Below are 72,089 nucleotides of genomic sequence, written 5' to 3'. Positions count from 1 at the left end.
GAAACACACACACACACACACACACACACACACACACACACGGAGAGAAATAGAGAGAGTTAGTGGATTTACATTGAGGGGAAAGACTAGAAGAAAACTAACTCCAACTTTCTAAATCCGTACATTGAAGGAAGAACAACATTTGAAAGAAATGCATCAATAAATTCTTAATGAATTTTCATGTGCAGAACTTTATTTTCAACTTAATATATTATATGAGAGCTCCAAAATTCTTAAAAGAAAATTGCATCCAGATAATTCACTTTTTGCATAAAAGAAAGCTAAGGAAAAAATGAGTCTTAAAGAAACATACGTAATTACTCTATCAAATCCCTCTTTCCCATAACCACCATGAAATGCAAAATTAAATATGAGTAACTTGGCATAAAGGTACACTTAAAACACACTCAAAAGAAAGACACCACAAACACAGGCATGCCTAGAACTTGAAGGCAGTTATGAACTGCCTTAGGCAATACCTTGTTTTGTAGCTATGTTGGTTCTGCCCATTCAGCTATTGCAGGTGCGTGTAGCTGAAAGCATTTATCCAGTGAAATTTCCCAGATAGTGAGAACATTCTGACATGAAATAATGAGATACCTTGTGATGAAGTTGCCAAAAAGCAATGCTGTTCAAGCCAGGCTTAAGGCTCTCACGCAGATCCTCTATAAAGGAAATGAAACTCAAAGAAATGAGAGACTAATCTTAGGTTTAATTTCTTGTTTATTAGAGACAAAAGAACTTTTGGATCTTGAAGACCAATAAGACAAATCAGTTATTGTTTTTCTGAAGTGAAGATAATGTTTCTAAATATAATACCACTAAAGAGAGGCATGAATGCATTGAACTGATTTCATGAACATTTTCTTACATTGTCCTGATATACAAGGCCACGCAAAACCATTATAGAGCCCAAAACATTTTTGTAAAACTTCTAAAATGAAAAATAAAGTTTCATCTCTCTTCTTTCCATTTCAAATTTCCTTTCTCCCACAAAGAGTAATATCATTTGATCCCTTCTCTCTCACTAAATATATGTTTAAAATTAAGCCCAATAATTTTATCACATTTTTAGGTAATTTTTAATTTAGAATCAATTCATAAAAATCTTACAAGCAGTAGGTTGGAAAATAAATTTCCTCCCTTAAAAATGCTCCTTCCATTTTCAAAGTTGCATTTTTAATGAGCTAACTTGTGACATTTTATCTAACATACAGTTTCTTGAGCTAAAAAGACTGCTAGGAACTTCTGTTTCATTAACTTAATCAAGCAGAGGCTTTAAAAACTGGAAACTGATTTCTAATTCTGCCTATGTAGCTATGCAGTTATCGACAAGTCCATTTTTCTCATCTAGTTTCTTCTTCCTTACAATGGACATATTGATGTACTGTCTGAGTATGATTCACCACAAACAACCTATCACCAGTCTTATCAAGAGGAATATTAAAATTTACCAAAAATAATACTGTGATGCTTTTATAAGTAAGGATTCCTGCTGGAAATAAGTCAGTTGCCTCCAGAAGGAGGTACTGCAGATGCTTTGCAGATAGTTGGCCTGGAAATATCAGAGAACATGAAAGTTTACCATGCTTAAGTCTCATGAATAATTAGGTATTGAAAAAAATCTAGATTATTTAAGTAGGCAAAAGTAAGCAGAAATTTGGGAATTTGTGCTTTACTTAAGATTCTTTTCCTCCAGGAACATTTATTGTTAGTGACCAGTAGCAAATTGTAATCAAGTTAAAAATAGAAAATAGAGATAAAAAGAAGCTAAGGAAAGATATAACAAGGTGCATTCAGAGGTACAAAGATCTAAACCAGATACTGTTGGATAGGAGATCTAACGTCTTCTAAAACCATCTAAGAATTAGAGTTACCCAAGTCATTTCTGTGCAGAATAATACATTTTTACTATAAATACGAAAGGAAGTTTTTGTTGTGAAGATTTTCTACTGCCAGTTATTTTCAAGCAGCTTGGGTTAGTAGGATCTGCTTCTTCTCCCAAACCATTTTTTATTTTTTAAAAGATTTATTTATTTATGCATACAAGAACTTCAGTGTAAGCCAGAGGTGTGGGGAGTGAGAGGATTCACCAGAGACAGAGTGGGAAACAGAACAGGCAGATGTACTGAAATACACTGCTGAGGGGAGTAGCAGGCGGGGCAGGAGAGGTCTGCTGTGCAATGTGGGTGGTTCCCTGGCAGGGCAGGGGATCGAACTTGTGCTGCAGTGGCTGGCGATAGCTTGATAGCACTGTCTTTAACCCCTGAAATATTTATTTCATTCAATTAGTAAAAAAAGATTCTCTAGATTCTAATTATGATTTTTTCCTACAGTTTTAATGTTAAAAAAACAAACAAACAAAACAAACAAACAAAACAAAAAACAGCAATATCTCCAGGGAAAGATACTGCTTTTCCCCTCTATTTTTCTATTGCTTGAAAATCACTTAAAACTATGCTGTGTTTCAGAAGATAGCTATTTGGAGATAAGTTATCAGACAACCGAGTTTTGCTAAAGATAAAGGAAGATAAAGTTCTGATTAAAAGCCTTAGGTGTCTGATGTAAAATAGGAGCAACCAATAAGAAAAATTAACTACCTAGCAGATGCCACAAAGCAGAAACTGTCCTGCACTGCTCAGCCTCACCGTCCTCATCCAACCAGATGAGCTTTCATGGTTGCTATAGTTTTTTTCCTTTCATCTTTTCATGTGTTTAGTCTTCCAGAATCTTTCTTCCATTTGAAGAAATACATTCCTGGGTGTTATGGATCTGATCAGATCTGTAAGTTTTAGAAGGCAGAACTCTGACATTTCTCTTTCTGTATTTTCCTCTATTTTAAGCTGAGGAGGAAGAGTTCCAAGGACACTATTCTTCTTTCTAGACTGTTTTTGGAGTCCCAAATCCTACAGTCATTTGCCCATATTATCCTACTGTATTCCCAGACTTATAAAATTTTCTTCCCAGGTTTTTGCTTCCCAGGACAGACCCCTAATGCAGGCATGTTTGTCTAGTTGAGAGGCTGGTCAAGTGTTGGTGCCCTTTTGCTTGACAGGAGAGGTGTGGATAGAGCTTGAACTGGTGGCTTACTTTGTCCAAATATCTCTATTAGACCCTGCAAGGTGGTAAGTGGAGCTAGGTGGGGTTATGGGGTAAGCTTACATTTGTTTTCCTGTTCTGCCATCACAAAAGGTAGGGATGCAACTGTTCCAGCCTATATGTATTTGGTAAAAGTAAAAAAAGACAATTATAAAATGGTTCTGCCTCCCCACTCTCTCTTCATCCTGACATTAATTTATTTTCCTGACATGTGAATCAGTGGAGATGGAAATGTTAAAGTATTTCAGAGTGTTTGTGTTATTATTTGTCTGATAAAAAGGACAGAAAGTACAGTTTCCAATAGGGACACACACCACTCTTGCCACACCAAGTTGGGACTCTGAGCACACATTCTGGAAAGTTATTCTTGCAAGGTGATTAAGAAACACGTAGTATGGTTAATTATGTACAATAATTTGGAAATTTAATTGTTTCTAGGGAAAAAAAAATCTTTGTTTGAGCTGGTTGAGAACTATAGGACAGGTAAAACTGGAAAATGTGTTCCAAAATACATGATTTGCAAATGGATTTCTTACTACAATAGATTTATTGTCAATTACAGTGAAATCAATAGCAAAGCAAAGTGTACCACTTAAAATTCTCCTGATTGAAACAACACTGTTTAACTTAAATTCACTCATAGATAGAAACTTTTCAGAAGATTAGAATACAAAAATGAAGAAAGTGATATTCTGTGATATCCTCTTTACACCAGCCAGATTAGGTCTCCTATCAGATGCCTCTCTGTGTGCAGGAGGTCCTCTTTAAGATTAAGATCCTAAGAACTGAATATCTAAGACTTTCCAAACTTTTGCTCTTACTGCTTACATTTTTTAAAGATTTATTTTATTTATTTATGCATTCAAGAGCTGGGGTGTAGGCCAGACGTACAGGGGCTGGGAGCCAGAGGATTCACCAGAGACAGAATGGAGAGCAGAACAGGCAGATGTACTGAAATACACTGTTGAGGGGAACTGGTGAGACAGGAGAGGTCTGCTATGCCATATGGGCCACCTCCCTGCCCGGGGATTGAATTGGTGTGCATTGACTGCTGACAAAGCTATCATAGTGCTAAGATTTAACTCCTTGCGCCACCAGGGAGGACCTTACTACTTACTTTTGTTTCATAAAATTATTGAAACACTTACCTTTGTGTCATCCTAAACACATACTTCCTGAAAAATGCTAAAAATGCTAAATTTTCTGCTCCCCAATGTGTCTCTGGTGAATCCTCTTATCCCCACATCTCTGGCCTACACCCCCATTGTTGTATGCATAAAAAAAAATTTAAAAAAAAGAAAAATCAGGATTGGGAACCTAATAAATCAAAATAGAGTGGAACAAAGGAAAAGAGCAAACAAAGAATGTGATGAAACAAATCAAGAGAAAAAATGGCATGCTACTATGGTAACTGGTTTCATTTTAAATTCATGACCATGATCCTGATCCCAGGTGTCCATCTGTATGTCCCTTTCACACTCCTACTTTTTTAGAAAACCAATTTTTCTCTTGATTTGTTTGGACACAAAGTAGGTAGAATGTTCTTTTAATCATTTTGGGGTTTTTGCAAAACAAGTAAAACTTAAGACAAGGGTGATAGCTAAAACAAAGTGAACAAGAGTATGATCAACATGAGCTATCAGGAAGTGGTTACTGAATAATGTTTCTAGGATAAGTCATAAACCTAACAGTAATAACTAATACTGAGTATTATTTATGTGCTAAACACTGGGTTGACCTTGTATAATTTCATTAAATCTTTAAAAATTCCTTTTTAATTGATGCCATTATTAGCTCTATAAGTGGAAAAAACTGACCAATTAAATACTCTATATTAGATCTCTCATTCATCTAGTTATTAAGAATACATAGTCAGGGCCTCTCTGATGGCACAAGGGGTAAGCACAGTACTATGAAGCTATCCACAGCCTCTGCAGCACAAGTTCGATCCCTGGTCAGCCATCCAACAAGCTACCCACATGGTACAGCAGACCTCTCCTGTCTCGCACACTGCTCCCCTCAGCAGTGTATATCAGTAGTTCTGCCTGTTCTGTTCCCCACTCTGTCTCTGGTGAATCCTCTTATCCCTGCCTCCCTCCCCACCTCTGGCCTGTGCCTGTTCTTGTATGCATAAATAAATAAATCTTTAAAAAAAAAGAAAGAATATGTGGTCATAAAAACATATAGGCACTAAAAAGTAGGATGAGAGTAAGATTGTAAATTTTTTGAATAGATAAATACTTAGGTAGACTAGTTTGGGATTTGATGGCAGGTCTTGCTAATAATGTAGAAAATAGGGACTACAGCAGTCCTTTGAGTACAAAACTAAAATTGAGAAACAAAATTTTAACCAATGACTCTTGAGAGGGCTAGAAGAAAATGGGCAGCCTGACTAATATGAGTAAATTCTTATGAAAGAACCATTTTGGAGATTTCATCTTTTCAAGCAAGAAAGTCATATAAAATACACCAAAAGAACTTATTTCATTTCAGTAACCCTGAAAGAACCCACACAGGAAAATCCTATCTAAAAAAGACTTAATGAAAGAGGCAGAAATCTTTAAAATGTCATAAAAAATTTGTAGAAATGTGACAAAGAACAATTTAAAATATCCTCCTTTCTAAATTAGAAAATTTAGGGCCTCCCTGGTAGTGCAGCTGTTGAGCACTGGGTTGCGAAGTTGCCCACAGCTTCTGCAGCGCCAGTTTGAATCCCGGCCGCTGGGCGAGGGTCCCACATGGCGCACAGACCTCTCCTGCCGCCCGCTGCTCCCCTCAGCAGTGTACTTTGGTCCTTCTGACTGCTCTGCTCCCTGTCTGGCTCTGGTGAATTCTCTCACCCTCCCGCGCTTCTGACTGTACCCAGTGCTTGTATAAATATATAAAAAAAATTTAATAAAAAAAAAAAAAGAAAAGCAAAACCCAGATTAAAAAAAAAAAATTAGAAAATTTAGTTGTTGAAAGGATATACCTTAAAAGTTATATGAAAGTGAGGTAGAACAGGAATTTAGCACAAAGTTTTCTAACCCCTTACTTCCTCCTCCTCAGGTAACTGAAAAAACAGATGTTCCTACTCTAAAACAAAGAATCCAAAGTCTATCAGGTTAAACCCTTATCTCACACTAGTTGTGGAATTATCCCTATCTTATTCACCCAACAGGATGATAGGGCCCAGTGATTTTGTTCAACAAAACTGGTCAAAAGCAGTTCAGAACCCCATCTATAATCCCCTGCTACTTCCAACTAAACAGTATTTGCATCAGCAGCCTTAAGATTCGAGGAGAGATTCTCCTTTGAACCTTCTCACATTCATTTTTTAATGTTTACTTTCATCTAGAGGGAAGCCTTTGTAACTCACCTATGCCTAAGCTCACATGAACTCTTTCCTTCGTAGAAGTCAAGAACCTCTGGGGGCAGGGGGAGTGTCCCTCAGCATTCCTGGGCCCCATCAAAAGACCCATCTATAAACTAAAATACCAAAAAAAAAAAAAAAAATTCAATATAAGGGACAAGAAGAGGTATCAGGGAAACAGAAGAGAGGTGAATAGCTGTCTATAATAAGGGATTCCAAAAAATAGAAAAAAATGAAAAAATAACTATCAGACAAGGGAAAGAAAGTTTTACCATGCTGAAGAACAAAGTAAAATATGAGATAAAATGCAGCCTATAAGTTCAAGGTACATTATAAGAATGAAGAAACAAAGGCTCACATGAAACTTAGAATTTGAAGAATGAAGAAAAAGGTTGTTATTTTAGATGCAATAAATTTATTGATTCTATTTCAGAGGGAAGAAAATAAGACCACTGTTGGCTTCCTCATCTGTAACACTGGAAGTGATATATTCACGACTTTTTGGAAAGACAAATGTTTGTGACTAAGAATCTTATCTCTGCTAAAATATTCACATGGTAAAACTGAATCTGCATTGAACTGTTTTGGGAACACTTAGCTGTTCAATTTACACTTTTTAAGTATTTTTTTTTTACTGAGGTAATGCTGTTTTACTACATTGTTTATTAGGGATACAGGCTTACACATCCTCAGATGTATGTTACCACACCACAACCATCATTTGAGAAAACTATTAGAAGTACTCATACAAAAGTCAATAAGTATTAAGATCTCAAAATAGAATAAAATAAACCTGAAACAGTGCAGCCCAGATCACAGTGAAATGCGCAGCAAAATATGCACAATGCTAATGTGTTTGGAAACCACTTGAAAGGATTCCTAAAATAAGAAAGATAAATATAATGCATTAATAAAAATATTTCTAACACATATGAGAGATAAGATATTAATATTAAAAATACAAAAATTGACAAAACAGTCTTCTTTTATATATGTGATGATTATGATCAGAAAAATTTTCAATAGCTCTCCAAATGGTCTTTAAATTAATTGCTTCTAGTACTACAATTTTACCAACACTCCACAAACTGGGATAAATAATCCATTGATTTTGCCACTTGTCATTTTCTCTCATTTCTTCTCTCATCCTCATTTATCTCTTTACCCATCAAAGTTGTTATGGTACATTATAACGATAACTGCATTGTATCTATTACATACTCATGAGCCCCTCTGTCCTACCCTTATATTAGTCTAGCAAAACCCTAATATTGGCAATAAAAGGAATATGGAGAAATCCACACAACTATGGTGAGTGGTATATTCATAATCATATCGATTCTACACCATTCTGGTTTCATTCACTTTTCTACTTTTCTAGAAGATTATTTCATATTTTCTCTGATGCTCTCAAAGCTCCAGAACTATGTCCCATTTCACAGCAAAGCAAATTTCCACAAACTCCTGTCAACCAGCCAATGTTCATCTGATCCCTTATGCTCAATCTCATACCTTTTTGGTCCATTAACTGTCCATGTCGTCATACAATGCCAATGCCTCCAGAACTAGTGTGAGCTGTTCACGTTGTGCTTTTGATTTGCATTTCCCTAATGCCTGTTGGTCATCTGTAAGTCTTCCTTGTAAGAGGGTATATTACCTATTCTACCCATTTTTTGATAGGTCTATTTTTCTTTTTGTAGAGTTATCTACATTTTTCATATATATCGGATATTATTAGCCCCTTGTCAGATGTATGCTATGCAAATATATTCTTCCATTTAGCAGGATATCTTTTGTTTTAGGGATTGTTTCTTTTGTTGTGCAGACGCTTTCTAGCTAGATGTGGTCCCATTTGTTTACTTTTGCTTTTGTCTCCTTGCCATTGGCATTAAGTCCCCATGAAATCATTGTAGCCAATACTGTGGAGTGTTTTGCCTATATTGTCTTCCACATATGAATGAAAATATAATGAAAATGTAATATCAACTTCCAATTCTCAGGAAATTCTCAACCTCTCTGATCTTCATTTCTTCTATTATAAAAATAAAATTAAGCTTAAGAACTAATTCGAGAATTCACAAGAAACCATTTAAAAATGTAGCTTCAAAACTGTAACATACAAATGTCTACCATTTGATAGCTTAGACTTAATAAATAGGATAAAGCCAGATTTACGACTCATTTCCTTTGAGTTATTTATCTGACTTTAGGATGTGCTGCCACCATGTGGGTGATAGCTGATAATGCACTCTAGGTTTGATAGATCCAAATTATTAGGAATTTTATGTTGTTGATGGAGAAAAATAATGTTTTGGCTAGAAGTACTTGTACACAGTAGATATTTGCTGTATTTATACAAATATATAACAGTAGTATATAGATATGTATGTAACAAAAGAAATACTTACTATAAAACAAATTATATGTGTAATCATGTATTATAGATATGAACTTAACTGTTTAAGGAACTAGAAAAAGAAAGATCAAAAAATCCTCAAAACCTAATAGAAAGAATGAAATAAAAATCAGAGCAGAAATAAGCAAAATATATATCAAAACAATCTGAAAGATCAGTGAAACCAAATGCTGGTTTTTGGGGAAAACAGAAACAAATCTCTGTATAAACTAAGGAGAGGGCCTCCCCTGGTGGCGCAGTGGTTGAGCGCTGGGCTGCGAAGCTGTCTGCAGCTTCTGCAGCGCCGCTTCCATTCCTGGCCACCGGCGAGGGTCCCACATGGCGAGAAGACCTCTCCTGCCGCGCTTGCTGCTCCCCTTAGCAGTGTGTTTCATCAGTCTGCTTTTTCTGTTCCCCGTTCTGGCTCTGGTGAATTCTCTTACCCTCCTGCACTTCTGACTGTACCCAGTGCTTGTATAAATAAATAAATCAATCTTAAAAAAAAATAATAAACTAAGGAGAAAATAAGCAAGAAAACTTTAGTAAATTGAATCAGAAATAAATAAGAAGAATTTAATAGCAGACACCTCAGGAAGAATATGGATTTAAGAGACAGCTATGAGCATCTTATGTCAATACATTGGATAACCTAGAAGAAATGGAATAATTTTTGGAGCATTCAACCTGTGAGACTGAATTAGAATGAAATAGAAAACCTGAACACCTGACTACAAGCAAGGAAATTGAAACAGTAATCAAAATTCTGAAAAAACAGAAGTTCCAGACCACATGGTTTTACTAATGAGTTCTACAATATCTTAATACACAAACTAGTAATATCCTACCCAAAATCTCCCAAAATGTTGAGAAAGAGAGAATGCTTCCAACACATTTTATGAGGCCTACATTAATCTGATGCCAAAAGTAGACAAGAATATCACAATGAAGAAGAAATTACAGATCAATGTCCCTGGTAAACATAGATGCAAAACCCCTGAATAATCTACTGTAAACCAAATTCAACTATACATTAAAAGGACTATCTATCATGAACAAGTGGGATTTATTCCAGCGTTGCAAGAATGGTTCAACATCTGCAAAGATAAAAATCAAATGACTATAGCAAGAGAGAAAGCACTTGATAAGATTCAATAACCACTTGTGATAAAAACACAAAGGAAAATGGAAATAGAAGAAACATAGTTCAACATAATAAAAAGCATATATGATATAGCCAAATGCAAACATAATGGTAAAAACTGAAAGCTTCTTCTCTAAAATCAGGAATAAGGTAACACTGTCCACTTTCCCACTACTACTCAACATAGTATTGGAAATCTTCGTTAGAGCAATCAGGTAAGTAAAGATATCACAGATAATGTAGCCAAGGAGAGTACATTAGTCAAGGTTCTCCAGAGATACAAAAAGAATAGATGTGTGTGTGTGAAAGAAGAAAGAGAGAGAGAGAGAGGGAAAGAGAGAAAGGAAGAGGAGGAGAGAGGCTTTTTTTTGAAGGACTTGGTTTGTGTAATTGTAATAACTTGATAAATCTAAAATTTTCAGGGTAAGCCAGCAGGTTAAATGTCCAGGGAAGTATTGCTGTTCATGCCCAAGGCCCCTCTTCTGGCGGAATTCTTTTTTTACTTAGGCAAGATCAGTCTTTATTAAGACATTCAACTGCTTGAATGAGGACCAACATTATGGAGGTAATCTGCTTACCCAAAGTCCACCAGTTTATTTTTAAAAAAGATTTATTTATTTAAAGAATGGGGCTACACACAGAACTGGGGTATAGCCAGAGGTGTGGGGGTGAGAGGATTCACTGGAGACAGAATGGGGAGCAGAACAGGCAGATCTACTGAAATACACTGCTGAGGGGAGCAGCGGGCGAGTCAGGAGAGGTCTGCTGTGCCATGTGGGTAGTTTCCTGGCTGGGGCTCAAACTCGTGCTGCAGTTTGTTCATAGGTTCATAGGTTGTGTCTTAACCCCTTGCACCACCAGGGAGGCCCCAAAGCTCACCAATTTAAATGTTAACATCATCCAAAATATACCTTTACAGGGCCTCCCCGGTGACGCAGCCGTTGAGCGCTGGGTTGCGAAGCTGCCCGCAGCCTCTGCAGTGCCGGTTCGATTCCCGGCTGCCAGGCGAGGGTCCCACATGGTGCACAGACCTCTCCTGTGCCCGCTGCTCCCCTCAGCAGTGTACTTCTGTCCTTCTGCCTGTTCTGCTCCCCGCTCCGGCTCTGGGGAATTCTCTCACCCTCCCGCGCTTCTGACTGTACCCAGTGCTTGTATAAATAAATAAATAAATCTTTAAAAAAAATATATATATATATATACCTTTACAGAAACAGCCAGAACATTTGACAAATATGTGGGTACTGTAGCCCAGTCAGGTTGACACATGCAATTACTGATCACATAAAGTCACTAAATGACCTTACAAAGTTAGAGATATGCACGCAATGAGATGAGCAGAACTGCCCCCACACATGCTGCTGATCCCCAGAATTGGTAGCAAATAAAGTGATAGTTGGTTAAAGTACCAAATTCTGGGATACATTTTTTTCATAGAATACAGAAATGATACATACAGGGGAAATATCTCAGATAAGAAAATGTTTAATATTAATTTTATAATACTAAGACCCACCCAGGACAAGACAATTTTTCTAATAAAAGTGATCAAAAATGTTTTTGATTTGAAAGGATACACATATATTAAATGAGTGCATTACTTAGACATGTTATGACAACAAAATTTAAAAAATAATGTAAATCAAACATACACACATACTAACAACCACATACACTTTTGGGCAGGAAAAAAATGTTGACTTCTTTGCTATCTTATGTGACAAGAATTGGAAAAAAGACAATAGAGTATGATTTATTAGATATTTAGTGAAAAATGTGGATATGAAAGAAATCAATTATCACACATGATATCTTTCAGGTGTGACAGTGTAAAAGAACTCAGAAATATTTTTATCTGTGGGCCTGTCTTGAAATATTTTCTTGAAGAATTACTCTATTTAGCCAATATATAAATTACATGATCAATCCAATGATGGATAAATTATTATACAAAACATGTTCTGATTTTCTTTTGTCTAGATTAAACTTAAGCTCCATGAATGATTAAAAGAAAAAGTACTGGTAGTCACATATATGCATTCAAAGTAGACCTGAATTTGGAGAGCTTGGGCACACCTCCAATGTTCTGTTCCTTTCTATTGCCATCATAAAAGTCATCCAGTGGGATTAATGTCTACTGACAATCTGTATCATATTTATTGCCACTTTTTTGTCTATTAAAACAAGAAATCCTATTCTAGTACTTATTTATTACTAAATATAACATATTTGAACACTGGGAAAAATCTGCTAAATCAATTTTTTTGTCCTTCAAAATGGTAGGAGAAAGAAACATAACTATAATTTTCCTTCTTGAGAATGTTTAATAAATGACTGCAATTTTATTTATCTAAATCATTGCCTTTTAAAAGTATAAATGCAAAGATCAATAAAACCACTAGGATTTTCAGAGCAGTTTGATTCTGACACAGCTCTTACATTTAAATTAATAAAATTAATTCTCATTTATTATAATACTTAACAAAGAAAACACATTACTTTAAATTTATTTTTATAAATAGGAATAATTTTATGTTGAATGGGTTTAAAATACTTTCATGTTACATACTTTTTATTAATAACCCAGGATTATTAATCATTACCAGTCATTACTTCAGAAACATCAAGATAAGATCTACCTGGTTGGTAGTGTACCATGGTGGAAGACCATGTTAGCAAAGGCAATGTTCAGACCATGTTAGCAAAGGCAATGTTCAGTGTGAATAATTTCCAGGGAACCAACAGAAGGATATACCTTTAACAAGTTAAACCAACCTCATAATGACATGGGTAGAAGTTCAAAGAGTAAACAAATCTGTATAATCTTCTTTCTACATAAGACAATTTTCTCATCATATTACACCAACCCAACTAACATTTATTTCAGTTGAACTTCTACCTGATGGTAAATGAGTGCTATTAAAGTTCCAACTGGAAACTTTAGGTAAGACATTTTAAAACTTCATGACAAGCAATATATTAGCAATGTATAAAGTATATTTGAATTTATTTTGTATTTTCTCCTGAAAGAAATATCAATCATTACAAGGCTGTGGGTTAACTTTTGATTTATTTCATTGTTTCCCTTTGAAAAAGATTTCAGTTCTATTTTAAAATAATTTGAGGGTTTTCTCCCCAAGCACTACACTTCAGAATTATTTTATAGATATTGAAGGAAAGGTATTATAGAGTAACAAAATAGAGTTTTATCTAATATTAGCTCATTAGTCTCTTTAAAGTCCCATCTCTTACCACATTCCCTACTGATGTAGAGGTGTTTTTTTTTCCTGCTTTAGGCAAAATTAACACAATAATATAAATATTATATATAGTTATAAATAAATATAAATAACATAAATTAACAAATAAGATTTATACTCATGTATGGTAAAGGCAAAGATTATTATCACAAGCAACCATGATGATCTTTAAAATAGAATGTGTATAAATATCAAAATGTCATCCTTTTCATTTGAAAATGTAATGAAAATGTCATTACATTTTTTTAATATTGTGTAATGGATAGTATACATAGTCAATATCAAATTTATTTATTTTAAAAAAGAAATTTAAACTTTCTCTAAAGAAAATCCTGTTGTGAAAGCAATAACCAGTTTGGTAATATAAATACCATGTTTATGTTTTTTTGTATAGTTAAATAAATCACAACCTTTGTTGACATCATCTATGATAAGATGTATTTATATCCTTATAATATGTTGGCTTATCATTTGAATACACCTTATTTCATAGATAAAATAATCATAATTTTAAGTGTAATCTCAAAAATGTTCTGAAAAGAGTAGACTAGCTTTTCTATAATATTAAGATCATTAAAGTTAAAATGATGAAATTGGACCCTCATTTTTGGAAAAACATTTTTACACTTCTTAAAACTTTACAATCAGTATGTTTTCTTCATTTAGCTTTCTGTTGAATTTAACAAAAGAAACGACCCTTATTGTTTGATAAATTTCTGATTTACTGACTGATTTCTGATTTACTGATTACTTTACTGAAACCCTTCCTAAAAGTCAGTTTATGGCAAAGCACTGGTTTCCTTCATGCATATTGCTTATCGCTCTTGGCAAGGAACTTCAAACTCCAAGATGTGTCAACTACCACATCCTTAATGAAAACATTCATATTTTTACCCTTAGATCTTTCCATTGCCAAAACACACAAATAAACAAAGTAGAAGCAATATCTACTCTGTAACAGCTTTTAACCTGTGTGGTTTCATCTGCAGGCACTGGCCACTTTCTCTACTTAGAAGAGGGAGAAGGAATTAAATGAGAAATGTAATAGTTTTTATACATGTCTTTATTCTAGGATTTATGCTTCTTAAACAACATTATAATATATATTTAAATATATATTATCTTATATATTGTATACACAATTATATAAGTTGTAATATTTTTAGTCATTTATTTCATTTCTGTATATAAATAAATTTTGTCCTACTAACGTAGGCTTACAAAATCCTCCTGGGATTTTCCAGTTGAGAAAATCTAGCTTCATAAGTGTTAAGCAGCACAAACTTAATTTAGGATTATTTGACCTACAAGTCTGAAAATCTAAGTTTTTTCACAAACTATGCAGACTTTAATGTTTTATAGTGATTTTTATTTAATTTTCTAATCTTCCACTGATAGATTATATAATGAACATGGGGAGCATCTCCGTGATTCATTTTTTTTTAAAGATTTATTTATGCATATAAGAGCTGGGGTACAGGCCAGAGATGCAGGGGGATAAGAGGATTCACCAGAGACAGAGTAGGCAACAGAACAGGCAAATCAACTGAAATACACTGCTGAGGGGAGCTGTGGGCGAGACAGAAGAGGTCTGCTTTGCCAGGTGGGTTGCTCCCAGGCTGGCTTGGGATCGAACTCATGCTGCAGAGGCTGCAGAGTGCCTCATAGTGCAGTGGTTAACCCCTTGCGCCACCAGGGAGGCCCCTGTGATTCATTTTTTGCCTAGGAGGGAGTTCTGTGCTCAATAAACACACAGAAACTGAATGAAAGATTATATTTTAATTGTCTAAAATTGGATATAATTTTCTTTGGTAAATAAAATGAATAACATTGTGACCAGTTCTTTATTCTAGCAGATCATGACCACCATTTTAAAGTCTCCTGGCAAGTGACTATGGACCAGGTTAACCCAAGCAGGCAATTTTTATGCATACAGTACTGCACAGAGGCTTGAATTGAAATCTATCCCGTGAACTGTATGACTGATTACTCTGCTAACTTTAAATAGTACTTTGTAAAAGTAACTATTTTGGTTAAGTAGTCAATATTTTGTTTCAAATTATCTTTGGTGATAGGGGAACTCAACACTAAAAATACAAGATTTCTAATTTCAGCAAATTTATTAAAACAAAATAAGTCATCTTTCTTATTCACAGACACATTCACACACATACTCAATTTTCATAGAGATTATTTTACTTGGATGATTTATCTTACATTATCCAGTGTGGGTGGTACACATTAATGTTGTACAATTTATATTATACAGTTATATACAACAAAGATTATGTCAGCATGTTTGGGTAGTCTGTGGTCTACCCAGATAGATGCCTTATTATTAGGGACACGTGACACACTCTGATGGACAATCTCTTCTAGTGTTTAGCACAATAGGATCTGGGAGCCAAATTGCCATAAGGCTTTTACCACCAGTTACTTTTTTCCTCATTACAGCTTTTTTTTTCCTCTATGAAATTGATAAGATACGTAACTTCTCTGTGCAATGGTTCCTTTGATATGGGAATAATTACAGCTCATATCTCACAGAATTTTTATATGAGAAATAAATGTGATGAATACATATAAAATACTTCACACAAAGTGTGAGTATAGTGAGTTCTTCATAAATGCTAGCACTTTTTAAAAACTGAGTCTAGGGGTCTCCTTGGTGGTGCAAGGGGATAAGACACAGTGCTATGAAGTTATCTGCAGCCACTGCAGCTCGAGTTTGATCCCTGGCCAAGGAGGTGACCCACATGGCACAGCAGACTTTTGCCTGCCTTGCCCACTGCGCCCCTCAGCAGTTTATTTCAGTAGATCTACCTGTTCTGCTCCCCACTCTGTCTCTGGTGAATCCTCTCGCCCTATGCATCTCTGGCCTGCACCCCAGCTCTTGTATGCATAAATAAATAAATCTTTAAAATAATAAAATAAAAACTGAGCCTAGATGTAAAGTCGCTCTTATTCACATAGGCTAGCTAGTTTTTGAACAGCTCTTTTTATGAAATCATGCTAGAATTAACAATTTTCCCCAAGCAGCTCTTTTTCAATAGTAATATTAACCATCATCTCTTACATGTATTATTTGTATATAGTTTGTTCATTTACTTATACATTTTTCTCAGTGATAAATGATTTCTCTAACATATTATTAAATTAGTAGTAAGTAGTACACTTACTATATATCTGTTTGCATTAATATTTTTATAAGCATTCTCTAAAGTAATTTTATTATTGGTAACTAGTAAATGTAATATTTGTCATAATGATAATATAAAAATTGCATTAGATAATGGAAAGCCTATAGCATTAGCATTTCTACTTTTCTGAGTAAGTTCTGGCCCAATCTAAGATTTCAGTACCTAGGCCTGAATGTATGATTGAGATAGACAGTGACTTCAAGCAATTTAAGAGTAAAAATTTAACAATCATGAGACACAAAGAAAGTGTTAAAGGAGCAAGTTTAAGAAATGGATCAGAAAGCAAGGATCACAACCAAAGCTAAAGCAACATGTTGAATGGCATGACATGTGTTAATCCTAAACCTGTAATTACAATAAAATATGAACTTATCATGACTAATATCACTTGGTAGAGAGAAGGCTCTTAAGAGTATCGATTTGAATCAAAACTGAGAAATAATGTCTTTCTTTTTGTTTGGAAAACAGAGAAATTCGTTTGTGTCACATCTCATCAAAGCTTCTACATCAAACTACATCATGTTAAACAAGATAATTCTACTGTTGATGCTTCAGATAAGTCTCCTAGGAATCTCTCTTGGTGGGAATGTTCTGATTTGGCCAATGGAAGGTAGTCATTGGCTAAATGTTAAGATAATTATAGATGAGCTGATTAAAAAAGAGCACAATGTGACTGTCCTAGTTGCCTCTGGTGCACTTTTCATCACACCGACCGCTAACTCATCTCTGACATTTGAAATATACAAGGTGCCTTTTGGCAAAGAAAAAATTGAAGGAGTAATTAAAGACTTTGTTTTGACATGGATGGAGTATAGACCATCTCCTTCAACTATTTGGAGATTCTATCACGAAATAGCCAAAGTTATCAATGACTTCCACATGGTATCCAGAGAAATCTGTGATGGCGTTCTCCAAAATTCACAACTGATGGAAAAGCTGAAGAAAAGCAAATTTGAGGTTCTAGTGTCAGATCCAGTGTTTCCTTGTGGAGATATAGTAGCGTTAAAATTAGGAATTCCATTTATATATTCCTTGAGGTTTTCTCCCGCCTCAACAGTGGAAAAGCACTGTGGGAAGGTACCATACCCTCCTTCCTATGTTCCTGCTATTTTATCAGAACTCACCGACCAGATGTCTTTCACTGACAGAATAAGAAATTTCATCTCTTACCATCTACAGGACCACATGTTTAATACTCTTTGGAAATCTTGGGATTCCTATTATAGTAAAGCTTTAGGTATGTAGCTTTTTAAAATTATTATTATTTGAATTTAAACAAAGCTTTTAATAACCTCATTTTTATTCCCCAGGACTATTCTTTTTCTGTCTTATTTATTGATCACTACCTATTTCCATCATTTGGCTTCTTTATATCATTTACAATATAGGACCTCCCTGGTGGTGCAAGGGGTTGAGCACAGACCTGTGAAGCTATCTGTGGCCTCTGCAGCATGAGTTCAATCCCTGGCCAGCCAGGGAGCTGCCCGATAATGCAGCAGACCTGTCCTGTCTCGCCCGCTGCTCCCCTCAGCAGTGTATTTCGGTCATTCTGCCTTCTGTCTCTGGTGAATCCTCTCACCCCCTGCAACTCTAGCTGACACCCTGGCTCTTGTATGCATAAATAACAAAAGAAAGAAAGATAAAAGACAATATGCTTCAGAGCTGCAATAGGAGTTCTTTTTGTTTCCTAATTTTGTGTACTTGAGGATACCAACATAACTATAAGTTATTTCACGGGTAAGATAAATTGACAAAATGAAAATAAAACTGGATTCTCATTCATTTAAATATTGCACTGAATATGGAAATTGCCAAGAAATTTTAGTGGTGTATGGGGAAAACTGAAAGAGATTAAGCTTTCCAGAAGTCCATTATGGACACATAGGTGTGTGTGTGTGTATGCTTAAAAGTATCTATTAAATAGAAAATTTCTGATCATTGCTCATAGATTTCCTACTATTTACTAGGTACTCCTTCAGTGTCCAGAGATTATAACAAACATGAAAATGAAGCCCCAGGCTTCAAGGGCTCCACAGTAAACCAGAGCAGTCAGATATAAGGGGAATTATATACAATATTAACAATGTGGATGTGACAAATATGTGTAAAGTTCCGAGCTAGTACAAAGGAGATAGGCATTATGTGGAAGGAGAGAATGAGTCTGAAAAAATTCAAAGTTGAGGTGATGCTCAAGTTTTCTGAACAATATATATGAACTTTCCTAAAAATTAAATGTGGGGAATGAAACAGTGAATCCAATGTTGTGGAATCTCAAAAACTCACACATATACTTTGATGATCTTTATTTATCAATGTTAAAGTGCGAGCTGAACAGACAGGGGGGAGAAAGCTGGAGATGTTAGGATTACAAGAAAGAATTAATTCAATTAATATTTACTTTTAGTGTATTTTTCTCATGGTAACAGTAATTTACAAAATTATATGATTCAGAAATGTATGTTCACACTTCTTCGGATGTATGTTGCTATACCACATGCACCAGCAAGGCACCTGTGGTCCTCCAACATAGTCTATTGTCACCCTCTTCCATTTGCTCTCCATCCTACTCTCAGCCTCTTGAAGCCCCAGTTTTGTGTCAGTTTTGGGGAGGTTTGTTTTTGGTTTGATTTTGACTCTTTGTTTATATTCCACCTGTGAGTGAAAACATCTGATATTTCATTTAGCATAATCCCCTCCATATTGAGATGATGGAAGAGTTCATTTATTTTTAGAGCTGAGTAATATTTCATGTGTACATAAACCACATTTTCTTAATCCACACCTCTGTCCTTGGGCACTTAGGTTGTTTCCAATTCTATGCCAAAATAAATAAATAAAATCTTTAAAAACAAACAAAGAAACAAAAAACTCCTATATCTTTTTGGCTAGGAAAGTCTTTATTATTTCTCATCCATATCTTTAAGAGAGTCTATATTTGTGTATTTGAATACTTCAATTCCATCACTCCTTTTCCATAGGTTTTCTCAGAAAAGTCTGATGTAAGCCTGAAGGGAGTACTTATATAGGTTATTTGCCTTTTTTTCTAGCCAGTTTCAACATTTATTCTTTGTCTTAAATTCTTGATAGTTTCACACTCTGTGTCTTGGCATACGTCTCATAACATATAAATAACCAGATGTTATTTTAGTTTTATGGATGTGTATATTTAGTTTGGGAAGTTTTCCTCTATTGTTTCTTTATATAAGATTTCTGCTCCCCTCTCTGCTACCTCATTTCCTTCTGGATAACTCATTATTCTTATATTTCCTTTTGTAATAGAGTCAGATAATTCTTGAAGTATTTCTTCATTTTTTTTCCTTCATATTTCCTTTTCTTCTTCCACCTTGGTACTTTGTCCCTATCATACTCACATATCATGTCATATGACCACTGATTCAGTCTTTAATTGGTCTACTCTACTTCTATAGCTTTCAGATTTTTCTCCCTCCTGTGTAGACCTCTTTATATTCTGAATCTCTGTTATTTTCTTAATTAAAGCTTCAGTTTCTCTTTGATGTTCATTAATTATATTTGTAAGGTCATTCATTTATCTTTCTGAGTTTTCTTATATCTCTTTAATAAGTTTTCTGTGTTTTAATTTCTTTGAATTTCCTTATCATAGTGATCTTGAAATCTATAACTTATAGAAGGATAAAATTTTACATGTTTTTGAGGTTGCATTCTGGAAGGTTTTTTTCTCATTGTGATGACACATGTCCTTGAGGATCAAGATGCCTTGTATTATATTTCCTATGAAAGCATGTCCCTATATTTTTTAAGTCTATAATAATAACTTAGAGATTTGCAGTACTACTTTTCCAGTAGATGGCACTGTTTTCTTGTTTGTTTTTTAAATTTTCCCCAGAGTTATATTATTTTAGAGGTTTGGCCTCTTTCCAAGCTATTGTAGATCTGAAGATGTGATCCTGCCGCTGCTGGGTCAATGGTGAGAAAGTGCCTGAATGCTGTGGAGGTGGGGGCAGGGGACTGGTTCATGCCTGTGACACTGTTGATGTCCTTCCTCTCTGTGGTCCCAGAGTCCAATCTCTGTAGATTACACACTGTCAGTGTGCCTTACAAGGTTAATGCCAGCCTGGAAGGATGGGATATATGGAACAATGCTCTTGTTCCATTCACTGTGGACCTAGATTCTGGGAGTACATCAGCTCCTTAGCACATACATACCCTCAGTCAATGTTATGTGTCTCCTTACCAGTTAGGCCCCCTCTCTGGGCTTGCAAACCTTGTGGGAAAGTTTTTAAGGCCACAATCTCCAGGCATTTCTCTCCACCTTCCTCTTGCTAAATGAAGCAAGAATCTCCTCATTGTGCTTTCTGGTACAGTCTGTGCTAATCCCCCATGTACAAGAGATTTTCCAGTTCTGCCCCATGCCAAAGGACCTTCTGGTACAGCACTAGTGTGGGCTAATTTCGGATTATTTTCCTGGGAACAAAACAAGAAACATCCTTAAATGCCATCTTTGACCAAAAGCTTAATAAATATTTTCAAATTTCCTTATATGTAATGCTAAGCATTTTGATTTTATGGGAACCAAACTGTGAAGCATTTCAAAGGATATAGTATGACTAGACTGTATTTTATCTAAATCAGTTGAACAGACATGTACCTTGAGTAGATGGTTGTTAAACTGTGGCGTACTGCAAGGAAGAACGTATTAGAACAGGCTCTTGATAAACAATTTTCACTTACTCATATGGGACCGTGGAAAAGTAATTAAGTCTCTTTGTACTTTGCAGTTATTTATGTTATCTCTAACAGAGCTCCTGAAAGGACTAAATTTGTTAACATATAACAGGGACTTTCAAATAGTGTCTAGGAGAAACTAACCAGCAAGTATTGGTAACTGATCAAGTGAAATTAATAAAAGTTGCCGATAGTAGAAGATTATTAAGAAGGGTGACGACGAGGTTAAAATGATTTCAATATTTCTGATTTCAGTAACTGAAAAAGGGCACAATTAACCGAAATGGTGAACATGTGAGAGAGATGATTTGGGAATGAGAATGATGCATTCCATTTTGGGCAAAGTGTATATGAAGTGCTTTGGGGAATATCTGGTTAAGTCCAGTAAGCACTTTGATATATGGGATGAAAATGAGAATGATAGGGAGTGCCATTTGTGAGAAAGTTAAGTGTCATCTAAATAAGAATGGTATGATTTTACTCTCTGATGATCACCTAATTTCCAAGCTTCCTGCTTTCCTTTTATATGCAGCTTGCTTGACAGAATAATTAATTTCTATGCTATACTTTGTACATGTAGAATAATAAATGCTTTTTTATTTCTTTTTAAAATTTTTTAATATATTTTATTTTATATAATTCTTACATCATTTTTTTCATTTTTGCACAATGTATGCATTTTCATTTTGGTTATATTCCTCATACAATTCTGCCCCCCTTATTTTGACCCTAATCCCTTCTCTTCTCCTCCCCTCCCCCTGTAGTGTGTCTCTGGTTTATAGTTGCTTGTTGATTTTGATTTTTTTCTTTATTATAATTAGCCCTTTTCCTGGTCCCTTATTTAGGTTTTCTAAATTCCTGCTATGAGTGAGACCATCCGGTATTTTTCTTTTTCTTTCTGGCTTATTTCGCTGAGCATGATCCCTTCCAGATCTATCCATGTTGCTGTACATTGCATGAGTTTATCTTTTTTGATTGCTGAATAATATTTCATTGTGAACCCATTGTGATCCAGTCATTTATTTTTGGGCATTATAAATGCTTTCTTATATAGCATATTTCTGAAACTATCAAAAATCAAATGATTTAAAGTTAAGCATTAGGCTTATATGTTATTTATATTCCCAGAAAGCTAAAATCATTTCACAGTGCATATTACACTCATATTTTGAATAGTTTTAGATTTTGAATATCCAATATTTTAACATGATTTCATGATAAGCCTCACAAGCATGCACTTAACACCAATGATATTCATAGAGATAAAATCTTTCCCATTTTTGACAAATTGTGTTTCTATGTTTGTTATTAAGATTTGAGGTTTAAATCAAAAAAGATAAATTCATGCCATTTTCAGCAACATGGATGGATTTAGAAGGGATTATGATCAGTGAAATAAGCCAGAAAGAAAAAGAAAAATATCACATGGTTTCACTTATAGGAGGAATATAGGGGAAACAAATAAGGGATCAGGAAAAAAAAATAACTATAACAAATTAAAAAACAAAATTAACAGGCAACTATAAATCAGAAATATTTTGTAGGGGAGGGGTAGGGAGTGAGATCAAAACAGTAGAGGGAAGAGCACAAGGGACTATGATGATGGTGCATGGATGAATTGGTGGTGGGAATTCTAGAGGGACTACACCTGAGAGGAGAAAGCATACAAAAAGGAAGAATGATGTAAACAATATAAAAGAAATTTAAAAAAAGATTTGATGCTTTAACTTATTATTATTAATACAACAAAGTAATTTTGAACTTTCACTCATTTTAACACAATAATGATTTCAAAAAATTGAAGGAATTAAATATTCTCTATATACTGCAGAGCTTGCAATGTTGTCTGCAAAGCTTTCAATGTTGCAATGTTGTCTATCTAGATTGTGAGATCTAGAGATGTTTATCAGCTGATGAATCAAAACCCTAAAAGGCATTAAAAATTAAAATGAAAAAGTACTATGTGCAAAACAGTAGGTTGCATATATGTGTTGAAAAGAGAATATTTGAGGTTCCTCTGTAATGGTAGCTATTGACAGTCTTCTTTTCCACAAATCTCTGTTCTAAAAGAGTTAGATAATGGATCTCTAGCAATCAAAATAGTTATGCATATTTAGTATAGAATGAGTATGAATTACTAAAAATAAAAATGTAGGATAAAAAATGATGTGAAAATGGTTACTTAAACTGATAATCAACAGAACTTATCATTTCCTCTGGATGTCTTCAATAAACAGTTGATCCAAAACTTAATATATGTTTATCTCCTGGGATATAAATAAAGACCTAGTTATCTGTCTTTCACAGAGAATAAGCAATAGTAATTATAGACAAATATTTAGTTATCCTATGATCACAGAAGTGAATTGTCAACATCATAGAGCTAAAACAGGATCTTAAAAATGAAGAATGAAGATGAACAAATAGCAATGTCATGAGATAATAAAATTGTCAAGCTCTGCAAAAACTCTTCACTGTCCTTATACATATAGTAAGCTAACAATGCCATTTGAATATGTGTGACATCTCAGTTAATATGATAAAGGAATGTACATGGAAAGGTCCTCAATCACAATGTATATTTACATTTTTTATTTCATCACTTATGCCTTTATCAACTATTTTTTTCTCAACCTTTGAATAATTGTCATGATTGCAGTGTTTCGTATTCATGTTGGTAAGGTTATACTTGGATAAATCTTCTCAAACTCTCAGTCTCAGAATATCATTTCATTGTATTTTGCTTGTAAGTTAATGCTGGTAATAAAACCACACTCTTCTACTAGTTTTAAGACACGAGACTAATCTTTCTTAAGGTTGTTCATGGGAATGTAACAGGGATTTCTAAAAATGTTCTTACCCTCTAATTTTGATTGTATCATGTTTCTAATCAAATTATAGTCTTCCCACTGAGAATGACTATTTAAGTTTGTTTTACTAAAACATAATATACTTATTGATGCCCAGGGACATGAGCACTCATATCCAAAAAACCAGGTAAGAAGGAAAAGTATTGATGAGACAAATTAATTTTTTATGCTATACTTTGTACATGTAGAGTAATAAATGAGAATGATAAATGGAACTAAATTGCAAAATCAATTTATTTCCAATTTGTAATTTGAATTTAATTTTTACTTTAGCTTGAATATACTAATCAAACTCATTGAAACAAATTCATATTCACTTATGCCTCAAATTATCACACCTGACTGAATAAATAGGACACCTTTCTGTAAGATTACTTTTGGCAGTGGAATGCAAAAGAACCAGAGTGAGTCCTTAATCTCTCCTAATTGCTAGGAATTGGATATTATAATGTCAAAATCACTACTTATGTCAGGTCACAGGTATGTTAGTTCAAGCTCATGGATATCATTTTAGAAATAGCAGTTACCATTTTTTGATTGCTTCCTATGCACTAGACTGTGATAAATACTTCCTATGTATTATATCTCTTAATTTTTGCAAACAATTTATAAAGAAAAGCACTAGTATTATATATGAGAATATCAAGACTTGGAAATATCAAGCATGCTAAAATTATATAGATCCTACTTTGAGAAATAGTTTCTAAATTTAAGTCTTTTAGACACCAAAGCTTCTAGAAAAATTTTCTCTCTTTTAATTTTTCAAGTACACATCAACTACTCAGGACATTTTAGATTTAAACTTTCTTGGATACTTCTTTCATTCAATGAATTTAGCTTTTAAAATGTAATATTCTATCTTTGACCTATTTCATACTTGCTGAATGGAGTTTAATTGGGCCATGTTATCACTAGGTAATTTGCTATTCCTTTAGGCATAGGTCTCCATGTATCTCTGTTGCTAGGTTGGGTTGCCTAGGAATAGCTTTCTTGTCCTAAACAATCTTTAACTGAAAATAAAAAGTTTTCTGCAGATACCAAATTTATTTCTTAAAATTTGAAGCAGGTAATTTCATTTTTATGTTCATATTAACAACAAAAGACATCAAAAATTGGGAAAATATTTTGGGAAAGAATAGTGTAATATTTTAATGCCATTAAAATATTTATAATCCACAAACATTACCTACTGTTATGAATAATTTTGCCACTATAACAGCAAAAAAGTTTTATTTTTTGGTCATTAATATTTTTATATTAGATTTATATATATATTATATGTAAATAATTAGGTGAATAATCTCTAATAACTAATACTATGCATATTAACAATAGAATATTTTGCAAACATATTCAACTAAATAGAAAAAGTAACATATCTTCAAGAAAACTTATGGCCATAATATTCAGATCTTTTCATGAAATAGGTACTACTGAGTATGAGTAATTAAAGTAAAATAAGTGCTGGGGCCTCCCCGGTGGCGCAGCGGTTGAGCGCTGGGTTGCGAAGCTGCCCGCAGCCTCTGTGGTGCCGGTTCGATCCCCGGCTGCTCCCAGGCCACCGGAGGAGGGTCCCACATGGCGCGTAGACCTCTCCTGCCGCCCGCTGCTCCCCTCAGCAGTGTACTTCAGTCCTTCTGCCTGCTCTGCTCCCTGCTCCCTGCTCTGGCTCTGGTGAATTCTCTCACCCTCCTGTGCTTCTGACTGTACCCATTGCATGTATAAACAAAACAAACAAACAAATAAATAAATAAATAAAAACATGCTTCTATTAAAAAAAAAAAAAGTAAAATAAGTGCTAAAAGTAAAAAAAATTTGGATGTTAAATGAATCATTTTTAAAATAAGATTCTCTAAAATACCATATATAACTAACATTTATAGAGCACAATGCTGGTCTAGATAATTTACATATCTTGTTTCATTCAGTCCTTACAACTCTAGGAAATAGGCCCATCATTTTCTCTCTTTCGTATAGAGGAGGCTTAGTAAACTGTCAGACATTAAAATCAAGGAAGTGGTGAAACATTCGATGTCAAAAAGCTCTAGAAAAATATTCAGTTCATATTAACAAAAAAAGGAACAAAAAGAAAATACATCTAAATTTAAGTTTCCAGAGGGCTAACGAAATGCCAATTAAGGAATTGAAATAAAATGGAAGCACTGATGTGAGGAAAAAACTGATAGCTATGAGGAAATTAATTCCTGCAGTAGGAAGACAGATTTTCAGACTCTAAGGCCATCTCCAAATTTAAGTGACAATGAAAACTGAATTAGCCTAATTAAATCCTAGCCCTAAGGGCAATGCTCAGGGAGCAAGAAGGATGTTCAAACTAGGCATGAATTTTGGGGGGAAATTGTAAGAAAGAATTTCCAAATAAATGTTTTTATAAGTGTTCTCAATTCAAACGGATAGCATCGTAGATATTTTAAGAAATTTAACACTAATTTTGCACAGATTAGCTACCTTTCTCCAGCAAATGTCATACATAAAACCTGTTATATGTTATTTTGAGAACAATTTTATTACTATATAGAATCCTCCCTTTCAAAGTAAACAGATTGGAATAAAAGTGAGGATTCAAGTACAAGCATAACATTCAAATTGGAAAAATTTTTCAAAGACTGACAGTTTTCATTCATGATATTCATGTACTGATGTTTCAGAGTCTTGTGCTTAAGTTATTTTCTAGGATCTTTAGTTTATGATATGTTATCAAACTTTCATGTATTGAAATGCAATGTTTTTCTAAATTTTACTGCTATAAATTGCTTCTGAAATATTGGATTTACGTAGTAGAACACAGAGGAAAGGACACTGAGCTAAGAACCAGAACACTTATGTATCCAATTGATCTACTACTTGCTGGCATTGTAACTTTGAGACTATTTTAACCTCTCAATCTATTTTCTTATATATAAAATGAAGTTGGACAAGCGGGGTATGCTCTCTCCAGAACGACATTTCTGCTATGCCATGGTTTAAACCTTACTCAAAGTAAGATAAACTCAGAAAGCAAACAAATATGTGACAATTGTAAATCACAGAGCTTCATTTTTTTCATGAAATCAGATGTATTAGCAGAAGTTGTTTTTTCCATTGATGAAATTAAATTTAAAGTTATACCTACTTATGCCCCTAAATATTTTGTCATCTTTTCACAAATTTTGAATTTTCAATTATGAAACATTTGATGTATACTGGAAAACAGAGAATACAGATTGACACCAATGAGATTAAGTACTTTACTTGCAAGTATACTTTGAAAACAACAACACATAATATATAGAATTAATTTCTGTTGTTTCCTATTATTCTTTATTACATTGGATAATTATTTTATCATTCTGAAAACTAGTTAACATTAAAATATTAACTTCGAAAACTCTTTAATTTTTGTTTGTTCAGGATCATTTAGCATGTCTACATGTCTATTTGATTCTGAGATATATTTTGATAAACTTAAGTTCTATCCTATTGTTAGTGAGTAATCTCTGTTATATTCTACTAATATTAACCTCAGTAATTGGACAAATATTTTACAGGTAAACTTTGTTGTGCTTTGTTGGTGGTGTTTTGTCTCCTTTTTATTGGAAAGTTATGAAAACAACATTTTTCTTTATGAAAATATTTTATATAGCCTATTTTAATGACCATAAAGATTAGAGCATTATTTTCTATTGTTGTTTTGTTTAAATCTAATTTTAATGATACTGCCATATATACAAATTGAGGCTGACTCTTCAAATGATGCAAATCAATAATTTTGAAAGTTTCTCTCTCCTATCTTTCTCTTTCTTTAACTTCCTATTTCTTTTGTACCCAAGGGCTTGAAATCACACAGTGCAAGGGCTATTAAATGTGGACAGGAAGTCTACCAGTTAATTTCCATTCTCAGTTTCTGATTTCTATCTTTTGATCATTTATTTGTTGTTTTTTTTTCTTTTAAATGTGAGCCTCTAATAATTTTAACTTTTAAAATAATATCATAATATGGCTATTCTTAACCATTTGCTACTCTCTGAGAATCTCAGCTGACAGATATCATTATATTCATGTTGACACCCTAATTTCAGGTTTTCAAGTCTAGTCTCCCAGTCAGGAACTGATCCCAGACTCCAGCAGCAGATCTGACTCCCAACCACTAGACCGCCACTGGTTGGTGTCTCACGAAGACGCAGCAAGACTCTCACTGATGTATAAGCAAAAGCAAAAAGAGAAATAGATATAAGAAAAAAATTATTAAGGAGAAAAGGAACAGAAATAAAGAGGGACTCCCAGGCTGGTGGAAACAGGCTAGGGAGGGGCAAGGTAGCTGAAGTAGAGTCCTGCCTCAGGGAACATACACCTTCTTTCCCTAATTATTCTAAAGCCCGGTCAGTCTCTTTGTGATTGGTTAGTTCTTGGTGGTCTCACTTATTCTGCCTTAATGTCTTTGTACCCAGAATTAAGTCTTGAGTCCCAGAGTCTTTTTTCTTTATTGTCCTTGTTCGGGAATGTTCTGTTGCCCCTAGTTCTGGGGTGTTTATTAGTTCCCTTTGCAATTTGTTACCCTTATCTCTGGAACCCTCCCTATTCCTCCAAGGCTTTTCCTATTCTATTCTGACCCTAGAGCCTATCCACTTGTGCTATGACTCAATGTTAGCTAGTCATTCTGAAATTAGCAGAATGAACTAAATTCTTGTTCTGAAGCAAGCAGTTTGCAAGGCAGCTTTGCAGATCTCTTTGTGAATCCACACAGTACTAAACACATTGGCATCATCACCTCTCATTTTTACACATGAGAAACCAGGACTGATAGGGTCTAGGTAGTTCCCATAGGGTCAGAAAGCTGATAAAAGGACATTTTTTAAATCTGGGGCTATTAAAACCTGGAGTTTACCTACATTAAGCTACTCTATCCCTCTTACTGAAGAAAAAAACAGTGTTTCCTTGGGTTCTATCTCCTGGATTTCTATATGAAGATGCCAGAGGGAAAGGAGTGAAAAATTTCCTGTAACCAGGAGATAATTTGCTTTATCAACAAAGAAAACTATTTTCTATTAAATGTATAGCACTACTAAATAACACAATTAGTGTAAACCATCTTGAAATATTTGAGCAAACTCCTTCTAAATGAAGTTTGCTTTTCATTTTTCCCCCCTAAATATAAACATGGGATATGATAATAATGCTGGTTTTGGACATTACCAAAGCTCCCAAAACAAAGACAAGACATAATGTCATAGAAGTCCAGCAATGAGTAAAATTATGTAATAATTGTGGCCCCAATTATATTATTTTGTTTTATGTTTTGGGCATGCAACTCAATATTAGTTTCATTATGCATAAGTGGAACAAATAACTTCTGCCATGCAATTTATAAAAAGGATGGAATTAAACAATGCATGTAAAACATACCTTATAGTAAAATATCCAACCTGATGGCATTATAGGTTTTGGCAAATTTGTTTTAGTAGTAAGAACTGTCATTTTTTTTCAACCTAATTTTGGGAATGATATAATAAATTGAAGAAACATTTTTAAAATCATACCATTACCATTACAGACTACACAGATACTAGAAGTCTTGCCTATCTGTTTCTTTTTCTTTAAAATAAGACCATGTTTCATTTGTTTTGGAATAATATTAATGCATATAATAATTTGAATTATATTATTTCCCTTTAATCTATAGATCAATTGACCTATGAATGAATGTAGCTATCACATTAAGAATTATTTTCTTTGAAAAAAATACCTAAAATAATTTGAAAGTTTCTTTTTATCTTAAAAGATTTACAAGGATGGTTTTCATAACGGATATCACCATGCCTAAGAAGTTTGTCCAGCTCCTGGTTTTTTATTTGACTCTGACTGAAATTGTTTTAAGTGGGAATGTGCTAATTTGGCCTACAGATGGTAGCCATTGGTTAAATATTAAAATCATTCTGGAAGAGTTAATTCAAAGAAATCACAACGTGACTGTACTGGCTTCATCAACAACTCTATTCATCAAATCAAATCTGAATTTTCCTGTGAATTTTGAGGTGATACCCGTTTCCTTCAATAAAAAAAATATAGATGACTTGATTGAACATATGATAGCACTGTGGATAAACCATAGACCAACTCCTCTTACACTCTGGACATTCTACAAAGAACTAGGAAAACTCCTAGATACTTTTTTCCGAATTAATATACAAATATGTGATGGAGTATTAAACAACCCCAAGTTAATGGCAAAACTTCAGAGAGGTGATTTTGATGTGTTAGTAGCAGACCCAGTAACAATCTGTGGGGACCTGGTGGCTCTGAAATTAGGAATTCCATTTATATATACATTGAGGTTCTCTCCAGCCTCAACAGTGGAAAGACACTGTGGGAAAATCCCAGCACCTGTCTCCTATGTACCTGCAGCCTTATCAGAACTCACTGACCAGATGACCTTTGGTGAAAGGGTTAAAAATACCCTATCTTATCATCTGCAAGACTATATTTTTCAGTCCTACTGGGGAGAATGGAATTCGTACTACAGCAAAGTTCTAGGTAAGTCTCTGAAACATTTCCTTATTAGTGATTCCAAATACCTTATTTATATTGTTAATACAACAAAAGTCTTCCATCCCACTGTATATATCAAGCAGAAATAAATAGATGTACTATATCTTCTTTCAAGTCTTTGATCATTATCTTTGGATAAGTTCCTAAAAAACAGAGTGGCATTGTTAATATGTATCTTACTGCTTAAATGAAAATACTCTTGGTTTTATTTAAGAATACATTTTTAATATGTAAATCGATTTTTAAATATATACTAAAGTACATTTAAAAGGATAAATTGTGACTGCCAAAAAATAGCCTGGCAAACATCTAAAAGTGGTAACAGGATTTATAGTCTCTTTCCATATTCTTTGTGTGTAAAAAACTTTAAAAAGCCTACGATCAGGTTTTGGAAACCTGACTTTATACCCTTCTCTGTCTCTCATCTCTCCACTCTTCGGTGCTCCTAGACATTTAAACAATTTTTTTAAAAAGATTTATTTATTTATCAAGCACTGGGTACAGTCAGAAGCGCGGGAGGGTGAGAGAATTCACCAGAGCCAGAGGGGAGAGCAGAGCAGGCAGACTGATGAAGTACACTGCTGAGGGGTGCAGCGGGCGGCAGGAGAGGTCAGCACGCCATGTGGGACCCTTGCCCTGCTGCTGGGGATAGAACCTGCACTGCAGAGGCTGCGGGCAGCTTCGCAGCCCAGCGCTCAACCGCTGCGCCATCAACCGCTGCGCCATCGGGGAGGTTCACTCCTAGACATTTAGACTAGCACTGTTTTCAACTTAATTTCTCAGTACTTTTTTTTAAAGATTTATTTATTTATGCATACAAGAACTGGGGTATAGGCCAGATGTGTGGGGGTGAAAGGATTCACCAGAGACAGAGTGGAGAGCAGAACAGGCAGATCTACTGAGATACAAGTTGAGGGGAGCAGCAGGCCAGACAAGAGAGGTCTGTTACTCCATGCGGGTAGCTCCTTGGCGGGGGATGGAACTCTCGCTGCAGTGGCTGCGGATAGCTTCTTAACCCCTTGCACCACCAGGGAGGCCCCTCAGTATCTTTTTGGTAAGCCTCAAGTTTCCTTGCTTCACAGAGTCCTTATAAGGATCAAACAAAATAATATAAAATATTAAGATAATTTCCAGTTGGTTGTTTATAGTACTTTTTCTGAGCCGTCATGTGTTTTCCTTAATTTTTCTATTTTCTTCTATTTTGAATGCTTTCATGTCTAAATCAATCAGTAGTACTAACTTATTAGCTAACAGTAGGAATTAAAAGTTGATACTACCAGTGATATTTTCTTACTAAGGCAAAATGAAAAAATAATGTCCTTTCATACACCTTCAGTCTTCCTTCCTACTTTGAGCTTTTTTCTTCTTCCTTATATGTTCCTTTTTGCGTAAAAATTGTACTTATTTACCAACAATCCAGTATCTATCACTTTTCTATTAGCTCACAGGTCAAAAATTCTACTCTATGAACTTCTAGTAAGAAGATACAAATAATAAAATATATAAAATGTTAGACTGAAACATGCTGTACAGTAAAATAAGAAGTGGAAATAGTTGTGGAAGTAGGATTACAATTTTAAATAAGGTGGTCTATGAAGATTTCAGATGAAAGATCTGAATTAAGTGAGGGTGAGAGCCAATAGCATCCCTGGAGGAAAAGCATTCAGGCACAGATATGTGAAAATACAAAGAAATGTGGCAGATTGTAAATGCTGGAATACCCTTAATGTAACTTGACTTTTATTTTATCTTTCACATGTAGAATTAGCATATTTTTTCTTTCCTTGATTTTGAAATATTTTTCATCCAATTTCCATGATGTAAACTTTTTTTTAGATTTGTTTTTGTTTGTTTTATTTTTTCATAGAAGAACTGGGATGCAAGCCAGAAAAGTAGGGAGTGGGGGTGTCAGAGGATTCACCAGAGACAAAGTGGGGAGCAGAACAGGTGAATCTTACTGAAATACACTGCTAAGGGCAGCAGCGGGCTAGACAGGAGAGGTCTGCTGTGCATTATGTGGGTTAGCTCCCTGGCCGGGGATCAAACTCAGGATGTATTGGTGATAGCACCGAGACTTAACACCTAGGCCACCAGCGAGGAGACCCACCATTTAATCTCAAATAAGGGAAGGAATTGAACATATCAAACATATAAAGAAACCACATGAAAGATCATTAAAATTTGTATATTCTTGGGTCTCCCCGGTGGCACAGTGGTTGAGCGCTGGGTTGCGATGCTGCCCGCAGCCTCTGCTGCGCCAGTTCGATCCCCGGCTGCTCCCCGGCCACCAGAGGAGGGTCACGCATGGCGCGCAGACCTCTCCTGCCGCCCACTGCTCCCCTCAGCAGTGTACTTCGGTCCTTCTGCCTGCTCTGCTTCCCGCTCTGGCTCTGGTGAATTCTCTCACCCTCCCGCGCTTCTGACTGTACACAGTGCATGCATAAACAAAAACAAACAAACAAATAAAATAAATAAATAAAACATGCCTCTATAAAATAAAAAAAAAAATGTATATTCTTTTGAAGAGATGGTAATTAGAAATTTGAAAGTAAAATTCTGTGCTTATGTACTTAACAATGCAATTTGAGTATATTTTCTTTTTGGCTGTACTCTGTATTTCATATGCCTCCAAAACGATTTGCTTTAAATTTAGATGTTATTCACATGATTTTCCAAATGCATTTGAAATGTGTCCTATAATAACTATCAATGCCCATTTACATATCACATAATGAATATTATAGATATTAAATGAGGTAAGATTAAGTAAGGGAATTATAAAAAGTACCATTGTGAAGGGTCTTGGAAAGCACATAAGGTTTTAGGTTTAAGTGTTATTTTCAAACTTTGTGATCTCAGTGTTTTCTCCTTTTTAAAAATGGGGTAATTATTTCACTGTATTATTTAGGATGATCATATGACATCATGGGTCAATTTGCTCTGACAATTATAAATAATAGGTTTATGTTGAACATTATTTACTACAAAATGCCCATAAACTCTGCAGTGGCGAGGCTCTAATTATTACAGTCGGGGCTGCATACACAGAGCATAGTCAATAAATACCAATAGAAAAATACATGGCCTCTGAAATATATTAATCCTTCCTTCACAAAGGAAGCCATCTGAAATTATATAATGTGTGAAGAAACCTTTGTAAAGCAAAATTTTCCAGACTTCTTATTTTCACAGGATGTTCATTTCGTTTCAGAAATATCACGTTTTTGGAAATTAAATCTTACTTACTTAAATCCTTTCTATTCTTCATGTTACTAAGCATATTTTGGCAGCAAATTTTGCATATTTTATTTCAGATAGAATTATACTGCTAAGAAAAACTGGTAAAATCCAGTTTGTCTTTAGCTTGCAATTACATTCTAAAAGTATTAGTGACACCAGGTATCTGAAAACTAATATAAAGGGCAGGTGCCTTATATATCCTATTATTATATTTGAACACATATCAGATTTCTGTGTAGTTTCCATTACAATGGCTATTTATTTCAAAGGGAAAAGTTGACTAGAAGTAGAGCATGTTTAAATGCAGTAAAGTTCCAAATATCTATATTAAAGAAACTAGAAGAAATAAGGAAATATCTAACAGCGTATTTAAAAATTCCAGCATATCTAAAACTATCAGTGAGGAGATCTTAAAGTTTATGGATGTAGTAAATAAAAATTATTACCAATTAGAATTTAAATATGCTTCAAATACCTAATCAAACAGATGACATTCCCATATCTGGGAATATGACATTATTGCTACACTTATCCAAGAATTAATCTATTATTACATCTTTCCCATCTTTCTTGATTTTTAAATGCGCTTTTCTAATAAAATGAACCAATCTGAGGGGATGTGAACTTACTCCCCTGAATCATATACACTGCTGTAAACCAATGTTTACAATTAAAAAAAATGAACAACATTCCTTAGAGAAATGGTTTATATTAAAGTTGAAGCAGTGAAAATAAGAGATAAGCTTAAACTATCTCATGGTATTAGAAAGTAAAAGTTGTTGAATTTAATTTCTAGGAATTCTTTTTGGTATTTTAGCAGATTTTTCATAATGACTATTTTAAAAAAATGGAGTCATGTTGAAAGGACACAGGAGACAATATGCACAAAATTTCTAAAATCTGGGATAATTTGAGCAATATGAAATAATGGTAATAGTGGAATTCATAATCTAAAATAAAATTTTGAGTCATACTGCTATAAATAACTGAATAAATAAGTAATTCCTTAATTTCCAATTAATATCTCCAGAAGGAATGTGAAAATTTTAAATTGACTGGGTTTTTTAAAAAAGATTTATTTTATTTATGCATGCAAGAACTGGGGTGCAGACCAAAGGTGGGAGTGTGTGTGAGAGGATTCACCAGAGACAATGGGGAGCAGAACAGGCAGAAGTACTGAAATATACTGCTGAGGGGAGCAGCTAGTGAGACAGAAGAGGTCTGCTGTGCCATGTGGGCTGCTCCATGACTGTGTTGGGTGGGCGTCGAACTCGTGCTGCGGTGGCTGGCGACAGCCTGACGGCCCCATGTCTTTAAACCCTGCGTCACCAGGGAGACCCTCGACCAGGTTTTTAAAGTTAAAATTTTACATAATCAAAATAAAATTATTAAAAGTAGGAATTCTTATGAAAGATTTGTTAATTAGCCTGCCAATGTCATATTTTTTTCTCCCAGTATTCTACCCAAGTCTTCTTACCTCCCCCCTTTTCATTTATATTCCTCCAACTGTGATAGTTCCATTTATGGGGCCTAGTGACTAATTATTTTCTAGACTATCCCTCAGTTGGGTTTTCCTATTATTTTCTAATGATTAGAGTGAGGGTATGAATTTTTGGTACTAATTCTACAGAAGTAATCTTGTGTTCTTCACAGTGAGGCATTTAAAGAAGTACATATTATAGATAAATTTTTACTAGTGACAATTTTAATCACAATTTTGCCCTTGGTAATTATCAAGTATATTGTAGGGAGTTTCTTAAAACTGTATGAGTCATACTAATCATCTGATTGCACAGATGCAGTAAAATTACAATTACTAACCACAGAAGGAAACATAAAAATTGAAAATCCCAATTATTCAAACACCCAATAATAAATGCTTCAGGTTATGCAGAATTCTCTATACTTCATTTGTAACATTTGTAACATTACCTATAAAATGATTATTAAAAAATAAAAGTAATTGGAAGATTTGTCTAAAAGAACACAAATATCAGACTTAGTTTTTCAGTCTGGTTTCATGGAAAAGGAGAGGACACACCAAGTACGTAAAATCAACATCTAGATTCAGACATCTTAGTCTATTCTCTGTTTCTATTAACCATTCTATATTATTTCCTATTCCAAGACTTTATTCAAATCTTAATTCTAAATAATATCCCTAGATTTATCTTCTAGCTCACTAGTTATTTGTATAGCTGTATCTAATTAACCATTTATCCATTGAGTTTTTTATTTAATTTGTTGACTTATTAATTTTAAGAAATTCTCTTTGATTCCTTAAAATTTTTTCACAATTACTCTTTTTAATCTCTTATTTCTTACTCATATTTTCAGGTTTCACTTTCATATGGTTAAGCACATCATTAAAAATAATTTTATATTTCATTATAAATAATCCTCGTATTTCAAATCACTACATTAATATTTCTTTCACCTATTGCCTTTGCTGATTTTTAGTCATGAAACCTATTTCATTGTAAAAGGTATCTGGTTTTTTTAACTCGACATTTTATCTTTTTTTTTTTTTTAAGATTTATTGATTGATTGATTGATACATACAAGCACTGGGTACAGTCAGAAGCACGGGAGGGTGAGAGAATTCACCAGAGCCAGAGCAGAGAGCAGAGCAGGCAGAAGGACCGAAGTACACTGCTGAGGGGAGCAGCGGGCGGCAGGAGAGGTCTGCGCGCCATGTGGGACCGTCCTCAGGTGGCCGGGGAGCAGCCGGGGATCGAACCAGCGATGCAGAGGCTGCGGGCAGCTTCGCAACCCAGCGCTCAACCGCTGCGCCACCGGGGAGGCCCCTCAACATTTTATCTTTGAGGTCAGGGCCCAAGTTTCTTCAAAGAAGCATTTCTAGTTTGAATTTGAACTGGATATCCATGTGAAGAGTGACTGTTAAGTATTCTAAGGGTAGATTTTTTTAATATACGTAGTGCCAAGTAAAATTTTACAGCAATTTTCCTTGCTATAAAATTCTATGTAATAGAACTCATATGGTATAGCTAGGATCAATTTGGGAAACTAACACTACGAGAAATTGTATTTGGGGGGCCTCCCCGGTGGCGCAGCAGTTGAGCGCTGGGTTGCAAAGCAGCCCGCAGCCTCTGCAGTGCCGGTTCGATCCCCAGCTGCTCCCCGGCCACCGGAGGAGGGTCCCATATGGCGCGCAGACCTCTCCTGCCACCCGCTGCTCCCGTAAGCAGTGTACCTCAGTCCTTCTGCCTGCTCTGCTCCCTGCTCTGGCTCTGGTGAATTCTCTCACCCTCCACGCTTCTGACTGTACCCAGTGCTTGTATAAATAAATAAAAAAATCTTTAAAAAAAAAAAAACAATATGTATTTGGAATGGGGATAAGGGTAGGTCTTGGGCAAACTTTCAAACTTTCCTACTCCTGGCACAAGAGTATGCTTCAAAGAAAGGACTCAGCTTTGTTTAAGCAATTTTCACATTTTTCATTTTCTTACCAAATCAAAAATGAGTTTTAAAGGGACAATTTTATATTTTAACCAGAATTTTATTTTATTTTATTTTATTTAAATAATAAATTTTATTTTTATATTCCCCATACAATTGCAACCCCCACATTCTGACCCCAATCCCTCCCCTCCTGCCCTCCACCCCCCAAAAAAGTGTCTCTGGTTCATAGTTTTTTGTTGATTTTGATTTTCACTTTCTTATAGTTATTCATTTTCCTGGTCCTTTATTTAAGTTTTCTAGATTCCTGCTATGAGTGAGACCATCCAGTATTTTTCTTTTTCTTTCTGGCTTATTTTGCTGAGCATGTTCCCTTCCAGTGCCATCCATGTTGTTGCAAATTGCATGTGTTTATCTTTTTTGAATGCTGAGTAATATTCCATGGTATATATGTACCACATCTTGATCCTGTCATCTATTTTTGGGCATTTGGGCTATTTCCAAAGCTTAGCTATTGTAAATAGTGCTACTATAAACATAGGGTGCAGGTGTTCTTTGGAATTGATGTTTCTGTGTCCTTTGGGTAAATGCCTAGGAGTGGAATTGCTGGATCATATGGAAGCTCTATGTTTAGTAGGTCCAGAAATCTCCACACAGCTCTCCATAGTGGTTGGACCAGTTTGCACTCCCACCAACAGTGCAGAAGAGTTCCTTTTTCTCCACACCCTTGCCAACATTTGTTGTTGCTAGTTTTTTTAATATGGGCCATTCTCACAGGTGTAAGATGGTATCTCATGGTAGTTTTGATTTGCATTTCCCTGATGACAAGTGATGTTGAACATTTTTTCATATGCCAGTTGGCCATTTGCATTTCCTCTTCAGAGAAGTTCTTATTAGCACTTCTGCCCATTTTTTGACTGGATTATTTTCTTCGTTGTTGTTGAGTCTCATCAGCTCTTTGCAGATTTTTGTGATCAGTCCTTTATCATTAGTGTTGTGTGCAAAAATGTTCTCCCAGTTGGTGGGGTTTCTCTTTGTTTTTGTTATTGTCTCTTTTGCTGTGCAGAAGCTCTTTAATTTGATGTAGTTTTAGTTGTTTATCTTTGCCTTCACTATCACTGCTTTGGGTGATGTGTCTGTAAAGATGTCTTTGATGTGAATATCACGTAGTGTTTTGCCTATATTTCCTTCTATATATTTTATTTTTTCGGGTCTTATGTCTAGTTCTTTAATCCATTTTGAGTTGATTTTTGTGTATGGTGTGAGGTAGTGGTCAAGCTTCATTCTTTTGCATGTAGCGACCCAGTTTTCCCAGCACCATTTATTGAACAAACTTTCTTTGTTCCAATGCATAGTCTTTGCTCCTTTGTCAAAGATTAGTTGATCATAAACCTGTGGGTTTATTTCTGGATTTTCTATTTGATTCCATTGGTCTGTGTGTCTGTTCTTGTTCCAATACCATGCAGTTGTTTTGATGATCATGGCTTTGTAGTATAGTTTGAAGTCTGGTAGTGTGATGCCTCCATTCCCTTCTTTTTTTTTTCAGGAGAGCTTTGGCTATTTGGGGTTTTTTGTGATTCCATATGAATTTCATCAATAATTGTTCTATTTCTTTGAAGAATGACATTGAAATTTTGATTGAAATAGCATTGAATCTGTATATTGCTTTTGGTAGGAAGGCCATTTTAATAATGTTTATTCTTCCAGAGGATGAGCAGGGGATGTCTTTCCATTTCTTTGTGTCTTCCTCTATTTCTTTTAACAGGGTTTTATAGTTTTCTATGTATAGGTCCTTTATCTCTTTTGTTAGATTTATTCCCAAATATTTGATTTTATTTTGTTTCGAAAATAAAAGGGATGGTTTTTTTTTATTTTTTCTTCTTCAGATTTATTGTTTGTGTATAGGAAGGCTACTGACTTTTGCATGTTGATTTTGTATCCTGCCACTTTACTGAACTGATTGATGAGTTGAATTAGTTTTTCTGTGGATTTTTTGGTGTTCTCTACGTATATTATCATATCATCTGCAAATAGTGATAGTTTGAGTTCTTCTTTTCCTATTTGGATTCCTTGTATGTCTTTCTCTTGTCTTATTGCTCTGGCTAGGACTTCCAGTATTATATTGAAAAGCAGTGGTGAGAGTGGACATCCTTGTCTTGTTCCAGATCTTAATGGAATTGCTTTCAGCTTTTCACCACTGAGAATGATACTGGCTGTTGGCTTGTCACATATGGCCTTTATGATGTTGAGGTATGTTCCTTGTATCCCAAGAATTTCAAGGGCTTTTATCATGAATGGGTGTTGCACTTTGTCGAAAGCTTTCTCAGCATCTATTGATATTATCATATGTTTTTTTTTAAAGATTTATTTATTTATTTATACATGCACTGGGTACAGTCAGAAGCGCGGGAGGGTGAGAGAATTCACCAGAGCCAGAGTGGGGAGCAGAGCAGGCAGAAGGACCGAAGTACACTGCTGAGGGGAGCAGCGGGCGGCAGGAGAGGTCTGCGCGCCATGTGGGACCCTCCTCCGGTGGCCGGGGAGCAGCCGGGGATCAAACTGGCGGTGTAGAGGCTGCGGGCTGCTTCGCAACCCAGCGCTCAACCACTGCGCCACCGGGGAGGCCCATCATATGTTTTTTATATTTCTTTTTGTTGATGTGTTGGATAATGTTGATTGATTTTCGGATGTTAAACCATCCTTGTGTCCCTGGAATGAATCCTACTTGGTTGTGTGAATTATCTTATGGATACATTGTTGGATTCTGATAGCTAAAATTTTATTGAGGATTTTTGCATCAGTGTTCATTAGGGAGATTGGCCTGTAGTTTTCCTTCTTTGTGTTGTCCTTGTTTGGTTTTTGTATTAGTATAATGTTGGCTTCATAGAACGTGTTTGGTATTGTCCCTTCCTTCTCAATTTTTTGGAAGAATTTGTGAAGGATAGGCACTAATTTGTCTCTGAATGTTTGGTAGAATTCATTTGTAAATCCATCAGGTCCTGGGCTTTTGTTTTTGGGGAGGTTTTTTTACCATTTCAATTTTGCTGCTTGTAATTGGTCTGTTTAGGTGTTCTATTTCTTCTTTATCTAGCTTGGGGTGATTGTAGAGTTGTAGGAATTTGTCCATCTCCTCTAGATTGTTGAACTTGTTTCCATATAACTGTTCATAGTAGTTACTGATTATTCTTTTGATTTCTGCTGTGTCGGTTGTGATTTCTCCTCTTTCATTTATGATCCTGTTTATTTGTGCTTTCTCCCTTTTTTCCTTTGTGAGCCTTGCTAGGGGTTTGTTTATTTTATTGATTTTTTCGAAGAACCAGCTCTTGGTTTCATTGATCTTTTGGATTGTTTTTTTAGTTTCAATTTCATTTATTTCTGCTTTGGTATTTATTATTTCTTTTCTTCTACTGGTTTTGGGGTTTTTTTGTTGTTCTTTTTCTAGATCTTTGAGCTTCGAGATTAGGTTGTTCTTTGAGTTCTTTCTTGTTTCTTGATGTGAGCTTCTACTGCTATATATTTTCCTCTTATTACTGCTTTTGCTGCATCCCATACATTTAGGATATTGGTGTCCTCCTTGTCATTCAATTCAAAGAATTTTTTAATTTCTTCTTTGATCTCCTCATTAGTCCAGTGGTCTTCCAGTAGTGTGGTTTTTAATCTCCATGAGGTAGGAGAGTCCCTTGCCTTCTTTTTATGGTTTATTTCTAGTTTGATGCCTTCATGGTCAGAAAAGATGGTTGGTATGATTTCAATCTTGGTGTATCTGTTGATGCTGTTGATGTTTGTCTTGTGCCCCAGTATGTGATCGATCCTGGAGAATGATCCGTGTGTGCTTTAGAAAAATGTGTACTCCGTTTTTTTTGGGTTTAGTGTTCTATAGATGTCTGTTAAGCCCAAATGCTCTAGGTCCTTATTTAGAGCTTTAGTTTCTTTACTTATTTTTTGTCTTGTTTATCTATCCATTTTTGATAGTGGTGTGTTGAAGTCTCCCACTAAGTATGTGTTTTCTCTGATGTCTGTTTTCAGAGATGACAACAGTTGTCTGATATATTTTGGTGCTTCTTCATTTGGTGAGTATATGTTAATGAGTGTTATTTCTTCTTGAAGTATTGTCCCCTTGATCATTATGTAGTTGCCGTTGGGGTCTCTTTTTATCTTTTTGAGTTTGAAATCTGTTTTATCTGATATAAGTATAGCTGTTCCTGCTTTCTTTTTTGGTCCATTTGCATGTAGGATTGTTTTCCATCCTTTAACTTTGAATCTGATTTTATCTTTTGTAGCTAAAAGTGTTTCCTGGAGACAGCAAAAGGTTGGGTTTTGTTTCTTAATCCAGGCTGCAACTCTGTGTCTTTTTATTGAAGAGTTTAGTCCATTTATATTTAGAGTTAATATTGATATGTTAGCATCTGTATTTGCCATTGTGTTTGTCTTTCCTTTGATTTTATTTATTTATTCTTTTAATAACTTTTTTCTTTTGCCTTCTTTCACTGTTATTCTTCCCTCTGAGGTTCTGGCTTTAGGACTCCTTGTAGTATTTTTTGGAGTGGGGGTTTAGTCGTAATGAAATTCCAGAGTTTCTGTTTGTCTCGGAAGGTCCTTATTCTTTCTTCATAGAGGAAGGAGAGCTTTGCGGGATAGAGTATTCTTGGTTGGCATCTGTTTTCTTGGAGTCTGTTGACTATGTCCCTCCACTCTTTCCTTGCCCGTAGTGTTTCTTCAGAGAAGTCTGATGTCAGCCTGATTGGTTTTCCTTTGAATGTTATCTGTTTCTTCCCTCTTGTCAGCTTCATTATTTTTTCCTTGTCCTGGATTCTTGGGAGCTTTACTATTATGTGTCTTGCTGTATTTTTCCTTTCGTCGTGGAAGTTTGGTGTTCTTCTTGCTTCTTGTATATCAATTTTCAGCTCCTTCTTCGCATTTGGGAAGTTCTCTTTTATTATGTCTTTGAATATTTTCTCTGTTCCTACATCTCTCTCCTCTCCTTCTGGTATTCCCTATAACTCTTATATTTCCTTTCCTCATGGAGTCAGGTAGTTTCCGAAGTCTTTCTTCGTTCTTTTTCCTTCGTACTTCTCTTTCCTTTTCTGTTTTGGTTCTTTTTATTTCTGTGTCTTCAAGAGTACTTATTCGTTATTTCATTTCATCTATTCTGCTTTCATTGCTTTTCCCAGAGTTCTTTAGTTCCTCCATTAATTCTTTGATCTCCTGCGTTTCTTTTGCTTCCTTCTTTAGGGACTCAATTTCATTCTGACCATTGTTTTCCCTCTTTAGGGACTCAATTTCCTTCTTCTGATCATTGTTTTCCTTTATGAGTTCTGTCATTTTTTTTAATCACAGCAATTTTAAATTCTCTTTCTGGAAGGCTCAGAAGTTCTTCCAAGTTACTGTCATTGCAATCTAGGGGGTGGTTTTCTTTTTGTGGTGTGCTTTTTTCCTGAGGAGTTGTTAGGTTGCATGTGGTTCTTCTACTCCCTACTGTCTATTTTCTAATTTGTAGTATGCATTGGGACACTGTGTTGCTGGGACTGGCCGGCATCTTGGGTGAGCTTCTCCACTCCCCTCTGGCTCCTCCAGGAGCCATCTGTCAGTTTCAAGCAGTCTTTACTGAAGAAAGGTCCCTGTTCTAAAATGCCGATATTGGGACACACTCCCCTGTGCGCTTGGTCTACCCCGGCGGTGGATTCCCACTCTCCCTCTGGGTTTGGAATGCAGGCCAAAAGGGGCCTGGCGTGGTCAAGCTTCCCCGCTCACCTCTGGCTGCTGAGGGAGCCTTCTGCTGGCAGTCTTTACTGAAGAAATGTCCCTGTTCTAAAATGGCGATGCGAGACGCACACCCTGCGCGTCCGGTCTCAGGCACACTCTTCTGCGCACCCAGTCTGCCCCGGCCCTGGGTGCCTGCTCTCCCTGTGGGCTCAGACTGCTGGTCTGAAGGGACCTGGGGTGGGCTATCTTCCAAATGGCCATGGGCTCCTCAAGGAGCCTTCTGCCAGTTTCAAGCAGTCCTTTACCTGAAGAAAGGTCCCTGTTCTATGGGGTGTTAGTGACTTTTTTTTCTGGTCACTAGGTGGCGCCAAAGATCTCTCCTATTGTTCTTGGGGAGCTGTTTTTTTTCACCCCGTGGGACAGGGAACAGAGTGGGAATGATAGGGAAAACTTCAACGGCTTTGGGGTGCTGTGTCTGCCTTGTGCCCCACCGACGTGGAGGACCCATGCCCTGAATTTCATGCCCCAGGTCTCAGTTCCAAAGCCCTCAGGTCCAGGACGCAGGCTGTAGCCCAGTTCGGTGGCCGCAGGAATGGCGCCTTTTGTACCCCTCTCCCATGTTCGGGCGCCTGGTTTCTGATTACTCAGTGAGGGACTTTCACCTCAGTGAGGGCCCCTGCGCATCTCCCCGCTAGCCTAGGTCGCAGGCACGGGTACCTGGGCAGCTGCGATCTGCATTTGCTTTTCACGTGTGCCGCTTTTCCGCGCAAGCTTACCGGCTGGCCCGGGGCTGTGTGCAGGTCTCCAGAGTCTCTGTTGTTCTCTAATGGCGCCCGGAGCCGTTCGCTCACCTCAGCGGCAAATCCTGCAGGGTTCTCCACAGCTCCCGTTCACGGGGTGTGGTGGCTGAAATAGTTCCTTTCCACTCACAGTCCCACTTGATGCGTAGTTTGTTCTTGTTGGTCGTTTTAGTTTGTTTTTTTCCTCCATTCTGTTGGTCGGAGAGTGCCGACTTTGTGGGTGGGGGAGGGGAGCAGGGTTCTGCACTTTCCTCCCTTCTAGTCCTCTTTTATGGCTACTTTCTTTTTCCGGTAGTTTGCTGGAGTCGTCCGTTTATCTTCCGTGTCCCAGTTCTCACTGAGAACTGCCGCTTTTCCTCCCTATTAACTTTTTTTTAATGGAAGATCTTACTCGCAGCGTCTCCTCGCCGCCATGTTGCTCCTCCCCTCCCTTAACCAGAATTTTAAATGTTTCCATTTGACATAAATAAAAATATGCTTATGTTTAGCAATTTATGCAAATTAATACTACACACCTAAACTCTTCCTTGGTTTTCTCATACAATAAAATAACTTAGATATATTTTCTCTAATAACATATTTTTAGGTCAATTTCTGAGTTGCATTTATATATATCATTGCTCTCTCTTGGTTTTAAGCTGTTAATAGCATATCATGAACTTTGTCAGAGTGAATAAATAAATGTATCAGTCTTGTTTTCTTATCACTTCTGGGTTATTTAGCCTCTATAATAGGACATTATCCTTTGAGATTATAATGTTACCCCAGTTTTCTTCTGATAGATAGATGGGCCTGTTCTGGGTTTATTTTTCTGACCTTTTGGCTTCAATTTTAAACAAGCTACAGCCAGAAATTAAAGTTTAATTATATAATTAATTACATAAGTGCAACTCTAATTCCTTATCATAAATTTATCTTTCTAGCGTGTAAACAAATCTATTCTGGGTCTTCTTTTCAGCAAAACAGGAAAACTTAAAAATGATTTAATTTTCAATAAAATGTCTTCTTAAATTATTGAATTGAATATAGTTTTTAATTATTTATTTATATTCTTTTATCGATCGTTGTTCATTTTTTTGTACAGTATTTGATTCCCCCCCCTCAGGTATAGTCCCCATAGTTTTCCCACCACTATAGCACCTAAGACCAATCACCACAGTCCCCTGTTTTGACCCCTCTTGTCGACCTCCTGCTGTATGCCTCTTATCTATAATTAGCTTGCTAGTTTTGACTTCTACCTGACCCTTTGTTCAGTTTCTCTATATTCCACATATAAGTGAAACCATCCAATATTTATCTTTTTCTTTCTGACTTATTTCACTTAGCATAATCCTTTCCAGCTCCATCCATGTTGCCACAAATGACATTTGATTTTTTTGCCCCCAAACAGAGAGTGGCTGTGAATATAATTTTTCACTGAATATAACCCTTGATATAACTGTCATACTTTTTAAAATACAGATACAATAATATTCTCACTGTAACTTAAATATCACTTCTTAGGGCCTCCCTGGTGGTGCAGGCGGTTGAGCCCAGTGCTGTGCAGCTGCCCGCAGCCTCTGCAGTGTGGGTTTGAGCCCGGCTGGCCAGGGAGCAACCCACATGGCACGGCACACCTCTCTTGGCTAGCCCACTCCTCCCTTCAGCAGTGTATTTCGGTCAGTCTGCCTGTTCTGTTCCCCATTCTATCTCTTGTGAATCTTCTCACCTCCCACACATCTGGCCTGTACCCCAGTTCTTAAGGAAAAAAAAATACTGCTCCTTAAAAGTCTGCTAAATGCCACTCTTAAGGACTTACTTAAAACAGTATTTTATCATATGCTTTTAAGCAATTCTTTCCTGGAGTTTGCCCCTCCTCAATTCATCCTTACCAATGAAGATCCATCTCCTCTACATTGCCTTTACATTGCCTTAAATTACTTAAATGACCTATTTTCCCCAATAATTGGTGAACTCATTTGAATTACAACTGTATCTTGTCTCTATGTGAATTATTATGTCCTGTGCATAATATAGAATCTGGCATATATTAGGTGCTAAAAACTGCTTGCTGATTGTATGAAATATGAAATTATTGGAGAGAAATTGGAATTGTACTGAAATATGGATGGATGATAGGACACTAATTTATAATTCTATATTTTACCCCTCCCTTGAGGTGAAAGTATTTATGGGTTTAATTAGTATCTCATTAGAAATCTCACATTATTTACGAAGTCATTTAGAATATGTGCTTTTTTGTCTATTTTAACATATTTAAAATAAAGCTCCTGTAATACTGCAACCATTTACTTGAAACTATTTAAATATTTCAAATCTCTGCCCATAGAATTGTCAGATAGTACTTTGCAAAGTCATCACCATTGATGAAGTTCTTTGAAATTTCATGTGAGTTCATCATGCTAGAAATTAATTTTTAACTTTATATTGCCACTTCACTTCAGTGTCAGGCAATTAACCTCTGCACAGCAGTGTGTGAGGAAGCTGCTGTCATGGTGAAGGAGAAATGGATTTTGACAATTCTGCTGCTGCAGTTTTGCTGCATTGGCTATGGATTCTGTGGGAAGGTCCTGGTGTGGCCTTGTGACATGAGCCATTGGCTTAATATAAAGACTATTCTGGAGGAACTCACAGAGAGAGGTCATGAGGTAACTGTGCTGGTTCCTACACACACTTTCAACATTGACTACAGCAAGCCATCCTCACTGAACTTCCAGGTAATCCATTCTTCACTTGACAGAGAGCTAAGTTTAAATACGATGAAAGAATTTTTGGATCTATCTACTCAAATCATGCCACAATTATCACGCTGGCAATCAGCACTAAAGCTGCATCAATTCATCCTTAAAGTAACTGAAACTACTACAGTTCTGTGCGAGAGTATAGTCTACAACCAGACAATGATGAGGAAACTCCAGGAAACCAACTATGATGTGATGCTTATAGATCCTGTAATCCCCTGCGGAGAGTTGATAGCTGAGTTGCTGGCTGTCCCTTTTGTGTATACACTAAGACAATCTATGGGTGATGTTATGGAGAAACACTGTGGAAAACTTCCAGTTCCACCTTCCTATGTACCTGTTGCTATGGGGGGACTACTGGACAGAATGACCTTTCTGGAAAGGGTAAAAAATATTGTGCTTTCAACTATGTTTGACATCTTCATGTTCCAAAATAATCGACCTTGGGACCAGCTTTTCAGTGAAGCATTAGGTAAGAGACCTTGCTTTTCATTATGAATTAATTATTAAAAGAAATTTAGGAGATTTAATAAAACATGAAAGAGAAATATTTCTAAAATTTTGATTTCCAAGTAACACTCTCCAAGTGATAACAATGTACTGTAATCAATAATTAATTAGAAAGGGAAGGCTAGATGTATACTCTCATGGTTTCTCTTTCCTTACAGTCACCTAACCATTTAGAAGGCAAGTTGATATTTAATAGATTGATAGTAAAACAAAACAAAATATAAAACACACTTATGTTAAGTCTGTGAAAGTTGTATTTTTGGTTGGACGTAAGATATGACAAATAATACTGGATTTTCACAGTGGAGGTTTCACCTCTTTTTTTTTTTAAGATTTATTTATTTATGCATACAAGAGCTGGGGTACAGGCCAGAGAAGCAGGGGTGAGAGGTTTCACCTGAAACAGAGCAGGGAACAGAACAGGCAGATTGGCTGAAGTACACTGCTGAGGGGAGCAGTGGGGAGACATGAGAGGTCTGCTGTGCCATGTGGGTTGCTCCCTGGCTGGCCAGGGATTAAACTCGTGCTGCAGAGGCTGTGGATTGCTTCATAGTGTGGTGCTTAACCCCTTGAGCCACCAGGGAGAACCTCAACTCTTCTTGTTTAAAATTAAGAATAATATTTGTTGTAAGAGTAAAATAATCTCTTTCCCTGACTTAAGTAATAAACTGAAATAATAAATTGAAATCTGAGCTATATTAACAATAGGATTGAATTTAACATATACTTTATTTGGATTTTTTGCTCTATAATTTCTGAGAGTCGTGATTCTTCTTTGGAACCAGAGTACCTGCCATTCTTACCTCTCTCATATATTTTTAATGAAACTTCAGATTACCATCATATTGAAAGATTTAACTAATGGAATTAGAAAGAAAGGAAATAACAGTCTATAAGTAGATCAAAACAATAAAGTAAATAAATTGAATTAAAAAAGAACATAAGAAGAGGAACCCAATTAGCATCTGAACTTAGAGGATTAAGTTTATTTTACTACTAGGACTCGATATCCTCTTACTAGGTATCATGTCAGAAATGTCATTACTAAAATATGAAAATTATAATTGTAAAGTAACATCACGCTTTTTTATGTCAGTGTAGGTAAGAGACTTTATGCCTTTTTGTAAGTTAAATTTTTAAGTTTAAGCCAGAAGTCAAGAAATTTTTCCTGTAAAGTGTCAGATAGTTAATATTTTAAGCTTTTCTGAGTCATATATTCTCTGCTGCCACTACTCAACTTTGCTGTGGTAGTTAGAAAGAGCCAGAAACAGCATGTCAATGATTGGATGTGAACATTTTTATTTCTAAAAAAGGAGATCAGTGAATATGATGTTGGGATGCAGTTTATAGCTTTTTTGCTCCAAGAGAAAAAGATGTATATGCCCATGGTTTCCCTTTCCTTACAGTCATCTAGCCGTGTAACAAAGATTGAAAATACAATAAAGATCAAGATCCTGAGACCAAAGATCAATTCTCTCTCAGAATCTTGATCTTTGTTACATTTTCAAAGCCTTCCTACACTCATAGAATTATGTCTTTTATCACTTAGATCCTTAATTTTAGAATTGCAACATGTTACATAAGAAATCTCATTATGAAATAAATATATCAAACTATGGAAACAACAAAAAACTAATGGTTGTGAAAAGGTGAGATGAGGGGAAGGAATGAATTGGCAGAACACAGAGGTTATATAGTGCAGTGAAAATATTCTGTTATGATACATGATAAATACATGTCCATGTACGTTTGTTTAAACCCATAAAATTTGCAACACCAGGAGATAGTGCTAACGTAAGCTGAACTTTGAGTGGTGATTGTGGTGTGTCAATGTAGGTTCATCATTTGTAAAAAAAGTGCACCACATTCTTGGGGAAGAAGAATTATTACTTGAAATTTTTTTACTAAAATATAAAACATTTTCTCTATGTGAAAAATGGTTGACTTACTCATGCATAAATACTTTTCTTCTCCATAAATTTCCTAAAACTAATAATTACAATATGTCCCTTACAAAAATATCATTTAAAGATAGCACTAAAATTTGTGTGTGATACTGGTGATGCTTATTGTATGTCACCTTCCAAAGGAAGTTATATTTAAATTACTCAGTAAATTTCTCTGATAAAATAATGGCAAACCAATTGACATGATGGGATTTGACTCAGGAAGATAAGTTAACTGATATTGGTGGCATTCTTAAACATTATAAATGAAGCAAAGACAATAAAAAATGGAATGGACAATAGACTAGAAATTAGAAAACCAATGAAAGGTTATGTTGTGCTGATATTATGGGGCTAATCTTTAATTTACCATTTTATTGGAAAGAAACAATGAGTATTAAATTCATCATTTCTTGGAGTTATACATTTTTTTAAAGATTTATTTATTTGTGCATACAAGAACTGGGGTACAGGCCAGAGGTGTGGAGGGTGGGGAGGGGTGGTGAGAGGATTCACCAGAGACAGATTGGGGAACAGAACAGGCAGACTGACTGATACACTGCTGAGGGGAGCAGTGTGTGAGTCAGGAGACGTCTGCTCTACCATGTGCGTAGCTCCCTGGCTGGGGAGCGAACCTGTGCTGCAGTGGCTGCGAGTAGCTTCATAGGTTGTGTCTTAACCCCCCTGAGCCACCAGGGAGGCCAATGAAGTTATAAAATTTTTGATCGAATTTACTCTTGTGAAAGTACGGTTACATGTAACTGTTCTTTCGCTACCCAAACATCCTCTTTTTTTCCTACTATCTGCCCAGCTTCCTATCTTCTCATCTTCCTTCCCATTCTCCTTCACTCCCTCCTCTTACCTTCATTGCTTCCTTCTCTCCTTCCTTCCTTCTCTAATTCCCCCTTCTTTTATTTTATTTTTTTAAAAGATGTATTTATTTATTTATGTATAGAAGAACTGGGGTACAGGCCATAGGTGCAGGAGGTGAGAGGATTCACCAGAGACAGAGCGGGGAACAGAACAAGCAGACTGACTAAAATACATTGTTGAGGGGAGCAGCAGGCAAGTCAGGAGAGGTCTGCTGCACCATGTGGGTAGCTCCCTGGTGGGCCGGGTGATGGAACTCGCACTGCAGAGATTGCAGACAGCTTCAAGGCTGCAGACAGCTTCATGGCGCTGCGCTTAACCCCTTGTGCCACCAGGGAGCCTCCTCCCCTTCTTTTAAACATCTAGATGTGATAAGTAATTCATAGGGTCTACTTTTTTTTTTCCTTGATAGCTTATTGGAAAATTACTGGTACATTTTTTCCCTCAGTAAACATATATGCTAATAATCTCCACCACACTTTCTTCATTTTCTCCAGGAAGACCTACTACGTTGTGTGAGACAATGGGGAAAGCAGAAATTTGGCTAATGCGAACATACTGGGATTTTGAATTTCCTCGTCCATATTTACCTAATTTTGAGTTTGTAGGAGGATTGCATTGTAAACCTGCAAAACCATTACCTAAGGTAATGTACCCATGAAAAGGAATTCTAATTTTCCTGTAATGGTTACTGCCTCAATAAGAGAGATATGCTACTGAATATCATAAGTTTTCTTATCCAAATAGATTTTCCAAGACATAAGTGTCTCTTATAAATTATATCACTTCTCTTTGGACCTTTCTTTGATATTTAAGGTAAAGAATGAAGTGACTCACGAGGCATGATAAAAAAAAAAATATCAGCATGTCAATCATTTGGAAAGCTCTAGGAAGATTACTGTAGTCTTCCTAATGAACATGCTGAGCCATGAGAGGGAACATTAAGTGAATTTCATTTACATTACATGATTGCTTGAGTGTTAAAGTTGCTTTTATGAAAACTTTTGGGTAGATTACAGAGGCTTTTACTGACACTTGGTCAGTAAAAGGAAATAAGTGTTAATGAAAAATATGGAATCAGGTAGGGCATGTTGGATAGTGATGAATTTTACTATCCAGGTAGCAACTGATAAAAAAAAAAAAAACTTTTTTGAAATGACAATGATGAGTTGCTTTTGGACCTATTCACTTCACTTAACCAAAGGAATTTTCAGGTGGATATTTCTAAAAATCACTTGGATGATACAAAGTCTAAGTCTCAGCAGAGGTCACTTGAAATACATTGAGAGTCATCAACATAAGGTAGACGTCATTGAACCTAGAGACATTATTGGTTCTTTATTGCTATGATGTCAGGATTTGTGGAGTGAAAAAGAAAATTGCATACCACATTTTAAATTCATCAATAATAAATATTGACATTCAAAAATGTTTGGAGAAAAATATATTGAGGGTCAATAAAGAATAATAAATATGGTGTCAACTATCTTCGTGGACAGGGAGTAAGGAGACAGATTCATCTGCTTGGGTTGTAGGGTTATGAGCATAATCTCTGTAGAAGATTGCCTATTAAATGGTGCTCTTAGGAGAGTTCTTGATTTTTGTATTGGGTAAGATGATTTTTTAAGTTTAAAATTTTATCTCAGTATTCTGAATACACTCTTTTTTTTTTTTTTTTGGACACTCTCTCCTTTTTTTTTTATAAAGATTTATTTATTTATGCAAGCACTGGGTACAGTCAGAAGAGCTGGAGGGTGAGAGAATTCACCAGAGCCAGAGTGGGGAACAGAACAGACAGACTGACGAAATACATTGCTGAGGGGAGCCACGGGTGCGGCAGGAGAAGTCTGTGCGCCATGTGGGACCCTCACCAGTGGCCAGGGAGTTGAACTGGTGCTGCAGAGGCTGCGTGCAGCTTCGCAGTCCAGTGCTCAACTGCTGCACCACCAAGGGAGGCCCCTGAATACACTCTTTAATTAATTAAGTTATAGCTATAGTCAAAAGCTATTTTGTATTATTACAGGAGATAATGAGACAATAACTAAATTAAGGTGAAGAAATGATCACAATATGTTCAATGATTTACTGGATAATATTTGTCACATCATTATGTTGATTTTCCCACCCCATTTTTTTACACACACACACAAATTCACAGAAATGTCTCAGATAGTATTCCACTTCCAAATTCAACTATTAATAGAGGCACTTCAGTGATATAAAAACCAATTATGGCTTATATATCTGATGAAAGAATTAACAAAATGAAAAGGAAATGGGACAATTTAGAATCCATATCAAACATGTACCTTTGTAATATTTTATATATACATATATGCATATGTGTAAATTTATGTAGGTGTGTGTGTGGGGGGGGGTTATTCAATCACCATATATTTAGGATGGGGAATTGTAAAGTTGTACTTCTAAAATTATACCATTATGTAAATGACTGACAAATTAATAAAATTTGAGGGGAAAAACATGTTTCTAGCCCTTCAAAATGATAAAAAATAAAAACAAGTCTATTTTCATTAACAGCATCATCCGTCCCATAGTAATTTTGTTACCCTTAGATTAAGAAACATCGTGATTGCAAGAGCAATCACTTTTTGTAGTTACAAATAGTTCCATGGGGAACGTGTGACACATCTCTAGAAGGTGATACTCACATAGATTGTGATATAAAAGACATTTATCCCAGACTTTGCTGTGCCCAACTTGCACAACTGTAAGTGATGACCAGAAAAGTATATTTTCAGGGAAATATTTATTTTACATATTATGGGCATGCAGCTATTGTCACACTCTTGTAGCAAGACAGAGAAGAATTCTCTCATAAATGTTATCAACTCTAGCAGGAATTTAAATATGCTACCACCTTTTAATACATATTACTGCATATCCCTTTCCTAAAAATTAATTTTTGGTCAGCTAATCAAGGAAAAAAAAATAAACATGAGAAAATATCTTGAATGCCTAACAGGAAGTTCATTCAATTTACTGATAATTTATTGGTGTAAATTGGCACGTTAAAAATTTTAAAAGCCCAAACTCAGAATCCCTTTTAGGACTGCTTCAAAGGAAAGTTTTTATGACTTTACAAACATCTTTATTTGTTCGTAAAATTAAACCTTCAGAGTAATAGCTCCATCTATCATGAGAACTGTCTTTTATTTCCTATTCATCATTTGTTTCCATGCTTTTATTTGTACTCTCATTATAGAGTTAAGCTATCATTTTCAGAAATACATTTTCTCTATATAAACTAGATTGTTCTGTGTTGGAAAAGGACAGACCCAGTGTAGCGATGTTTCTGACACTTTCTTTCAATGGACACTTTTTTTCTCTGTGATCCTGCATTTTTATAATAAAAATTTTTATCTCTATAGGAAATGGAAGAATTTGCACAAAGTTCAGGTGAAGATGGCATTGTGGTGTTTTCTCTGGGATCAATGGTCAAAAACCTCACAGAAGAAAAAGCCAATCTTATTGCTTCTGCCCTTGCCCAGATTCCACAGAAGGTCAGTACAACCTCTGATGAGAAGTTACTTTGTTAGTTAAAGGGAAAGTATAGGCAATAGTACTCTTTCCATATCACATTTGAAATTCATTATATACTGAGCATAATAGGCACCACCTCTAAGTAAAAATTTCTCAAAACATTAAAATAGTATATTGGGGCACATTTGATTGTTAGCCAATTGGACCTTTGCATGAATGTGGAAATCCCTATTTTTATTAAATCATTTATTTTCAATGAAATAGAGATAAAAATATCAAGATCCTAATAACATTTTACTAGTTGCTGTATTGTGACCCATACTGATCACTCACTCCCAAAAGTTCTCAAGTACATTAGCTCCAAAGTCCAGAAAATGAGAGAAAGATTAGAGAGGAACCATGCTCAAGAAGATGCATTATGTTTCTATTTTTATTAAGCCTCTATTAAAGTGCATTTGGTTTAAAAGTAGAAGCAAAATCTTTCTGAAGTGCATTTTCTACATTTAAAAATAAAAACCCTATTATTTTTTTGCCAAACTATGTATTTTCTAATTTATGGTAATCATTAACTTTAATTTTATTATCATTACAGTTCATGATTTCTATATTTTATATACTTCTAGTTATGAGATAGCCTAGGATTCTTTATATTTGCATATTAGTTAAGGTACACGAAACTCTACAAAGGTAAAGTGTGCTAGTTAGACCTGGTAAAACTTTGGATTTTCATATATAAACTTTTTGTTAAAAAGTTCACAATCTGATAGTATTTATTGTGGAATTTTTCATACAGCATTCCCCAAAAGAAAAAAAAAATGTAACATAAGCTTAACATCCTAATGATTTCCGTCATTAAATAGTGAGATATAAGCAAACTCCCTATCTCATCCTCCCTTAAAGCAAATTTAATTATATTTTTGAAAGAAATATTTAGAACATGAAAGCTATAATAGTCTAGTTATATAAATACATTTAAATAATATTCATGTTTATTTTAAAGCTTTTGTACTCCCATACACTGATTGACAAATGAGTACTCTTTATTTTCCATTTCTTCACTTCCAATCAACTCCCAAATGCATTTAAATGATAAATGCCAAAATCGTAATACTATCTTCATTGACTATTACTACAAACTCTTGAAAAATGTAGATGTGAATATTCCTATTATATCTTTCAGTGTTTGCAAATATTTTTCTCAACTATCATATATAGTAGTGTGGGGTACGTGATTCACAAATAACTCTACAGTCTTGAAATGCCTTAATTTTGTGTTTTACTTGCAAAATTAAAGTATTGTCTTCCACAGATTTTATGGAGATACAAAGGAAAGAAACCTGCCACATTAGGAGCCAATACTCGGCTCTATGATTGGATACCCCAGAATGATCTTCTTGGTAAGATAGGGCAAAAAAGCTGTACAATTGGATGATGGAAAAGTTAAGTAACTATTTTAACAGCAAACATATTTGGTAACTATTTAATAACTTGAAATTTTCACTTTTTACTTCCAGCTTTAAAGTTTTAAATCAGAGTTAATGAACTGGCATTCACAAGAGAGCACCTTTGCATAGGACCCTCAGGTTTCAATCTCAATTCACATATCACCTCATTAAAGTCTTTCAGACAATACAGAGGAAGTTAATTACTCTTTTTCTTGAGATCACAGTTTTTTTCTGAAATAACAGTACCCCATGTGCTCAGTTTTTGTAGAAAATGCCACTATCTTCATTGAATTAACCTATTTTTCCCTGAAATTCTATTAATGCACTATAATGAAATTCTCACCCATCTCTCACCCATTTCCCAAACTAGGTCATCCCAAAGCAAAAGCTTTCATCACTCATGGTGGCACTAATGGCATCTATGAAGCTATTTATCATGGAGTTCCTATGGTGGGAGTTCCCATGTTTGCTGATCAGCCCGATAATATTGCTCATATGAAAGCCAAAGGAGCTGCAGTGGAGGTGAACATAAACACAATGACAAGTGCAGATTTGCTCAATGCCTTGAGTACAGTTATCAATGTACCTTCGTAAGTACTGCTGCTTTTAAAAGCTTACCGTTGGTTATGTTGCCCATCATACTAGAAAACTAGCATAAAAGTACTACTGTAGATATAGAAATTTTATACAACCATCATGGTAATCACAAAACAAAAATCTGGAGTAGAAACACTTAGAAGTGATTAAACTGAAAAAACACCAGGGAAAAATCATGCACAATAAAAGGCAAAAGAAACTTGGAAAAAAAATCAAAAGAAAGATAAACCAAGCAGAAAAAAAGAGATTGAATGGCAGTAATTAAACCCAAGATGTCAATAATCACCTTACGTGTGAACAATGGGTTTCTGGTTGTACTTTAAGGAGATATTTTCCTGACAAGGCTTAATCTACTGCATTTCCTGCGTGTTTAATTAATCTATTAATTCTTTACAGTGTTATTTTTAATTATTTACTTTAACAGCTTACCTGTATCCTTTATTACCTCTTACTGTTCTATAATCTGATTTTTAAACTCTTATTCATAACCCTTACTTTTTTATTACAGTTCAAATATTCTCCTTTTTAATTATATTTTACTTGATTATGTTCTAATTCTGTAATTTTCATGTTTATGTCAATATTCCAATAATAGCAATTCCAAAATTGTTATTAAGCATGATTTTCATCTTGCCTCTCAATATTTTCCCTGAATTTGTATAGCTTCCTTATATTTAAAACTGTTTCCCAGTTATATCATATTTAGTTATTAATATTCATAGGTAAACTTGAAGGATAATAAAAACATTCCATCCATATTACTAAAGTCTAAAATTTAGACTGTATGGGAGAAAGTAAACTCAGATGGAATTTTGTGCAGCTTTTTAAATTGAAACTAGTCTGTAAAATCATATACATCAAACGATTGTGACAGGATTTTCTAGGCAAAGGTGGGCACTGTATTCAGATCCAATGGGAAGGCGCTGAATAGTTCCCTTAAATTCATCTTAAAAGAAAACCCTGATAGGGCCTCCCCTGGTGGCACAGTGGGTTGAGCGCTGGCCTGCAAAGCTGCCCGCAGCCTCTGCAGTGCCAGTTCGGTCCTTGTCCAGCGGCGAGGGTCCCACATGGTGCGACAGACCTCCTGCGAAGCCCACTGCTCCCCTCAGCAGTGTATTTCGTCCGTCTGCCTGTTCTGTCCCCTGCTCTGGCTCTGGTGAATCCTCTCACCCTCCCGCGCTTTTGACTGTATCCAGTGCTTGTATAAATAAATAAATAAATCTTTAAACAAAAAAAGAAAGAAAACCCTGATTGCTCATTTTATCTTCCCATCCACATTTCAATCAAAAGACTTTAATAATATGCATGTTTAAGTCAGATCTTTCAAATTATTATAGATATTTTCAGTTCAAGAGCTGGATAACTGATACAGCCAACTTTACTATAATCTTTTGCTTATCATATATGATAACCTTGATGCCTCAGTCTCAACTGTTATCAGGCTGCTACTTGCTGATAATTTGGTTTATTTTACTAAATATTAGAATAGATAAGTTCTGTGATTTTTTAAAAGCACTATTCCATTTTGCAGAATGCTCATTAAATTGTAGAACTGTTTCAAAAATTATTGATGCAAATAGAATCATAAATACTTTTAGACCTTTGCAAGAAAATATCTGAAAGTATTTATTTCAAAAAAGCTTATCGCTAACCCTAAATTTAATAATAACTCTGAAATTATCTGGGACCAAAAGAGAACCATGTACATTGCATATATATGTGTATTTGTGTTTCCTGTTCTTATTTCTTAAAGTAATTAAGGCACACAAAATATTATATTTAATTACATAAACCATAATGGCTTTAATTATTCATAATATATTCCACAAAACATTAACATACAGCAAATACTAAAATAGTGATTTAAAATGATCATAGCCCTTTCTTATTCTAACTCATGTATAGAAAAACATACTTCATTTTTATTTAGATTAACCTGTATAAGTTTATCTATCAAGTATACATGTATTTCCAATTTTAAATCTTATAAATGGAGAAAAACTTGAATCAAAATATAATTTAGAGTGATAGACTTTTATTTACACTGTAGTTGGCCTAAAATGTGTTTGGATGAACCATGTAAAATTGCTCTTTGATTCTACCTGTATTTTAACTCAATTGAAGAGGATATAAGTATTCTTTTTCACTGTACACACCACATACACACAAGCACACACACTAAATTATCTCTGCTATTGAATGTAGTACCATCTTTACTATAAAATGATGACTGCAGTTCTTCTTCCCCATTCCCAACAATGTCTTACTTGCAATAGAATATCTTTTCACAAGCCATTTTCTGTTATATTTATGTTTCAAGTTGGAGCTTTTATTTCTAATACAATACAAAAAGTAAACATACTGATTTTGGCTCACCTGCTGAAAAATGTCAAAAGAAAATTTACCATCAAATATACACCTATACTTATTGTTATTTGAGAAATCATTAAAGCCATTTATTCTAAAACTATTGTTAATGTTGATGCCACATTGATTACGGCCTCTAATTCCTTTCTGTTTACTTTAAGAACAATCTGTGTTTGTCAAATTCCATGCCCTTGCCATTTCTAAAATTACCCTAGTATGTTTATACAGTCCTGACATTGCCAATATAGACAATGTCCTTTGCATTACAAACACAAAATTACAGTGTACAATGCAGGAATTTTCCCAGTGTCAAGATTTTAGACATTGCAAAAATGTCTCATTAATTTTGAGTACACATTTCCTTCGTCTGTCATCAAAATTAGCCAGGCATTAAGGGCCATGCTTATGGAATTTTTTAAAGGGTATTTTCATACAACATTGGGTTATCCACAGTCTTTGTCTTAGAACAATCTTGGAAACTACTCTTCATAATATATCAAAATTCCTTCGTGGAAAAATTAGACTGTACACTTGCAAATTATTTATTCCACTTATTTATATATTTGCACTGAAACACATACTGTTAAAATATATATACAAGCACTGGGTACAGTCAGAAGCGCAGAAGGGTTGGAGAATTCACCAGAGCCAGAGCAGGGAGCAGAGAAGGCAGGACCAAAGTACACTGCTGAGGGGAGCAGCGGGGGGCAGGAGAGGTCTGCGTGCCATGTGGGACCCTTGCCAGGTGGCCGGGGATCGAACTGGCGCTGCAGAGGTCGGGGATCGAACTGGTGCTGCAGAGGCTGTGGGCAGCTTTGCAACCTAACTCTCAACCGCTGCACCACCGGAAAGGCCCCCTTTTGCAATTCTTATAATGCTATGGAACCAGCACAGCTCTTGTCACAGCAAGAATTAAAATTTTCCTTAGCACATCTAGGGGCTTTGACTTGTAAAATAGAAAATATGCATCATATGTTTACCTTTACTAAAAACAAAAAACTCTAATTTCTATGGTTTTTTCCTACCAGTTATAAAGAGAATGCAATGAGGTTATCAAGAATACAGCACGATCAGCCAATGAAGCCTCTGGATCGAGCTGTCTTCTGGATTGAGTTTGTCATGCGTAATAAGGGAGCCAAGCACCTGCGGCCAGCCTCCCATAACCTCAACTGGGTCCAGTACCACTCTTTGGATGTGATTGGTTTCCTGCTGGCCTGTGTGGCAACTGCTATATTCTTGGTCACAAAATGTTGCTTATTTACTTATCAGAAATTTGGCAAAACAGGAAAGAAGAAAAAGAGGGAGTAGATCATTATCAATTTGGTAAATACCTGAACAGGAAATCTTGTTCATTTTTATTACCATGACTTTAGGAAACACATTTCACTCTGTCCCAAATTTCCAATTCCTCTACCATAACATTGAGATAAAGCCTGAAATTCAACAATATCATTAACTACTAAGGTTATCCCATTCTCCTCTTTTGTCTTTTCCAAGATGGCTTTACCCTATTCCTCTCACTTTTATGACACAGGAACACTAATAATTTTATGCTTATTGTATTCATTATATAAGTTTTTCTTTATTTTTAACATTACGTGATGTGCTGATTGACAGTATGTTGAATTCTTGGAATACACAAAACATGAGCTGAGTTTGATGGATATAGAGAACATAGTAGGATAAAATTCAGATATTCCCCTAGAACATACAAATCAGAGAACCATCATGGAAATTTGTATAAGAATGATGATTTATTCTTTTCATTATAAAAAGCCCTAATGTTACTAGGGTCAAAAGTTGAATACATAACAACTATGATGGCACATCACACTAGGAAAGGTTCACATAGTCCCATTAAACACATAGATAATCATAACCTACATTCCACCTCTAGTCAAGAAAGTATTCTTATGTTCCCTTTCTTGTCTGGGCACTATCTGAAAATAAAAGAAATAGATTGAGTCCTTTTTTTTCCAGCGACAATGAATGTCAGCAATATATTAAAGTGAACGATCATTTTAGAGGATATAACAAGAAATATTGATAAAGATTTTTAATAATTTAAGTTTTAATTAATAGCATAATAACCACAAAATTAAACATCAGTTAATAGACACTTAAAAATAACTAATGCTTATAATAGAATAACACTGTTTATAATCAAAGACTTAGTTTTCTGTAAAAACAAATATGTACTTGGCATTAAGATCATTGCATTATTTTTGTCTCTATCTTATTTCTATTTTATAGCTCTATCTTACATAAGCTTAAATTCATTGTCAATTGTTATGACATGGAGATATGATATTAGAACTGCTTCACCCTGGAGATGATATAGTAAAAATTTATAAATGCAAAACACTAATTAAAGATAAATGCTCATCTTTGAATCAGTTTTTCATAATTTAATGAATGAATTAAAGATTGCGATTTCTTTACCCCTTATAATCTTACTGTCATGCTTAACTGGAGTCTTAATTCAGTATTTGATATATAATTGAAGACATAAATGATAGCCATTGGTTTTGTGACAATTTTGAAATTCTTATTAATTTCAGTATGCTATATTAACAATTACTTCCAATTTAAAAATATGTACATTAATGAAATAGAAATAAATTCTATATTTTTGTGTGAAGTTTACAGATGTATCTATTGCATTTTAGTATTTTTAAAGGGTGATTCATATTATTTTTTTTTTATTTTTGCATGGAAGAACTGGGGTGTAGGTGAGAGATGTGGAGGCTGAGAGGATTCACAGAGACAGAGTGGAGAGCAGATCAGGCGGATCTACTGAAATACACTGTTGAGGGGAAAAGTGTGGAGACAGGTGATATCTGCTGTGCCATGTGGGTCGGCTCTCTGGCAGGGGATCGAACTCATGCCACAGTGGCTGCTGATAGCGTCACAGTGCTGAGACTTAATCCCTTGCACCACTGCGGCGTCCCCTCAGACTCATTTTTTTCCCCTAAGGTCATGCCTACTACCAAAGAAGAATCACTGTTTCCACACAGATACCAAGTTTACCCTCAGATGTTTCAAGCAGAAATGTTTTAGTGAAAAAAATGAAAACAAAAATCTAAAGAATGTGAAGGAAATGGAAAGGAATGGTGAAGTACACATAGACTAGCAAAAGTAAGAGGCAATACTAATGCATAAGAATAAGACATAAAAAATGTTGCAATATGTCTAGAGATTATTGAGAATTCGATTTGGGGCTATGTAGGAAGAAAAAAATGACAACAGAAGGCGTAATGAAAAGGATAAATAGATAAGGCACGTTTCCAAGCCAGAATAGGAATAGTGGTGAAATACAATTATTCTCTTCCCCCATGGTATACAAACAGAAGCCATATGGCAGAGGAATACAGTTGGGATGTAGATGTGAGTCTCAAAATTGAGATATCGGGAGACATGTCTCGTCCATCTCTTTAAGTTCACAATTTCTATGCATATACTGAATGAAATGGCACATTTAGACATAATAACCATCACTCCCCAAATTTATAGACTTACCACTTTCATTAATTGTAACTTAAACTTGAAAAAAATTAGTAATGAACAGATACCATATAGTGGCTATATCTGAGAAGTAGCTAAAATGAACTTTGAATCTTAGTCTACAACTTGAAAATAATTATATAAAATAATTTTTTCTACAATTCCCTTTAGAATAATTGAAAAAAAAAAGCAGGCAAAATGTATTTGGGTATTTCCTTGCAAAATTTATTAAAATTGTAAGGCTGTCTGGAAGTTACTTTTCTATTTCAAAGACAATCAAAGAACATACATGAAATGCTCTTAGAATCCACAAGTGTGAATACAAGTTTTGTAAGGTTTACTTCCCTTCACCAAGGACTAGTGACAGTTACAACTCTATACAGTGAAATAAGTGACATTGTGGAAGCTCCTAAAACTTTTTTCCCCCGATGGGATAGAGGGTAGGTTGGAAGGAGAGAGAGGAGCAAGCGAAAATTCAAGGAAGACATTCCAGTGTCATGATGCTTAATCAAAACCTTTAAGAATGACTAAGATTTACCCACACAGTATATGCAAGATTTAGCATGCAGTGATTAAAAATGTAGATATAAAGAAATGGGTTGATATGAGACTTTTGGAGATGTTAACATATTAAAAAACAAAAACCTGAACAAAATTCCTAGTTCTCATACCAAGTTGCAGTATTTTCTACTCAGTGAATAAAACCAAAACTTCATGATGGTGATTATTGCAATTAATTCCTTCAAACTTGAACCTGAATGCCACCTGAATGCCAGCTAGCTTATCAACTCTCAAGTGGACCTCTGCAGAATCCCCTAACCACACTTTTTACTTCCACATTTTACCCTATTTATTCCACAATCCATTCTTCTTTCAACAAACTTATCTTTATACCTCAAATCAAATGTGTCTCTGTTCAATTCCAAACACATCAGTCACAAATTCCACTTCTGGTATGCCATGATGACTTGGCCCTGGGCCTCTGGTCCACTGCATTCCTGATATAAGGATCCATCCTACATCGCAAACCAGAGAAAAGTGCACACTCTGGTGCTTTTCATGTTTTGCCCCCTTCCTCTGGAATACATTTGCCAGCGCTTGTTAATCTTTTATATTTCAACTTAAATTTAATTTTATTACAGTAGTCCTTTCCTTCCCACACACTTCCTTTCCAAAACTATCCTGTTTATCATGTATATTTTTCTTAAATATGTATTGATCAATAAATACAGTGTAGACAAGGAGAGGGCCTCAGAAATATTGACCTTCACTATAATGACTTTCATGCTAAAAATCCATTCAGTACAAAAGGAGGAGGAAGAAAGAACAATATACTTATAGGCAAGTTTGTAGTATTCAGAGTAGGAAGTAAACAGTTTGAGTCCTTACAAAGATATGTATTTTTTCACATTTCCTTCATGTTCTAATGTGCACTCAAGTGTTGTAAACCAAGCTATGCACACCTATGTTCTTCTACATTCTGAGAAACACTATATTCATTTTATCTACCATCAAATTACATCTTGCAGCACTTCAAAAACTTTCATAACTCCTTGTGAATGCTGTGTCCCTTGCCAGCTCTGGAAAATGGCCTCCCACTTATTTTACCATGAGTGTGTTCACGTTTTGTGAACCACTTCATAATCCTTCTTCTAGATCACTAGGTCTGTTTCTTTTCTTTCCTTTTCTTATCTTTCCATTTGTATGATTTTTAATCATCAAATGATGATAGATTACATTTATTGTTTTTCTTTTTTCCATTTTTGAGGTTTCACTGGTTTGCAACACTGTATATGATTTAGGGTAAGTGTTTCACACCTCTTCATATGTCTATTACCATAACCCACCATTTAAGCACTCATAATCCTTTATGATAAATCTTGTGCTCCTTCCCTTCTTGGCTCTCATCACCACCTTGCACCACTCTATTAGCCTTGATCCCGAAGTCATGCTTCTAGGATTTATTTTGGTTTAGCTTTGTCAGTTCCTTGGTGTGTTTTTGTTATTACTGTTTGCTTTTTTCTATATGTTCCACATATAAGAGAAATCTTTGGTATTTGTATTCCTCTTTATGACTTATTTCACTTAGGATAATCTCCTCCAGCTACATTCACGTTATCCCAAATGGCAAGACTTCATCTATTTTGTAGTTGTGTCATATTCCACTCTGTGTGAATAACACATCTTCTTAATCTACTGCTCTGTCAATGGGCATTAAGATTGTTTTCACAACTCGGCTATTGTAAATAGTGCTGCAGTGAACACAAGAGTGCCTATTCCCTTTCAATGAAATTAATGATTTTTAATTTTTTATTATGTTATTTTTAGTTATTTATTTTTAGTTATTTAGTTATTTATTTTAATGAAGTACCATTGTTTTTTTACATCCTTTTTAATATTTTGACAGTACATGATTTCTCCCCTCAGCTGTGATCACTCTCCCACCACCACCACCAAATCACCAATAGTCCTCCATGGTCCATTGTGCTCCCCTCACCCTGTTCCCACTCCTCACCTCTCTTTTGCCCTCCCCTCCAGGATGCCACTCCCCTCCAAATCGTTCACAAACTAACCAGTTCTATAGTCAGTTTTCAAAGGCTGGTTTTGAAGTTTGCCTTTGTCCAAACTTTTGTTTGTTTTTTTAATATTCCACATATAAGTGACATATCTGGTACTTATTTTTCTTTTCTGGCTTATTTCACATAGCATAATCCCTTCCAGGTTCATGTTGTCATAAATGGCATGCATTTATATTAGTTGATGTGTATATATACCACATCTCTTTGATACACAAACCTGTTTTTGGACCTTTAGTTTGTTTTCATATCTTGGCTATTGTAAATAGAGCTGCTATGATAATAGGAATGCAGGTTTCCTTTCAAATTAGGGTTTTTTTTGCTCTTTGGGTAGATACCCAGAAGTGGAGTTGCTGGGTCACAGGGCATATCCATTTTTAGTCTTTTTAGGAACCCCCACTGCTTTCCACAGGAGCTGGTCCAGTCTACATTACTATCAACACTTTAAAAGATTTCCTTTTTATCCACATCCTTGCAGGTGTAAGGTGGTATCTCATTGTGGTTTTGATTTTCATTTTCTTTTTTTTTTAAGATTTATTTATTTATTTATACAAACACTGGGTACAGTCAGAAGTGCGGGATGGTGAGAGAATTCACCAGAGCCAGAGCGGGGAGCAGAGCAGGCAGAAGGACAGAAGTACACTGCTGAGGGGAGCAGCCGGCGGCAGGAGAGGTCTGCGCGCCATGTGGGACCCTCCTCTGGTGGCCGGGGAGCAGCCAGGGATCGAACCGGCGCTGCAGAGGCTACGGGCAGCTTCACAATCCAGCTCTCAACCGCTGCACCACCAGGGAGGACTGATTTCCATTTTCTTAATGATAAGTGATAATGAACATTTTTTCATGGCAAACTCTATGTCTTCTTTGCAGATCTGTCCATTTAGCTCTTCTGTCCATTTGTTGATTGGGATTTTTGTTGTTGTTGTTGAGTTCTATGAGCTCTTTCTATATCATTATATCAGTCCCTTGTCAGATGTATGGTGTACAAATATTTTCTCCATTCAGTAGAGTGTCATTCATTTTGGTTACTATCTCTTTCTCTATACAGAAACTTTTCAGTTTGATGTATTCCAGTTGTTTATATTCTCCTTTATTTTCCTTGTTGCTGGAGATGAGTCCTCAAAGATATCTCTGAAATTTATGTTGTAGAGTGCTTTGCCTATGTTTTTGTTTATGTGTTTTATGGTTTTAGGTCTTATATCCAAGTCTTTTATCCATCTTGAATTGATTTTCATGTATGGTGTGAAATAATGGAGATTTCATTCCATTTATGTTTAGAGTGATTATTAATTATGAACATCCATTGCTGTTATTTTGTTCTTAATTTTTGTGGTTCAATCTATGACCGTATTAAGTTGTGTATGTTTTTCTCTTTGGTTTATATGTATGAGCACCTTTTAATATTTTTTGTAGAGGTGGTCTAGTGTTTTTAAAACTCCTTGATATATATATATATATGAAATTAGGAGTGGCAATGGTTTTGGAAAAAGAACCAAACCAAAGTCTCTAAAAGAAATCTGCTAAGGACTTCGGGAACTATCTGACTCCATGAGGAAAGGAAATATAAGAGTTATAGGAATACCAGAAGAAGAGGAGAGAGATGTAGGAACAGAGAAAATATTCAAGGAGATAATTGAAGAGAACTTCCCAAATGTGAAGAAGGAGCTGAAAATCGATATACAAGAAGCAAGAAGAACACCAAACTTCCATGACGAAAGGAAAAATACAGCAAGACACATAATAGTAAAGCTCCCAAGAATCCAGGACAAGGAAAAAATAATGAAGCTGACAAGAGGGAAGAAATAGATAACATTCAAAGGAAAACCAATCAGACTGACACCAGACTTCACCAAAGAAACACTACGGGCAAGGAGAGAGTGGAGGGACATAGTCAACAGACTCCAAGAAAACAGATGCCAACCATGAATACTGTATCCCGCAAAGCTCTCCTTCCTCTATGAAGAAAGAATAAGGACCTTCCCAGACAAACAGAAACTCTGGAATTTCATTACGACTAAACCCCCACTCCAAATAATACTACAAGGAGTCCTAAAGCCAGAACCTCAGAGGGACGAATAACAACAAAAGAAGGCCAAAAAAAAAGTTATTAAAAGAATAAATAAATAGAATCAAAGGAAAGACAAACACAATGGCAAATAAATGCTAACATATCAATATTAACTCTAAATGTAAATGGACTAAACTCTTCAATAAAAAGACACAGAGTCACAGGCTGGATTAAGAAACAAAATCCAACATTTTGCTGTCTCCAGGAAACACAGTTAGCTACAAAAGATAAAAATAGTCTCAAAGTTAAAGGATGGAAAACAATCCTACAAGCAAATGGACCAAAAAAGAAAGCAGGAACAGCTATACTTATATCAGATAAAAAAGATTTCAAACTCAAAAATGTAAAAAGAGACTCCAACGGTCACTACATTATGATCAAGGGGACAATACTTCAAGAAGAAATAACACTCATTAACATATATTCACCAAACGAAGGAGCACCAAAATATATTGGACAACTATTGTCATCTTTGAAAACAGACATCAGAGAAAACATATACGTAGTGGGAGACTTCAACACACCACTATCAACAATGGATAGATCAACAAGACAAAAAATAAGTAAAGAAACTAAAGCTCTAAATAAGGATCTAGAGCACTTGGGCGTAACAGACATCCACAGAACACTAAACCCAAAAAAAAGATGAGTACACATTTTTCTCAAGAGCACACGGATCATTCTCCAGGATCGATCGCATACCGGGACACAAGACAAACATCAACAGATACACCAAGATTGAAATCATACCAACCATCTTTTCCGATCATGAAGGCATCAAACTAGAAATAAACCATAAAATGAAGACAAGGAACTCTCCTACCTCATGGAGTATGAACACCGCACTTCTGGAAGATCACTGGATTAACGAGGAAATCAAAGAAGAAATCAAAAAATTCTTTGAAATGAATGACAAGGAGGACACCAATTTCCTAAATGTATGGGATGCAGCAAAAGCAGTAATAAGAGGAAAATATATAGCAATAAAGGCTCACATCAAGAAACAAGAAAGAACTCAAAGAAACAACCTAATCTCGAAGCAAAAAGATCTAGAAAATGAACAACATAAAAACCCCAAAACCAGTAGAAGAAAAGAAATAATAAAAACCAAAGCAGAAATAAATGAAATTGAAACTAAAAAAACAATCCAAAAGATCAATGAAACCAAGAGCTGGTTGTTTGAAAAAATCAATAAAATAAACAAACCCCTAGCCAGGCTCACAAAGGAAAAAAGGGAGAAAGCACAAATAAACAGGATCATAAATGAAAGAGGAGAAATCACAACCGACACAGCAGAAATCAAAAGAATAATCAGTAACTACTATGAACAGTTATATGGAAACAAGTTCAACAATCTAGAGGAGATGGACAAATTCCTACAACTCTACAATCACCCCAAGCTAGATAAAGAAGAAATAGAACACCTAAACAGACCAATTACAAGCAGCAAAATTGAAATGGTAATCAAAAACCTCCCCAAAAACAAAAGCCCAGGACCTGATGGATTTACAAATGAATTCTACCAAAGATTCAGAGACAAATTAGTGCCTATCCTTCACAAACTCTTCCAAAAAAATTGGGAAGGAAGGGACAATACCAAACACGTTCTATGAAGCCAACATTACACTAATACCAAAACTGAACAAGGACAACACAAAAAAAGAAAACTACAGGCCAATCTCCCTAATGAACACTGATGTAAAAATCCTCAATAAAATTTTAGCTATCAGAATCCAACAATGTATCCATAAGATAATTCTCCATGACCAAGAAGGATTCATTCCAGGGAAACAAGGATGGTTCAACATCTGAAAATCAATCAACATTATCCAACACATCAACAAAAAGAAACATAAAAACCATATGATAATATCAATAGATGCTGAGAAAGCTTTCGACAAAGTGCAACACCCATTCATGATAAAAGCCCTTGAAATTCTTGGGATACAAGGAACATACCTCAACATCATAAAGGCCATATATGACAAGCCAACAGTCAGTATCATTCTCAATGGTGAAAAGCTGAAAGCATTTCCATTAAGATCTGGAACAAGACAAGGATGTCCACTCTCACCACTGCTTTTCAATATAATACTGGAAATCCTAACCAGAGCAATCAGACAAGAGAAAGACATACAAGGAATCCAAATAGGAAAAGAAGAAGTCAAACTATCACTATTTGCAGATGATATGATAATATACATAGAGAACCCCAAAAACTCCACAGAAAAACTAATTAAATGCATCAATCAGTTCAGTAAAGTGGCAGGATACAAAATCAACACGCAAAAGTCAGTAGCCTTCCTATACACAAACAATAAATCTGAAGAAAAAATAAAAAAAATCCCTTTTATTATCAAAACAAAAAAAAATCAAATACTTGGGAATAAATCTATCAAAAGAGGTAAAGGACCTATACAAAGAAAACTATAAAACCCTGTTAAAAGAAATAGAAGAAGACACAAAGAAATGGAAAGACATCCCCTGCTCATGGATTGGAAGAATGAACATTATTAAAATGGCCATCCTACCAAAAGCAATATACAGATTCATGCTATTCCAATAAAAATTTCAGTGTCATTCTTCAAAGAAATAGAACAATTATTGATGAAATACATATGGAATCACCAAAAACCCCGAATAGCCAAAGCTCTCCTGAAAAAACAAGAAGGGAATGGAGGCATCACACTACCAGACTTCAAACTATACTACAAAGCCATAATCGTCAAAACTGCCTGGCATTGGAACAAGAACAGACACACAGACCAATGGAATCAAATAGAAAATCCAGAAATAAACCCACAGATTTATGGTCAACTAATCTTTGACAGAGGAGCAAAGAATGTGCATTGGAGCAGAGAAAGTTTGTTCAATAAATGGTGCTGGGAAAACTAGGTTGCTACATGCAAAAGAATGAAGCTTGACTACTACCTCACACCATACACAAAAACCAACTCAAAATGGATTAAAGAACTAGACATAAGACCTGAAACCATAAAATACATAGAAGGAAATATAGGTGAAACACTACATGATATGTACCTCAAAGACATCTTTACAGACACATCACCCAAAGCAGTGATAGTGAAGGCAAAGATAAACAGCTGGGACTACATCAAATTAAAGAGCTTCTGCACAGCAAAAGAGACAATAACAAAAACAAAGAGAATCCCCACCAACTGGGAGAACATTTTTGCACACAACACTAATGATAAAGGACTGATCACAAAAATCTACAAAGAGCTGATGAGACTCAACAAAAACAAAGAAAATAATCCAGTCAAAAATGGGCAGATGTTCTAAAAAGTAACTTCTCTGAGGAGGAAATGCAAATGGCCAACAGGCATATGAAAAAATGTTCAACATTACTTGTAATCAGGGAAATGCAAATCAAAACTACCATGAGATACCATTTTACACCAGCGAGAATGGCACATATTAAAAAAACTAGCAACAACAAATGTTGGCGAGGTTGTGGAGGAAAAGGAACTCTCCTGCACTTTTGGTGGGAGAGAAAACTGGTCTAACCACTATGGAGAGCTGTGTGGAGATTTCTGGACCTACTAAACATAGAGCTTCCATATGATCCAGCAATTCCACTCCTAGGTATTTACCCAAAGGACACAGAAACATCAATTCCAAAGAGCACCTGCACCCTATGTTTATAGTAGCACTATTTACAATAGCTAAGCTTTGGAAACAACCCAAATGCCCAAAAATAGATGACTGTATCAAGAAGATGTGCTACATATACACCGTGGATTATTACTCAGCATTCAAAAAAGATAAACACATGTAATTTTCAGCAACATGGATGGCACTGGAAGGGATCATGCTCAGCAAAATAAGCCAGAAAGAAAAAGAAAAATACCGGATGGTCTCACTTGTAGCAGGAATCTAGAAAACTTAAATAAGGGACCATGAAAAAGAATAACTATAAGAAAGTGAAAATCAAAATCAACAAACAACTATGAACCAGAGACACTCTATGGGGGGTGGAGGGTGGGCAGGGGAGGGATTGGGGTCAAAATAAGGGGGTCGCAATTGTATGGGAAATATAAAAATAAAACAAAATTATATTAAAAAAAGAACTTATCAAAAAGAATTCCATGTTCATATGCAGTATTTTTATGTAGTATGTGCAATAATAAATTTCCTCTAAAAAAAAAAAAAAGAAATCTGCTAAAAGCAACATGGATGGAGTTGGAAGGGATCATGCTCAGCAAAATAAGCCAGAAAGAAAAAGAAAAATACTGGATGGTCTCACTCATAATAGCAATCTAGAAAACATAAATAAGGGAACAGGAAAAAAAATAACTATAAGAAAGAAAAAAATCAAATTCAGCAAAAAACTATGAACCAGAGACACACTATGGGGTGGATGGCCAGGGTTCAAAATGAGGGGGTTGCAATTGTATGGGGAATATAAAATTAAAATTAAAAAAGAATAAATAAAGATATTATTGAGATGTAAAAAAAAAGAAAGGAGAAATCTGCTAAAAATTAACCAAGAATCAAAGGTCATAAAAATAAAATTTAAATGAGATATTGAGAAATCATACAAGTTGACATGAAGGGAAAACAGGAAGGACATCAAATGGCAAACAAATAGATCTCTGGATGGTGAGTGGGAGGGTGGGTACGTTCATAAAGAATAAAACACTAAGTAAGCAATCCAAAGACCAAAATGTCTAAGATAAAGCTGCTAATAATTAATCCTAGATTACGAAAAATTGCTCTTAGATTAGATGGCATACCAAGGGCGTGCACAACAATGCACAGGAAAGCAAGAGGTCAAATAGCAAAGTAAAAAGCTGGATGGTGAATGGGGAAGGTCTGACAGAGTAAAAAACAAATAATGCAAAGTCACAGAGAAACTGAGAGAACATCTTAGATAAATATGTGAACATAAGTTTAAGAGCTTGGCATAAGTAGATTTCCCTGCCAATTTTCCAGTCTGGCATTTCAGAATTTTTACATATTCCTGTAACAGACACTCATTGCTGTATTGTTTATTTATTCCATGGTTAGAAACTAACATATTCTATGGTTAGACAACTAACATTGCCTAGTTATTAATTTATAAATTGGAGCATTTTCAGCTTTTTTTGTAAGTGAAGCTTTCTTATTCCCCTATCCCATATGCTTAATAATATTTACCTTCAATGTTACCAATATTTAAAACTTTTCTGAATACCAAAGATACATACATTTAGATATTGGAAACTTTTAAAAAATTTTTTGAAGTTTTATTTATTTATGTATACAAGAGCTGGGGTACAGGCCAGAGGTGTGGGGAGTGAGAGGATTCACCAGAGACAAAGTGGAGAACAGAACAGGCAGATTGACTGAAGTACATTGGTGAGGGGAGCAGCGGATGAGTCACGAGAGGTCTGCTGTGCCATGTCTGTTGTTCCCTGGCACGCCGGGAATCGAACTCATGCTGCAGTGGCTGTGGATTGCTTCATAGGTTGCATCTTAACCTTGTGCCACCAGGGAGGCCCCAATATTGGAAACTCTGATTGGACTGAATCATTGGATACTTTCTCCTATTTCCATTCTGTCTGACATCTGTCAAGCATTCTTCCTTTACATTAAATTACAAATATTAATACTGATGAAAATGTATCAAATGTCCTAGGGCAAAAAATGATAAATCACAGTAAGATGGAGGTGAAGGACCTCATTTTTCCTGCAATAACCTTTCTTTTGTAAACATTGCAAGGAAGAAAAAGTCTTTGAACTATGGAACAGAAGGTTTTTTTTTAAGATTTATATATTTTTATACAAGAACCGGGGTATCAGCCAGATGCTTGGGAGGGTGAGAGGATTTACCAGAGACAGAGTGGGGAACAGAACAGGCAGACTGAAGAAATACGATCGAATCTACGCTGCAGAGGCTGTGGACAGATTCACAGTGCGACACTCAACCACCTGCACCACAAGGGAGGCCCAGAACAGGAGATTTTTTAATTCATGATGAAATTTGTATCATTAGTGATCACTCAGACTTCTCTGCTTGACTTTCACCATACCCAAGAGGACATTCAGCTTTCCATAGGTAAATTATTATCTGCAGGCAAACTGAGTGCAACTGGAGACAAATCCATGTTTAATTTTTGAAAAGATTTATTTTATTCACTCATACATATAGGAACTGGGGTATAGGCCAGAGATGCAGAGGATGAGAGGATTCACCAGAGATAGAGTAGGGAGCAAAACAGGCAGATCTACTGAAAT

At 35.4% G+C, this 72,089-nt stretch overlaps 1 protein-coding gene across 6 annotated transcripts; it reads left to right on the top strand.

Moving 5' to 3' along the window:
* Positions 1-16,861: 16,861 nt before the first annotated feature.
* On the top strand, positions 16,862-59,016 carry LOC119260282 (UDP-glucuronosyltransferase 2A1). Of its 6 annotated transcripts, XM_054687961.1 has the most exons (7): positions 16,964-17,681; positions 29,917-30,546; positions 50,289-50,437; positions 53,184-53,315; positions 54,605-54,692; positions 55,111-55,330; positions 58,733-59,012. In XM_054687961.1, the coding sequence occupies exons 1-7, from the start codon at positions 16,964-16,966 to the stop codon at positions 59,010-59,012; spliced, it is 2,217 nt and encodes a 738-aa protein (XP_054543936.1). The 6 variants fall into 6 exon arrangements, with proteins under 6 accessions (XP_037385169.1, XP_037385168.1, XP_054543936.1 ...); XM_037529271.1 differs by lacking the exon at positions 29,917-30,546 and having other exon boundaries at positions 16,916-17,681; positions 58,733-59,016; XM_037529267.1 differs by lacking the exon at positions 53,184-53,315.
* The last annotated feature ends 13,073 nt before the right edge of the window (positions 59,017-72,089 follow it).

The sequence above is a fragment of the Talpa occidentalis genome, unplaced genomic scaffold (assembly GCF_014898055.3).
Source record: "Talpa occidentalis isolate TD23 unplaced genomic scaffold, MPIMG_talOcc4v2.1 talOcc4.6, whole genome shotgun sequence".
In the NCBI taxonomy this organism is placed as follows: domain Eukaryota; kingdom Metazoa; phylum Chordata; class Mammalia; order Eulipotyphla; family Talpidae; genus Talpa; species Talpa occidentalis.
This window is presented reverse-complemented; position numbering and strand designations above follow the sequence as displayed.

Coding starts and splice junctions, on each gene's coding strand:
- LOC119260282 (XM_054687961.1), top strand. CDS start 16,964: ATGTTAAACAAGATAATTCTACTGTTGATGCTTCAGATAAGTCTCCTA. Junction 50,438..53,183: donor CTGCAAAACCATTACCTAAG/GTAATGTACCCA, acceptor TTATCTCTATAG/GAAATGGAAGAATTTGCACA. Junction 55,331..58,732: donor ACAGTTATCAATGTACCTTC/GTAAGTACTGCT, acceptor TTTTCCTACCAG/TTATAAAGAGAATGCAATGA.